The sequence below is a fragment of the Amborella trichopoda genome, chromosome 6, assembly GCF_054954075.1.
Source record: "Amborella trichopoda isolate Santa Cruz 75 chromosome 6, AtrichopodaSantaCruz75HAP2 v2.0, whole genome shotgun sequence".
NCBI classification, from domain to species: Eukaryota; Viridiplantae; Streptophyta; class Magnoliopsida; order Amborellales; family Amborellaceae; genus Amborella; species Amborella trichopoda.
In genome coordinates, this window is record NC_142341.1 from 45,962,970 (window position 1) to 46,035,058 (window position 72,089).

The following is a 72,089-nucleotide window of genomic DNA, read 5'->3' on the forward strand; positions in this document are numbered from 1 at the left end:
CTCTTTTCAATTCTCCTCCAACATATAAACAATTAAAGGTATTTGGCTGCCTTTGCTATGCCTACAACATACATCACCGACACAAATTTGACACCAGGTCATGCCGATGTATATTCATTGGTTACCCTCATGATAAAAAACGTATCATTTATATGACTTTGATAGCCATGAAGTGTTTACCAACAGAGATGTCGTTTTTCATGAGCATTGCTTCACATTTTTCGAGTCTTTATCATCCCCAACCCCATCACATACTATTCTCTCACACCCATTACTTGATATTCCTACCAGCCTAACATTATCATACCCAACTAATTCATCCCATATTGTTGAGTAGTCAATTTTATCTCTAATCTCTGTCACCCTTCTATCACCATCTTCATCTCCATCATCATCCACACCTCCAAATGTATCTAGATGTTCTGACAGGTCTTGCCTACCTTCAAAATATTAACAAGAATTTTATTGTTCCATCCTTCTGCATTCTCAACCTGCTACAACTTCTCCTCAACCGATTCAAGATGTCCACTATTTATTAAGTGTTGTCATCTCCTATGACCGACTTTCAACCTCTTGCAAAAAATTTGCTAGAAGCATCTACTGATCCTAATTGGAGAGAAGCAATGAGCAAAGATATCATTGCATTAGAAGCAAATAATACACGGTCTTTGGTTGAACTCCCTTCATCAAAAGACCCATTAGTTGCAAATGAGTTTATAAGATAAAGTACAAAGTGGATGGATCTATTGAGTGTTAAAATGCTTGATTGGTCACTAAAAGATATAACCAGTAACATGGGCTCGATTATCAAGAAACCTTTGCTCTAATAGCAAAGCTAAGCATTATTCATTGTTTTCTTGCAATTGCTGCTATTAAAAATGGTCTTTTTGCATATGATTATATAAAAAGGCATTGATGAAGATACCACTGAGTTTTTCACGTAAGGGAGAGCATCAAGTTTCCCGTTTGAATAACTCCATTTATAGACTTAAACAGGCTTCTAGACAATGGTTTGCCAAATTTTTAGATACATTATTAGCAACATGATATGTTCAATAAAACGCAGATTATTATTTATTCACTAACATTACTGACAGTTTATGCACATATATCTTCGTCTATATAGATGATATCATGATCACTGGCAACGATAATAATGCCATTAAATACAATCAAGACCTTTCTCAATGGGCAATTTCATATTACAGATTTAGGTCATTTGACAAACTTTCTTGACATTGAGGTTCTCCGTTCTAATAAAAGACTTCTTCTCACACAAAGAAAATATACCCTTGAGATTCTTCAAGACATGGGTCTTTTGACTGTAAAATTTGTCTCTTTCCCAATATAACAAAATTTAAAATTGAATAACAAAGATGGACCTCTTTTGGATGACCCCGCGCCTTATCAACAGTTGATTGGCAAACGTCTATATCTCACCATTACAAGGTCAGACATTGTCTACCATGTCCACATCCTCAGTCGATTCATAAATAAGCCTCGAAAACTACACTTAGATGCTGCTATTCCCTAGTCAGGTGTCCCTTTTAAAAAGAGATGTTGGTGAAGATAGTAATAAGAAAATAAGCAAGAAGAGAATGAGGAAAGAGAAATAAAGGAGAGAAAACAATATTCATATTCTACTTATAGTGTTTGGTAGCGGTAGTTATAGGGCGTTCATATTTTGAGAATCGTTCTTAGACACACACCTTTTCATCTAGGCATGTCCTTTTCACAGTTTGGATTTTAAAAACTCATAGTAACGGGATGCACATTTTCAAAATGCATATCTATGCCTATCTAGAGAGAGATTTTTTAAGAAATCATTCTCTCTCTCACGTAATTTTTCTCTCTCCCCCTCTCTCTTACGTAATTCTTTCTATGTCATTTCTCTTTCTCATTTACTTTTCTTCTCCCATAAAATATCTCTCATATTTATCTTTTTTAAATCTCATATTTATCTTTCACTATCTTCTCACGTATTTATCTCTCTATATCATATCTCTCGACTTTCTTATTCAATTGGTTGTTATCTAGGGTATCTTTTTGCAGTTTGGATTTTAAAAACTCATAGTAATGGGATGCACCTTTTAAAAAATACATGTCTATGCCTATTTAAAGATAGATTTTTTAAGAAACTATTCTATCCCTCACGTATTTTTCTTTCTCCCCCTCTCTCTCACGTGTTTTTTACAAAATATTAATTATTAATTTTTTTTTTGGTTTTGGTGAAGAGATTCAATGGTTTGAATAAAGGATATTTATTTATATCTGGGATGGCAAGGAGATGCAATCCTTCATTTTCTTTTGTTTAGGGTATGTTGCAAATGGTTGAGCACAGCTTCCTTTGTCGATCATGTCGATAACAACATAGAAAGGAAGGAGGTAAGCGAAACCTAAAATTCCATGATTTGTTAAAGTTACTTAAATGAGTTTGTTGTTGTGTCCGAGGAACTTAAGGTTCCCATCAAGATAGGGCTCAAAACTTATCATGGTCTGGATCTGAAACCCGAAATTTGGATCCTATTCGGATTTGGGAATGGATCCAAGTTTTAGATTCAAAATTCAGATCTGGATCCAAAATTTAGATCTGAATAGTAATTTGGGTCAAATCTGGGTGTACGTGGATCCGACCCGGTTTTTAAAAATAATATATATTATTATATAGGGATTGTATACATTTAGACTTTCATACAAGAAGGTCACAATTGCTTACAACCATCCGATGTGAAATCTGATTGCTTAGGTGTGTCACAAAGTTTGAGCTTGGTCAATGGAATAAATGCAGCCATCTAATTTCACATCCAATAGTCAAGATTAATTATGACCAAAATACCCCCAAAACTTTTCAGGGGTATTTTGATCAATTTATATTTTGTAAATTAATTTTTAATAGTTTTATTAGGTGCGCCTTAATGAGAAGAGTGAACGCCTAAAATTTCAAGTGATTTGGTTTTGTAGAAAAAAAATAAAATTCAAATAAGAAATGAGGTCGTGACCAATAGATCGGGCCCAGATTTAATCTAAATCGTTGGCTGATATTGTTATGTAAGCAGCCTGACTGACTATCTTTTTCCACACACACACATATCTATATATATAATTATTTTAACTTTTATAATTATATTTTAACTTTAGCATATACAAAATTGAGACTGATAGTTTTGGATCCGGATCCAAATATTGTGGATCCGATCATATCCAGATCCAAATCCGATACACTTTCAAATCAAGATCCGAATCTAGGTGGATCCAGAGATCCAAAAAATTCCCAACCCTACGTCTAGACACTTGAACAACAAAATCAACATCCACGCGGGGAACAACTCACTAGGGTGCAACTTTACCGGTATCCTCATGTTCAAAATAATGAGATTGATTGAATGGTTTAGAGGTGCTTAACATGGGCTTCATTTGTCAAATCATGGGCCGCTATCTTTGTCGGACATGTTGGTAGGGAAAAGGTGGCACATGAAGGCTTTGTTTGAATTATACGCTCAACCAAACTATGTTGAAGGATAGAGTTGAGAATTTACCTGGTTTGAATCTAAAACCCAAATTTCAGATCCTATTCAGATTGATGTATGGATCTGATCAACAGTTTGGATCTAGATCTAAAATTTGGATTTGAGTAGTAATATATTTGATCAGAGTGTAGGTGGATCCAATCCGGATCTAACCCAGTATATATATATATATAAATATATATATATATATATATATATATATATATATATATATATATATATATATATATAGATGCGGTTTGTATAGAACCTAGGCTCTAAACAATCACATTAGAGCCTACCTTCAAATAGTGTTGAAAAATATGGTTTCAATATTGGAAATCTTTGTGATAGCCTTAAAATATATTTTCATCTTTATTTATAAAGTTTAAAGTTTAAAAAATAGTGTCGATCGATAGATCTATGAAAACTTGAAATCTTGAAAATTGGCTGTCAAAAACTGCATTACAAAATGCACTATTTTCTAAACTTGAAATCCATTTTTTTCTCATGCCCATGTATCTTGATATTGAGATGATCAATTTGAGGATATTTGGGCATCAAAACAATCACTTCTAATGAAATTTTTGAGGTAGGTTCAAATTTGATTGTTTAGAGCCTCGGCTCTATATAAACTTTTCCATATATATATATATATATATATATATATATATATATATATATATATATATATATATATATATATAGTCCACTAGCTCATAGAATAGTATAAGCTCAACGGCCCAGATTGAATTTGAGCCGATTTGACGAACACGGATGCCTTGTAATGTTTGAATTTTAATTTTTTTTCTACAAATCCAAATCACTTGAAATTTTAGATGTGTGTTCTTATCATCAAGCCGCACCTAATAAAAATATAAAAAAATAATTCATGAAAACATATTGACCAAAGTACCTCCAAAACTTTTCAAGGGTATTTTGGTTAATTTATTTTATGTAAAATAATTTTTTGATATTTTTCGAAGATTCACCTACTTTTTTATCTACACACGCTCTAAATTTCAAGTGATTTGGATTTGTAAAAAATTAAAATTAAAATTCAAACACTATCGGACATCCGTGATCGTCAGATCAGCCCTAATTCAATCTAGGCAGGTGGGATCATTTTTTCCTGTGCGTTAGTGGGCTCACCCTAGCATCTTCATATATATATATATATATATATATATATATATATATATATATATATATATATATATATATATATATATATATATATATATATATATATATATATATATATATATATATATATATATATATATATATATATATATATATATATATATATATATATATATATATATATATATATATATATAGGGAAATGATCTAATGCAACGGTTGTATAGTAGTATACTGCAACCACACCTCTAGAAAACCATATTTTTGGCATTTTTATGACTCCAAATTTTGCACACACATTCTCTTCATCCTCATAATCAATCCTACGCAAAACAAATTCAATTGGCACCTCTAGATATGATCAAAATTAGTACTCATCCAACAATGAATCTCGACCATCCATTTGGTAAATCTCAAGATCTAGATCTAAGCCTTAACAAAGTTAAAATCATTTTTTTTTTTTTTTTAGCATTATTAATTTAATGATGATAACACTATATAAAAATTTTGGGAATAAATAAATCCTTTTGAGGCCTATGTTTTTGAAGATGGTTGCATTATACTACTATACAATCGTTGCATGAAATCACTATATATATATATATATATATATATATATATATGAGTAATGATCTTATAAGACTGTCCCCCACCCATAATAATCCTATTGGACCCTCCCCCACTCATGTGTGTAGGACCCCAAAGGATCACTATTAAAGTTGACATGAATCTCTAGAAAAGTTATTACATGGGTCCTAGACTTGACTTTTCTATAGATCCGTGTCAAATTTAATGATAATCTTTTGGGGTCCTACACACATGGGTGTGGGAGGTTCCTATAGGATCATATATATATATATATATATATATATATATATATATATATATATATATATATATATAGGGAATGATTTCATGCATGTATAGTAATATAATGCAACAATATTCAAAAACCATTTTAAGGCCATTTGTTTGATCTAAAATTTAAAATATACACTCTTTTCATTCTAATCAATAATCACAAAAAAAAAAAAATTGAAAACGCAACCTAAGAAATATTTTTTTCGCCCAGTTAATTTAGGCCGTCCATTTTAATAAGATGCTTAGATCTAGGCCTTAGAAGGATATTTTTCTTTTTCAATTGTTTTTAATGGCTTTATTACCATTAGATGAACAATATTGAAAAAGGAAAAAATGATTTTGAGTTTGTAAAGGCTAAGATCTTGAAATTCACCAAATGAATAGTCTAGATTCGTTGTTTGAGGGAGCTCATTTTGACCATATCTAAGGTTCAAACTGAATTTTTTTTTTATTTTTGGGATTGATTATTGAGATGAAAAGAGAGTGTGTGCAAAACTTTGGGTCATACAAATACGACAAACATGGTTTTCTAGAACTGTGGTTGCATTATACTATGATACAACTGTTGCATTAGATCACTATCATATATATATATATATATATATATATCTATATATATATATATATATATATATATATGAGCAATGATTTCATGTAACGATTGCGTCATATTATAATGCAATAACACTTTTAGAAAACATGTTTGTGTTATTTGTATGACCCAAAATTTGGTACACACGTTCTCTTCATCTCAATTATCAATCCCAAAAAAAAAAAGTTCAATTTGAGCCCTAGATATTGTCAAAACGGGTTCCTTCTAAAAACGAATCTAGACCATTCATTTGGTGAATTTCAAGATCTTAGTTTTTATAAACTCAAAATAGTTTTTTTCTTTTTTAACATTGTTCATCTAATGATAATAAAGTCATCCAAAAAGATTGGAAATGAAAAAATCTTTCTAAGGCCTAGATCTAAGCATCTCACCAAAATAAATAGCCTATGTTAATTGGGCTAAAAAAATACTTTCTAGGTTGTTTTCAAATTTTTTTTTTTTGCGATTGTTCATTAGAATGAAAAGAGTGTATATCTCAAAATTTGGATCAAACAAAGGACCATAATATGGTTTTTGAAGGTTGTTGCATTATATTATGATGCAACCGTTGCATGAAATTATTGCTATATATTAATAGTGCTAAAAACAAAAAAAACAAAAGTGAGTTTGAATTTGTTAAGGCCTAGATCTTGAAATTCACCAAATGGATAAGAAAATTTTGAAAAAATTATCCTGAAAGTTTTCATTCTAGCTCAATTATTATAAGCCGTCCATTTTATTGAGATGGTGAGATATAGGCCTCAGAAGGATTTTTTTTTATTCCCAGAATTTTTGTATAGCTTTATCATCATTAGATTAATAATGCTAAAACAAAAAAAAGCGATTTTGAATTTGTTGAGGCCTAGATCTTGAAATTCACCAAATTGATGGTCGAGATTCATTGTTGGATGAGTACTAATTTTGACCATATCTAGAGTGCAAATTGAATTTTTTTTTTTTTTGGATTAATTATGATGATGAAGAGAATGTGTGCAAAATTTGAGGTCATACAAATGCCAAAAATATGATTGTCTAGAGGTGTAGTTGCATTATACTACTATACAACTGTTGCATTAAATCATTTCATATATATATAGATCTGATGGAACTCGGATCCCATGTTTGCTATTTGGATCTAGATTTGGTTCCAAATATTCTAGATCCGAACAAATCCAAATCCCATATATACTTTTTAGATCCAAATGTAGATCCTAGTGGATCCGAACCCAATCCCGCCCGCCCCATTAAAAGACAAGTTTCCAATACTGGTTATTAAGGAGCGGCTCAATGAGCTACGGAGGCCTACAACTCTTTCAAGTTGGATTTGTAGCTTGGATACCACCAGATACAACTCTTCCAATGAGCTACGAGTTTGCTGTGATGATGTTTGGCATTACAAATAGGGGTGGCAATGGGTCGGGTCTGGCTGGTCAGACCTAGACCCAAATATATTCGGATCCAAGTTTTGGACCCAAACCTGTCGGGTTCAAACGTTGGACCCATACCCGTACCCATCAGGTCCTGGGTCTGGTCAGGTCCATTGTCACCCTCACTATTAGCTTCCTTTTTTATAGCGTCCAATGCTGAACAACAGATAACCGATTTTTGAGGGGTGGGCGATTAAAGAGAGAGATAGAGACATTCAAGTTTTAGAGAGAGAGCTATGTCTCCAATAAATTGAGAGAGGGCGAATTGCAGAGAGGCAGGTTGGCAATGGGGTTTGGCAGTCTGTGGAACCAGGAGAAGGCGAAAAGCATTGAAAAGATTTTAGGGTTGGGGCTTTGGCATTTGGGTAACCTAAAAATTCGAGTCTGGGTACCTGCTAGACCAAGCATAGCACTCCGGATTATCTGAGTATCCTTTATTGGACCCGGACCTTACCCACAGGTTCAAAACTTGGACCCATATTCGAACCTGTGTCGGGTATACCCAGCGGGTATGGGTTGGGTCCGGGTCTTTGCCACCACTACTTACAAATGCACCACCACAAATGAATTTTTCCTATATGTGGCGCTTCATTCTAGAGTTCTACAACACATTGGCGAACAACCAACTTGGGTTGAGCACATACAGCAGGTGAGAGTGGTCTTGGAGCTATTGAGGCACCAAGCACTGTTTGGTTTGTGTGAAAATATTTTTATATAGAAAATATTCTCTCATACGGTCAAGTGTAAGAATACTTTCGTATCAATTCGTCTTAGTGCATCTTTTTACACAAATTGGCAACTCATTGATGCAAAAATATTCCCACACTTGACCGTATTAGAGAATTTTTTCATGTGAACAAATTTTTTTCAAGTGAAAAAAATATTTTCACGCGAACTAATGTGCAGTGTGGATCCTATTGCTAGGGTATACAACGCATGGCTCACGTCTATTTTATAAAGGGCGACATCCCAGTTAAAATTTTGCAATGTTGGGCTAGGGTTATATGGTCATTTCATATTGTGTTGAGTGTGTCATATAACACCCCAAACAGATGGTCCATCCAATGAGGTTAAAATTCTGCAAGAGGCAGATATGAGATTGCCTTAGCTAATCCCTGAACCTCTGACTATGGAAAAGTTACACATTTTGTTCAGTTTTTCCATCACAGCCTGTGTTTGTTGAGGGAAAACTATTGACACTAGTTTTATATGAACGATTTGAGACCATGTGTTTGGGTGGATCATTTATGGTGCTCCTCTTTGTATGCATGCAAAAGTTAAAGCTTGTAATTTACAATAAAATGGTGCAGCCCTGCTTCTTTTTTTTAGGTAATTCAGTGGGGATGACGAGCCCCACACATTTTTTAAATCGTTATTGGTTTTTTAGTACGTTAAGTGAAAATGAAAGTCTAGACCTTAATTGAGGCACATATAATGCTACCACTAAATACCCAACCCCATTCTTAAATGGTGCAACCTTGAAAGTTGCTAAATCAATTTATCAGCCCTATAAACAAGGACAAAAAGTTAAGAATGGCGTGCACTCGTAACAATCTTTAAGATAAAAGATAAATTTTGCTGGAGATAGAGAGGAAGACAGATTTAATAGCAGTTGTAGATCTAAAGGTTTACATTTTGTTGTCCGTTTTTTATCTCACCAAAGATGGTATTGGGGGACGCGTTCTTACATTTGCGACCCTTAAAACGTATCCCCAAAGGCATAAATCATCCATCCAAAAATGGATCTAATAATGGTCCCTCCCAAAGAAGTAAAATCAATGGCTTAAATATTTCTTTTGAAAAAAGTCATCATTTTTAGTTTTTAAAATTTAGCTTTTTTAGCACATTAATGATCTCCATTTTAGGGATTATATATTCTTTGAAAAAGTTTATATAAGGTTGCAATCTTAAAATGTAGAATTAAGGTGCACCTCAAAAATCCATTATATTTGGTTGTTTTGATGTTGGAAAACGCTCTAATTGATCATCTGTCGAGATGTATGGATATGAAAAGATTAAAAAAATAGAAAAAAAAAATAAAGTCGTAAAAATAATGTATCATCATCATTATAGCGTTTTTCTAATTAATTAGTTTTCAAACTCTACTTCCAACCACGTGAGTCTATCCCTGGCCTTTTTCAATTCTTCTACTTAAACTAACTCGTACCTCCTAACATGTGCTATACTTGATCGGCACCACATGTGGCCAACCACCTAAATCTACTCTCTCTCATCTTATTGCCTATTGGTGCCACATCTAAATTCTCCCGAATTGATTTCATTTCGAATTCTAGTCGTAAAAATAATAAATCTTACAACAAATTATCTAGACTGCTCATTTTCAATATTTTCAAGCGTTTATAGATCTATTTGAACTATTTTTGGAGTTTAAGATTTTATATTTAGATATGAAAATAGATTCTCAAGCCATCCTAAGAAATTTTGACACTAAAATTATATTTCCAATAAAATTTGGAAGTACACCTTAACTTGATTGTTTAAGGTTGCAACTTTACACAAACCATACCCTTTAGGTTGAAATGTATTTCAAAAAGGATTATTGAAAGCGGCGCATTTCTACATATGAGTCCGGAAACTATAGGAACTGTGTCCACTATTAAAACCACTCGCATATTGGTAACATTTTTGAAACCTGGTGTTTGGTAGATCCTGAATGGTGCTTTCCTGCGTGAAAACACAAATAGAGGGTCTAGCTTGTGATACATTGAAACTGGGTGTTGCAGTCATGAAAGTTGCATGAAAAAGCTACGTCACCAGGCCTAGAAACAAAGACAGAGAGAGCAAAAGGACAGCATTCATCTCAAGAGACATTTCATATCATATAAAATTGCCTGTGGTTATTGCATTTTAGGAAATCCTTTCCACTATAATTCTGTGTTAAGCTAGTACACTTTTGATGAAACCACTGCTTCAAAATTAATGGCTTCCATCTTTGGTTCTTGAAGAAGGGCCTCAAATAATTGCTTCAAGAAATTTTCACTCCCATCATCAATGCTTTGGTATTCTTCTCAACGACGCTTATACATACAAGGCTTCAACTTTGGCCATTTGATATCTGTAGTTACTGCACGTGGTTTTTCCTGCCAAATAGAATCAATGAAAATGAACAAGAAAGAAACCATGTATGGTCGAAACTGGAGAGTGCTAAGCTTTTTCGAAGGTGAAGTTAAGTAATGTTTTCATACCTTTTTCTGAAAGAAGAAAAGAACAAACATTTTGTTTGAGAAATCCTGTAAAAGATTTTCAAGAGTTGTTAGTATATAGAATAAAATGGAATCATTGAAGCTCCATTGGAGGTCTAGAAAAAATTATAATCATTCAAGTTCCATTGGAGGTTGGGATACAAATATAACCTTTGAGGATGTGATAAACCCAAGCTTTTGTACGGCTTTGGAAAACATATCAGGGTCTGCACCTCCATTATTTGGATCAAACCTGCTCCTAACTTCCGCAATCAATAGCCAGCCACTGTTCCAAACCATCAATTCATAAGGATTGGCATAGAATTCCAGCTGACTGAACATGGAACTGTGTTTTATGGATGATTTCTCTTTTGCTTTAGGGAATGTTACATACCCTGGTCTGAGAACCCTGTGTGCTTCCTTGAGGTAATCAGAGAAATTTGTGCCCATCAGAGAGAGGCAGAAGACAGCCACATCAACCGAAAAAGAGCTCAAGGGTGTCTACAAAATGGCAGACACAAATGCAAGACTTGGAAATATTTTTATTAAATGAAAAGAACTGCATGCTGTGCAACATCAACACAAGAATAGGAGTTGGCATCAGACAATGGTTTGGGAGAAGGTGGTAAGGCTTACTGGGTTCCAATCCCAGCTTGCCCACCAAACCTAAAGAGTGGAGGTTCATCCCCCTAGGGTATGCTGGCAACACTAAAATCCAAAATCCGAATTCCGTCTTATTGGCCACCCCACAAATACGTGAAGCTTCTTTTTTTATGAGGAAGAAATTTATGAATACACTAGATTGAGCTAAGGCCACAATGGGGTTGTTATCACAGTAGTATGGAACTGCCCCAAAAAATTTACGTCAGAGGCCTATAAGATGCAATTCTTGTTTTTCATTACAAGAATTACTACCCTGTAGGCATTTTTTATTTCAAAGAGTCAACAGTACCTAAATGGGCTGGAGGACAGCGATAGAAAATTTCACCTTATCTCGTGGGACAAAGTCTACTTGCCTCAATGGGCTGGAAGTTTGGGTATCCGTAGGCTTAAAGTTTGTAACCTAGCCCTTTTAGGGGTGTGGTGGTGGTACTTTTGCGACCCAAGAGAACCACCTTTGGAGGGAAGTTCTAAAATCCAAGTACCACGTTCCGGACCTTGCTTGGCTCCCCGGGCCAAGGGTCAACAGCAACTCCTGGGGGATGGAAAGCTCTCAACCGCAGCCTCAACCACTTCAAGGCCCACATCCGCTTTCAAGCCAGAGCCGGCAATAGAATCCAGTTCTGGTCGGACTTGTGGATTGGCTGTGCACCCTTGAGAGACAGGTTCCACAACCGTGACGCTTCAATAGGGGAGCAATTCGATAGGGTGGGGCTTGCTAGAGACTGGAATCCTAGTTTTAGAAGGCCCCTTTTCGACCATGAGGTAGATGATTTCTTATCACTCTCCTCCATCCTCCATGCTTTTTTCTCCTTAGTCAGGGCCACGATAAACTAGTCTGGGCTCCTACACCCTCAGGGACGTTCTCTGTCTCTTCTTTTTATTATGTCATTCATGCCTTGGTCAGCGTGGTCTTCCCTATCCCCGGCCAAGGTTCAGTGGTTTAGCCAGATCGCAATCTCAGAAAGGGCCCTCATGGTGGATCAGTTACAGTATAGAGACCTTCAACTCCCTAACCGCTGCATCATGTGTGCCAACGACAAAGAATCCAATGCCCATCTTTTTATCCATCGTGCCATTGCACAGACCCTCAGGGGAGATAACTTCTTCCGCTGGCAATGGTGACCCCTCCTTCCATCCCCCATATTTTCAGTCACCTTTTCTCTCACCCCTGGTCCAAACCGGCATTACTCATATGGCATAGAGCAGTCTCAGCCCTCAATGCACCATCTGGAAAGAAAGGAACCATAGGATCTTCCAGTGACTGCACCAGTCCGTTGACACTCTCAAAGACCAAGTCAGATCCTTCTTTATCAGTTAGGCCAAGAACAGCAAATTCTTTAGTCATTCTTCCCCCTCTAACTTTTACCAGAACTGGCAAGCTCTCTTACATTGGCTCCCATGAGGGTACCACGTTCATCCCTTTAGAGGCCACCAAACCAAGATTAGATCAAGCTTAATTTTGACGGCCTCTTCCAAGACATGGAGGGGTGCATGCTGTTCTCTTACTCCCGCCACATTGGTGTTGCTGATTCCACTACAGCTGAGCCCACAGTCCTACTTGAAGGTCTTAGAGCATTTGACCCCTCCTAGAAGCCCTTCCTTGTCATTGAAGGGGACAACAAAAACGTTATTGCGTGGGCATCTAGATTTACACCATGCCCCTGGAGACTTGATCACATTTTTTATGAGATCTCCTAACTCTGCAAATCCTCTGAAGTCTCTTGGAGGCACATTCTGCAGGAAGCCAACTCAGCTGCTGACTCCCTCGCGAAATCCAGAGTTACTTTCTCTTACACACTTGTACCTTGTTTCTCATTCTCAATCCAACAGTTAACATATTAAAAAAAAAAGAATTAAATCGTACCTTGTCATAAACTCCACTTGAGACAGAAAAAGCCTCTTAGATTCCGACATGTCTCTAAACTAAATGTCAAGTTGTAAATGTGAAACTTTTATTTTTTGAAGAACATTGGATACATAAAACTCAGATAGGCCTCTCAACACTGACTCTTTACTGCAGGTTACACTTTCTATTTTTCAAGAAAACAAAAACCTCTTAGACTGTAAAGGCCTTTCAGAAATGGAGGACTGGTATGCTTACGATAACTTGCATCATTTATTTTTTTTTAAAAGACTAGGCGTGTAAATCTCTAACAAGCAAACATTTATGACATTCTTTTTAAAAATTCCAGAAGCATACTAAAGACCTTGTTAAACTGAGATTTTGACAGCTTGCAACTTCCCTTAGTTTTCTATATAAGTTAAGAAAACATATACAATAAGGACAGTTACTTTTGGTACAAGGAGATCACAACTATTATTACTGTTACATGTGAAATCGAGTGGTTGGGGATGTGTCATTGACTAGGCACAATCACCAAAATAAAATTTATTGAATGTTGTGACACATTTCAATATATTAAATATCACATCCAATGGCGAAGAATGATTGTGATCTCCTTGTACCAAAAGTAATAGCCTGACAATATACAATCCCAAAAGTGCCATAGTTATGGGCCCAGGTTTTCATTTTTTTTTAAATGACTTAGCAAACAGATTATCCCTTATCCAAATTGGACCTTTAGTTTCTACAAAAGGACATTTAACATTTATCCCTTCTTGTCCAAATTGGACCTTTTGTTCCTACACATGGACATTTTGTGTTATGTATTGCTCAATGCCGATGTAGCCAAAAGTCTGATAATTGCATCTCTGCTGTTGGATAACAAGTTAAAATTATAAGCAATCTCCCAAAATGAAAGTAATCACTCATTACTTCTTGGCATTCGTCTTCTATGATTAAGGCATGGCTAGTTGACTTACATTTGAGCAACGGAAGTTTCAATCATATGTAGGTCATTCATACTTACTCACAAGCAGGCATATGAACACAAAATGCATCCTCATGGAGTCATCGAACTGACTTTTGATAGTCAAGGAGGTTGTGTGCACTTTTGTGAATGAATAAGTCCTCCTACCTTGTCACTAGTGGGAATGCATTCTCATCTCCTCTTTTATCATTGGTAGACATGAGCTGTCCAACAGGTCATCATCATCAAAGCCTTTTCCCGATTAATTGGGAATGAAGTTTAATGAACTGTCCAACAGGTAATAGCTCATATTGTCAGAATGGGCTCCTATGAGGTGATTTAGGGTTGGTTCTCACTGCCATTGCTGCCACCGTCATTACCAAACCTCTGTCACCACAACCACTACCACATCACCACCTTTCACCAATGAATATCGTGATCACCACCACATTGTGGCCACTAATGCCACACCCACAACCACAACCACAACCACCACTAAGCTGCCACTGATGTCACCACCACAAACACCACTATAAAACCTCTCACCGCACCATATCACTGCCAACATTGCACAGCCACCCACCACCACCAAACCACTGCAGCAAAAAGACCACCACACCGCAACATTTCATGAAAAATCCACCCCCATCCTGCTACCATCACCAAACCACCATCACTGCTACCAACACCCACCAACACCAGACCACCACTTAAGGGGTAGATTCAAATATTTTGGGACATATGAGCACTTGTTAGAAGGCCATTGCCCACCAATGTACAAGTACTCAAGTACCCCTTTCCACTGGCAATGAGGTGGAAGGAATGACATATATTGCAAAGATATACAGCCTCCTTAACTACCATAAACTAATGGATAACAGATGCCCAACGGATATAAGTTTCATACATACATTTATTCTTATATAAGTAAATATAAGTATAAATGACTTTAGTATGGCTAAATTTTTCTTCTTCAAATTTAAGCCAACTAGTGCTGTATGATTCAATTGAGGCAGAAGACCCACGCAATAGTCATGCTCGGCGGTTCTCATAAACGTAGATTGCGCAAAATTTTAATTTATTATCGAATGGCAAAGAAGTGATTATTAGATCATTTCCTATGACAATTCTGTATTAAGCAGCACATACCACAAATATTACAACCATTACAATCAATTGATTGATCTAGACAAGCAAAGACAGACTGATAACAGAGTACAGACCCTTTAAATTTGAAAGTGAGGAATTGGCACATAATTACTGCCCCTTATATAAAAAAAAGAAAGCTGCAATGCACTGGAACCTCACTTTACAACAAGCTTTTCACAGGCATCCAACTACTGATGAAGATTACAAAAGAGCAACATGTGGCGAATGTTTGAAGATAAAAAGATGAAGCCTCTTCTTCTTTAGAAAATACAAAAGCAACATGTCACAAAGACACAAATCCTTCAGTTTCTAAAGACCAACAAAACTCCTGCAGGTTTTGTTTCCTTCCAAAATAAGGAGTATGAGATGTCATAACTTTGTCCAGTGCTGAAAGGCTTTAAGAGTCAGACAGGCCTCATCCTTTAAAATAAAACGAAAACATTTAAATTTTCGTTTTATGTTGGTTTTTGGATAAAACGATAAGTTTTTGGTTCCAAAAGGCCCAGAAAACTCTTACATGTTTTACATTCTTTAAAAATAGAACATAAGACATGTTTCACATTCTTTAAAAGGCAAAGCCGCTTCTTCTTTAGAAAATACAAAAGTAACACATCATAAACATACAGGTCCTTTGGTTTCAAAAGACCATCTGCAATCCGATAGGTTTTGTTCTCTTCAAAAATTAAGAACATGAGATGTTGTAAATGTTCATTCCATGTTGAAAGGTTTTAAGAGTCAGACAGGTATCATCTTCTTTAAAACAACAAAAAGAAAACATGTCTATTTGGTTTATGTTGATTTTTTTGGATAAAACAAGTTTTTCAGGACCAAAAAGCCTATAAAGATCCTACACTTTTACATTCTTTAAAAAGTATCATACACGTATCATATGCTTGGAGTTTACAACAATTTATAATTTGACTCATATTAAAATAGAAAATGCGTGAAGGATAAAATCACAATTTTCATACCAAAAAAACATGTGGCATTCAAAGGACTTCTAACATGAATCTTTGAGGGGAAGCTAATGTCATTCAAGCAGATTATTGTCTATAGTGATCTCATAATATCTGCCCAGCTATAATCATTTGGATAACAATTTCATCCTATAAACATGGATTGCTAGAAATACTACTTCATTTACACTTAAATGGAAACACCCTGAAGATCATCAACAATAATATTGTTGTTTTAAAGCTGGGTGAAGGGCTAATGGTGTGATCAAGTCATTTGGGGTCTATGATGCCTGAGAGGTTATCAATGGAGTTGAGACATATTTAAATAAGAGAAGTAAATTTAAAGTTTGGGATGGCTGTGGAACCAAGTTTGTCAATGCTGTTTGGAAACATTTTTTCTAAGGTATGATAAGTTTAGCTTGTCATGGAGGGATAACACAATGAGCTGAAAGCTTCTACCTTACTAGGAGATGGGCAGATTTGAATAGAGGATCGTGCTGGGATGTTTTCCATCAAGTCTTTCTTCTGCGTGGGGTGGGAGGACATATTGGAAAGTGTAACATGTAAAATTTGGTGTATGATACAAGGTACACCATGGAAACATCCCCAATAGCATATAGTGGGGATCATCTTAGTTCCTGATGATGGATATTCAACAGGGTATCATTCATCTATTTGGTCCAGAGCAGAATCAGACTGTCCACTGGTTTATGGTCTACATTCCCTAGAGATTATTTTGATGCAGAACCAGTTTCCTGGTAAGCTTGATATTGGAAAGGAGACCACGATTCAGGAAATAAATGTGCTTGAATGTTTACAATCTCTCAACCTGGTATTGCCAATGCTGATATCAACTTTACCTTAATACTACAAATAAATATTATTTTAAATTATTTACATAACACTTACATTTGACATGTCACAAGCAATTACGGATGGGTCACATGCAACAAGATCGATTGAGAAGACTTTATTTTTCACACTTCTTGCAAGGAGAGCATCCCCTGGAAGAGAAACATCAAATAATCAAAACACGTCATGATCATATCATGTTATTAAATTCAACTAACACCAGGCAGGTTGCAAGAAGTTTAAGTAACAAGAAGTAGGTTATACTCTTTCATAACCATATTTTACAAAATATGAACTAATATGCTTAAAATGTCCCAGCCACCTATGAGCTGCCTCTCCCTTTGAAAACTGTTTTAAACAAACATGATCAAAATGTTTTTCATAGGATAATTCGATCAGACATCTATGTATCCGAGAAGATAGTTTGTTACATATATTTACAAGTTTTAATCATTCAAAACAAAAAATATTTTCTCACCACAACCAAAATCAGCAACTATTAAAGAATGTTTACGACCCTTAAGCCACTTGATTATAACATCCACTGGTTGTTCTGGCCAGTGGGACATTTGCGCTTGGTATCCTGCATGATACTGCAATAGTACCCACAAAAAGAAAAGGATGTCAATAAACAACACTGGTGATTATAAATACCACAAGTAATGGCACCACTGTTGAGAAATTGAAATATATACTTTTAAAATGATAATTTTCTTTGGAGAGCATACAAATACACATGGATGTTTCTCTATATTTTGGACAGAGACAGCCAGATGGATAGACAGCGTAGATTGATATAAAAGTTCAAAATATTTTGGTTTCAAAATCTATCCCTTTATAGGCAAGACAATTTTAGCACTAATCCGAAGTTAACAAAATAAAAAAAATAAAACAGGACTTTAAAATTTTGGTTCAATTTGGATTCCTTTTGTTTTTCATGAAATGTGATACATTAAATTCACGATTGGAATTCTACAGCACATATGGGGAGACACAACAGTGAGCGAAGACTATGATGGGGCATTTCCGCAACCAGAAATTCGCCAAAAGAGAAACAGGGGGACCAGAATCATAGCCAAAGAAATGGCCACAATGAGTACATGGCAAAAGACATCGGGTCATTAGTACGAATCTCATCCATTCCTAGTATAAGTCGACTGCATGCCAGGCCTTAGGAAGTACTTCCAAGCCAATATAAATGCAACGAGGCACTTCACTTCTACCAATAACTGTCCTCCAAGAGCATCCTAGTTCACTCCAGGCCACTGGGGTAAGGAGTACCATAAAAGAGTGCATGCTATTCTTTGAGATGAATACATTATCTTGATACTTCCTAATTTTCCATGCTAAATTAAGTGTGCTATTTTTACCTTTTACTTTGATTCACAAGTTAAAATAAATCAGAAAACCAATAAAAGCTTCACAAATGACACAACAACGTACCATGTAAAATATAATTATCAATAACTTGAGAAAAAAGAAACACCAAAAGTCCAGAAAGGCTAGGAATAAAGCTTACCGTGTTAAATAGAGCTGGATCCTTCTTAAAGAAGCTAAGAGCATCACTACCACTGAAAGCAAAAAATGCATAAAATATTAATTTCAGAAAGGCAGGAATTCTGCAAAAGCTCATACACATCCAAAGTATTTTATCTCAAAGAGCTTCAATAGACTAGAACCACTCCATCAACCAAAACTTCAGTGTGTTTCTTAACGTGTTTGTTCTCCTGTTTATTGAAATAATTTTCCAGCGTGTGATGACAGAAGAATGGAAAGAGTTTGATCACCTAAATAACCTAGAGGAGGAACGAGTGTTCCAGAGGGAGGATATAGAAGCAGAGACCAGGTTAGACTTTTGCACCAGGATACAGCAATGAAAGTAAAACTCATCTGAGATCATTTTAGGAAGGAGACCAAAACAAAAACTTCATTTTTGTATATGGAAAGCGGCTAGTCGCACGAAGAGTGGAAAGAGACGCCACATGATTTTCTACGCAACTATTCAATTAGAGTAGTTACATGAATATCATGAAGCTATATTTAAGCTGGTGGAGGTTGAGAGGAAGGTTGTGGTTACAGTTTTTTTAAGGGCATACACTTTAAGGGAGGTAATCTGTTTTCCAGTTGGAGAAGCATTTTTTGGCTCTATGCTGGCAATCAGGGCAAGCCTCAACCAGTCAGACCCCGTGGGTTGACTGGTCCTGGCGGGTTAGGTCCAAGTCAAGAAATGCAGACCTGACATTCAAGCCACATCAGGTTTCGATCCATCCAGGACCCAACTGGATCAGGTTGGTCGAGTGGTTTGGGTCCAAGTCTAGAAGTGTGAGCCCCAAACGCAGGTTGGGTTGGTCATGGTCCATCCCGGACCTAACATGGTCAGATCGGTTCCAGGTCTGGCTTGACCTATAGTCTACATATTTTTTATCACCAAAAAATATATAATATGTTTTACATTTTATTTTTATTTTTTTGGTATTTTGACCCCAGCCTGACCCGACCCGGTGTGTTGGTCCAGTTCCAACTGACCTAAACCCCATCGGGTATGTGTCCGTCCTCCAACTTGTCGTGTCAGGCCAGGTCAGGCTTGACCTACAGCCGAGCCGAGCAGAGCTGAGCCGACCCATTTACACCCTTAAGTCTCACTTGAGACAGCATTGAGCAGCCAGTTTGAAATGATAACAGTCTTATTCGAGCTCATATTAGAAAATGACATTGTTTGATTTGAATGATTCATTGATAACAACATTTCACTCCTTTGTGGGTTGCTCAATTGTGCTTTTTGTGTCAAATAAAATTATTACAGAAAAAGACAGCTATTCAGAGAATTTGCCAGCTCAAAGTTCCATGATTACATGCACTTTAAAAGTTGCAATCGAAAACTTATTACAAAGCACAGGGGAATTGATAAAGGGTGGACCTGCAAGAGTACAGCTTTTCATTTATCATCCGGAAATGGCCTCCAGACAACCTTGCTCGCATCTAAATGTTCATGGGAAATCAGATGGGCATGGTAAGTGCATCATAAGGTACAAAAAAATGAAGAAAAATCATGAATTTCAACTTATATATGGTTTAAAAAAGCATAACTTTGTATCAACTAAATTTCAAACTATAATGATGACAGAAATAAGCAACTCCAGGTTTAGTAAGACCTCTTCAAATTCCAACCAACAGAGTGACTATTTTTGTTTTTGTTTTTTTTTGTTTTTTTGTTCTGAGGAAAGATTGCCTGTTATGTATTATGTAAGTGAATTGCTTACAATAAAAACAAAAAATTAGACTACGCACATATTAGGGACTCTCTGTACAGAAAAATGGCAACCCACGCATCAGTGTTCATTCCCAAGAAGTTGAGGCCCACAAGGCTTTAAGTAAAGGTTAACAAAACCTTTAGAGACAGAGAGGAAGGAACAGTAAAAGGAGATAAAATAGTAGCAGAACGGACAGAGAATAGGCAAAGATTAGTAGAAGGAGAGAAGCAAAAGAAGTAAAAAGAAAGGGAGGAAGACTAATTGGTAATCTGCTGCTTGATAGTCCCTTCCAGAGCCTCCCCCTTAGCCAAGCGGTCGGCAGCCTGGTTCGCTTCCCAATGAACATGACAGAAAGTGTCATGTCCCTCCAAAAGCCAATAGTTTATAACATCCTAATATCAAATATCAAATATCTTCTTTGGAAGATTCACCTCTTGGGAATAAACCTTCCCTCCTTGGCCAACTTAAAAGCAAACCTCAATCGCAGCAAAACATCATTACCCCTACAAACGCAGGCTAGCAACACCCGCATTACATATACTGCAGAACAGCAAGGTCAAAGTCTCCCACATCATGGATAAGAGATGAAACCTCAATCACAAAAGACCATCCTCTCTTTAGGCCCCAAAAAAAAGGAATTCAAAATCTCTGAGGTCAAGTCACTGACCTTTATTCAATCATGCCAGCTCAAGATTCCAAATGTCAAATTTCCTTGCTCCAGCAATCATGATTTTAAATTGACCACAGGATCTAAAAACACAAAGGAAGCTTAAGAACCTACCATCAGGTGGAGACATGACAAAGTAGTTAATCGTTTAATGTATAAGCAATCAAAGTTGGAATTGAATTCTCAACTCTAAACAGGTCCGTAACCAAGCTTAAAAGCACATCAAATACAAAAACAATCCTCAAGATGAGGCTCTATACCACAAAAGCTTGCAGTCAAGAACAGTATATTACTGCAAAGGATTAGAAATATTGAATGTCAAAATCCCTACAAGACTAGTGTGTGCGACTCATTAACCAACCTACTATAGCAGGATGAGGGTTTTACTTGTGTGCACTAGAACCATACTACAGAAGCCTCCCTAGTCTAACAAGGTTTCCCCACCATAATCATTTAGTTCTTGTATCTTCTTTTTTCGATATTAAATGATAAACACAATGGGAACATAGTAGTAGAAGGGGCTGTTGGTACAAGTGACGACGGAGGTCAAAGATACTTTCTTAGGATTAGGATGTTGGAAGTGAAAGAAGCCTTGAAAAGGATGAAGATAAGATAAGATTTAGGACCAGATAATATCACGATAGAAGTTTGGAAGTGCATGGGAGAAATTGGCATTAACTGGCTGACGAAACTGTTGAGAACAATGAAAATGCCAAACGAATGGAGGACAAGTATTGTGGTACCTATTTACAAGAACAAATGAGACATACAGAATTGTGCAAACTATTAAAGGATCAAGCTTATGAGTCATACTATGAAGCTATGGGAAAGAGTCACTGAGCAACGACCAAGGTATGAAACGAGTGTATTTGAAAACCAATTTGGTTTTATGCCAGGAAGCTCAACAACTGAGGCTATTTTATTACTTAGGCAACTGATTGAAAAGTTTAGGGCGAAGGGAAAAGGCATCCACATGGTCTTTATTGATCTAAAGAAAGCTTATGATAGAACACCTCGAAATTTGATTTGGCGGGTGTTGAAAAAGAAAGACATCTCTAGACACTACATCGACTTGGTGAGAGATATGTACGATGGAACGGTAACTAGTGTACGAACAACTAGTGGAGAGACGAGTGAGTTTTCAGTGACAATAGGTCTGCATCAAGGGTCAGCATTGAGCCGTACCTCTTTGTCTTAGTTATGGATGACTTAACTAAGCATCTATTGGATGAGGTACCGTAGTGCACGTTGTTCGCACATGACATAATTTTGATTGATGAGACCCAACACAACGTCAACACAAAGTTAGAACTTTGGAGGGATGCTCTAGAGTCCAAAGGTTTTAAAATTAGTCAAACTCAGATAAAGTCTATGGAATGCAAGTTTAGAAATAGTGGGAGTAGAGATGAGGAAGTAGTTAAGATTGATGGCCAAGAAGTACAAAAAAAACCGCACTTTCGATAACTTGGGTCGATAATCCAGGAAAATAGAGAGATCGAGGAAGATGTCGCACACAGAATTAGAGCTGGGTAGGCGAAGTGGAGATGTACAAGTGGAATTTTATGTGATCGTTGCATACCAATGAGGGTGTAGGGAAAATTCTATAAGACAACAGTGAGACCAGCTTTGCTTTATGGGCGAAGTGGAGATATGCAACTGGAATTTTATGTGATCGTTGCATACCAATGAAGGTGTAGGAAAAATTCTATAGGACAATAGTGAGACCAGCTTTGCTTTATGGGGCAGAAGGTTGGGCAGACAATAAACAATATACCCATAGAATGAGTGTAGCTGAGATGAGGATGTTGTGATGGATGAGCGGCAAGACAAGAAGGGATAAAATTCGAAATGAATCTATTCGAGAGAATTTAGGCGTGGCACCGATAGACGATTAAAGGAGTGAGTATAGACTTAGGTGGGCTAGCTATGTGTAGCGTCGACCAAGTACAACACGTGTTAGGAGGTACGAGTTAGTTCAAGTGGAAGGACTGAAAAGGGCAAGGGGTAAACCCAAAAAGGCACAGTTAGAAGTAGTCTAAAAAGATACAGAGACTTCTGCGCATAATGGAAAACTTGGATTCATGTAGCCGACCCCAATTAATTTGAAATAGGCTAAAATGATGACAATCATCTTCCTTTTCACTATCATAGAATCCTCATCTGCAAATTACAGCCCTAGTTCATTATAGAAATTTGAACTCCTGATCTCAGAATTCACAACGATTCAACAGGTCCAGTTAAAATAAACAAAGAAAGTGCAGCCATAAATAACATAGCGCATATATTTGCAAAAGAAAACCCCCATTGAAAATAATCAAACATTTTCCTCATGCGTCTCAACATGTAGAGTTGAACATGATCAGCTGGATAGCTAATTCTTCACCTACCCGAAAGGATAGCTAATTCTTCATCTACCTGAAAGGATTCTTTACCAGATACGTGAAAACGTTATGGTGATTTTACACTTAACAATCCATAAATGTAATCTATCTAAAACAACAATGCCCTATTGTTACAGATAGCATATGGAAGCCCCAATTCCCAAGCTGAAAACAACTATACAACACTGAAGACCAGATTAATCCTTATCCACTGATACTTTCATGAATGACCTATTGGGTATCATCTTTAACAGTTCAAAACTAAACCCAAATTACAGAAATCAAAATAAATCAGGAGAAAAACAAACTATTTTTTTTCGGTGTGTAGAAATCCAAAAGAAGCACATACTCAGAACATAAAAACTATTTTCCTTGAATTGAGAAGTCGCAGAATGAGTTTCAGATTACACTATAGAAGAGAAAAAGAGATGATTTCTCAAAAAACAGAAGAAAGTTATGAGAAAATTCTAACCTTGTCCAGAAAGGTGCTGGACTTGGGAGCAGGTGGGGTGTGGGCGTTGTTTGATTTGGGTTCTTGGGTCGATTGGTCTAGTAGGCATTTTCTTCGTTTCTGTTGACGTTGAGGGTGAGATGGGTTTCTCTCTCCTCTGCAACTTCTTCTCTTTCTCTTATCCTTCTTCTGCTTGGAGTTGCTCAAAGCCTCCATTGCTGAAGCTCTGATAAATGGATGCTCTCCAAAGCTTGGAGCAAGCCCCTCTCCTATATTTCCTTTGGAAAAAAGGTTTCGTGCCCCCACGGTGCATACTGTCCATCTACGCTGCGATTTACGGGATAATACTTTTCCATGTACTGGTGTGTCAGTCTAAAGCAGAAGAGTCAGGCCCTATGCGCGACCTGAGGGAGCACCTAATACAAACCTTTGTTTAGGGGTGTGGTTTGTGTAAAGGCACCGATTATAAAATCGAAGTCTGGCGCGCCTCTGAATTATGTTAAAAGATATAGTTTTGTAATGGCCTAAAAAAAATTGTTTTTATCCCTGATCGATGAAATTTTAAGCTTTAAAATAGCAAAATAATAATATTTAGTAATATGCATGTGTGTTGTACGTCATTTATAATGTATGTGATATTTAATATAAATCACTGAAACATGTTTATCATTGAAAAATATTTTCAATAAAACATGGTTTTCAATGAAACATGTTTTTAGAGATCATTGAATATTGAAAAATATTTTCAATAAAATTTGGTTTTAGCGTTCATTGAATTTATGATTTATCCTCACTATTGAATAACTTTATAAAATAATTATGATTTTTTAAAAACCATATAATAAATAAATAATTTAGGTATGACAAAATACGATTCTAAGGGGACAAAAAAATTTTAAATGGTATTTTAAATAGAGGAATAAAAATTGATATAGTGCAAATGAAAAATATTGAAAAAAAGCTGGAGGAGATGTGATCAAAATACATAATTAACAAATCAAAATTACTCAAGTATCTCACAAAAAAAGAATTAAATTTTATATATACTTTATCACATTTTTTTTTTGCTAGAAATATAATATTGTAGTTACAAAAGCAATTTAATATTCAAATAGTCATAAAAAAATTAAAATACATATAAAGGAAAATTTGAGATGAAAATAAATGTATAAATCATTTAACATAAGAATCAAAAAGAAAAAATAACTAATTTTCTACTCCCCAATAGGGAGACCACATAATCTACTTGAAAAATAGCAAGAGAAAGTTAGAATAAAGAGTAATATAAATAACTAAGTTATATACAATTAAAATAAATAATAAAAATAATAATGGTAATAATAACAACATCAACAACAACTATAATTATGGTTGTTATTGTTATTATTATTATTATTTTATATATATATATGGTGAGTGAGCTCAAACCACCTATTCGATGTAATTAAAAAAACTATATTATAACTTGAAAAATATACTATATATATAGATAGAGATGGGTAACATACCTTCTATCTTTCATTTAGAAAATATTTCTAACGAAAAACCTATTGGAGAGAGTGCTGGGATAGTCCAAAGAGAGAAAGGGCTTTCAGTAACAGGCTTTTGAGTTTTTTCTAACAAAAAACTATTAGAGAGAGTACTAAGATAGTCCAAAGAGAGAGCTTTCTCGTAAGTTTGGGTGTGACATGCTTGTGACATGCTTTTGAGTTGGGGTATAAGGGTTTTAGCTTTTTAAGTGAGATATGACAGGAGAGGTTATTCCTAATGAGAACTTTAGGAAAGGAGAGATTGAGAGAGATTTCTAAAGAGGGAGAGATGAATAAGAGAAAAGAGAAATCACGAGAGAGATAAAAAATTTCTTAAAGAGAGGTAGGGAGGGAGATATTAAGGGAGAGATTTAAGGAGGGAGATATGAGTGACAAAGGAAAGAGGTTATAAGAGATATCTAATGAATGAGTTGTGACTTAACGAGACATTAATTACCTGTTACATAGTGGGAGAAAGAAAGGTGGGAGGAGGAGAGAAACATGGGAGTTAGAGAGACAAAAATGACTTGTTACATAGTAGGAGAGAAAAAAGTGGGAGAGAGAGATATGTAAGACGTAGAAAGTAAATTAAATAGAGACGAGAGAGAAATGTAGGAGGTATAGAGTAAATTAAACAGAAAGATAGATATAGAGAAACATCATATTAAAAAAAGGGTTACATAAAAACTAAAAAAAGAATTACTTATATTTATATCCTTTTATACACGTAGGAAGAAGAGAGTGGCATAAAAACATTACACTAAAAAAGAGTTCCCTATATTTATGTCTACATTAAAAAAAATTTACCTATATTTATGACTTTTTATGAATGTAGGAGGAAGAGAGAGAATGTGAGAAGGAGATGTGGAAAAAGAGTACATTAAAATAAATAAGAGATAGTTAATATGGAAAGAGTAGAAGAGATAAAGAGATTAATATAGGGGAGAGAAGAGAGAGAGACTAATGTAGAGGAGGAGAGAAGAGAGAGAAACGTGGGGGGTATGGAGTTATTAGAAAATAGAGAGAGAAGATGGATGCTTAAATAAAGGAAAGAATGGGATGAGATGACATGTATTGGTATGAGAAAGATGTAGGGGAGCGAGGGCATGAGATGATATGTATAGACATGAAAGATATGTGGAGAAGAAAGAGTTATTAATATCGTGGGACACGTGGTGAAAGAATAAGCGGGATAGTCTTATCGCTTAATATATAACTAATAACATGCACCTGTGTTGTATGTGATATTTAATATTAATCACTAAAACATATTTATTTTTGAATTTTTTTTAATTAAATACAGTCTTAGAGAGAGAGAATTTAATTCATTTGTCTTCACAATTTAATAGTTTATTAATTAATTATAAATATAATAGTAAACATTAATTTAATATATTATTAATTAACACGGATCCATTTTCTCTACAATTAAATAATAAAGATGATTTAAATAAATGATTTAAACTATATAAATAAAACTAATAGATAAATTTATGCAGGGTCTTGCTAATGATGATATCCAATATATTAATTTAAGACATTAGGTCCTATTAATGCTTATATCTAATATATTAGTCCATTAAAGCACACTCAAGAAGTATTAACCTTATTATAAACAACAGAATGATAATAATTGATATATATTTATCAATACCTAATTTCAAGAATACGAGAGAGGAGAAAGATTTAAGGAAAAAAGAACTACAAGAGATGAAGAAATAATCAGTGAGGGAGGTATTTAGGGGTGAGAGGTGAGATTAACACATAATTTTTATTTTTTCTTAACTCACATATTTCTATTAAAAATAGACATGGGAAATAGTTACTTGAGTGAGAGGATAAATTATCATAAAAAAAAATATGTACCCTATTAGTGAGGGAGATACATTATGCTTAATAAAAAATGCATATTAATGAGGGATGTGGATTTTCAATAGGTCGTGGTTTTTATTGTATTAACTTAGGAAGTATAAACTTTACATAAAAAGCATGAAAGGAAGAATAATTCAGATATACTAGTTGTCATAAAAAAACAGACTAAATATGACCAAAATATTTTTAATATTATTTTAAATTGAAGAATCAAGGACATAGTGCAAATGAAAACTAGTAAGAAGAAGTTAGAGATGGGATCACAACATATCACTTGTGAATAATTTTTAACAATTCAAAACTCATAATTAGAAAATAAAAGATATTCAAGTATCTAGGAAAACAAATAATTAAATTTTATATATGCTAAATCACATTATATTATCTTAATCATAAAAACTTTTAAAATATAAATATTATATTTAAAATATGCAAAGGTCAAAATTGAGATAGAAACAAAATTACTGTTTTATGTTGTTTCTATTATTATTGTTGTTGTTATTAAAATAAAGATTGTGATTTTTATAAGGTTGCAATCTTAAACAATCCAATTAAGTCGCACCTCCAAATTTTATCATAACATTTAATTTTGTTGTAAAAAATTATTAGGATTATCTTAAAATATATTCTCATATCTAATTAGAAAATTTTAAACTCAAAAAATAATTAAAATCAAGGAGATCTATAAATATATGAAAATCTTGAAAATGGACGGCCTAGATAATGTGTTGCAAGATGCACCATTTATGCGACTCAAAAACCTTTTTTTATATATATATTCATACATCTTGATGTTGAGATGATCAAATAGAGGTTTTTCAACATTAAAACAGCCTTTTTGATAGATTTTTGAGGTGCATCTGTAATTCTACATTTTAAGGTTGCAACCTTATATAAACTTTTCTCTAAAATAAAATAGTAAGAAACGACTAAATTATTATTATTATTGTTATTATTATTTTATTTTTATCTTTTAAGGTAAGGCCCATTGATCTTGAATACTATAAAAAATGATTATTTTTCTTTTTTATTATGATGTTTAATGATAAATCGATTTTGTTTGTGTCTCAAATTTGTCATTTAATTTTGTTTTATGATAAAGGGTTCAAAAGAGACAATAACACACCTAGAAAATAGAAAGAGAAAGCTATTATTGTCATAAAAAAACAAATGTAATGCTAGAATATTCATAAAAGTTAAAATATAACAAATGTAGTTAAAATCATAAAAGGGTGAAATTGAGATAGAAACAAGTTTGATATAATTTAACATAAAAATCAAGGTAAAAAAATTATTTTTCCATTAGCATTTAAGATCCATGGGTTTTACCTTATTTGATAAAAATAACTCGTAAAAAAACTTGAAAGACAATAACATAAATAAATAAGTTATAGGCAATCAAAATAAAATAATAATAATAATAATAGTAATAATAATAAGTATTATTTTATTACTATTTTCAAGTTTATAATAAAAAAATTAGAACTATTAAAGAATCTAAATCTTTAGTTTTTTCAATCTAATTGAGTTTTCACGACCTGTGAGAGAGATCAAACCACTTATTTTTTATATGTAAAAAAACCATATTATAATTTGAAAAATATACTATATAGAGATAGAGATAGACATCATACCTTCTACTTTTCTCTTAGGAAAATATTTTCGAGGTAAAAAATCATTGTGAGATATCAATAAAGAAATGAACTCGAGAGAAAGATAAATACATTGTTTTCTCATAGGTTAAGATGGGGCATGATAGGCTTTTGAGCTGACGCATGAGGGTTTATGGTGATAGAGGATGGAAGAGGTTTTTCTTATGAAGATATTTTGGGAGGAAGAAATTGAGAGAGAGATTAAAGGAAAAAGATCCTAAATGTGGGAGAGATTTATGATGAGAGTTATCATATAGAGCCATTAATTGCAATTAGTGCAAGTTAGGCAAAATAACAAAGAGTAGCACATAAAAAATAAAAAAAAGCTAACGTGGTAGGGAAAAAATAATTGGTTTATTTATTATAGGAGAGAAATAATGAGTTTTTTTATTATACCTTTTTGGTAGTTATCACACTTTAAAACATTAACTACAATTACGACAAAATAGATAAAATAAAAAGAGAGAGAAACTGTGGGGAGGGAGAGAGTTATGATAAATAGAAAGTAAATAGATTCTAGAAAAAAAGGAGAGAGATAGATGTAGATTATATAAGAGAAAGAGATATTTGAGAGGGAGAGGGAGAAACCGTAAATATATAAATAAGAGAGAGTTGAAAGACATTAAGAAAGAACAAAAGAGATATATAAATTATAGAGAGAGAAACCGTAAATGGTATAAATAAGAGAGAGGTAAGAGAGAATTTAATAAAAGAGAGAGAGAGAGATAGAAACTGTAGAGAGGGAAACCGTATATGATATAAATAAAGGAGAGGGAAACCGTATATGATATAAATAAAGGAGAGATGAGAGATTTTAGAAAACAGGGAGACAGAGATAGAAACTGTAGAGAGAGAAACCATAGATAATATAAATAAGAGAGAGATAACAAAAAGAATTTTAAAAAGATGTAAGATTTTTTTAGAGAAAATATCTCCATAGACCCCATTTTTAACTTTCATTTTTTCCTAAACCCAAAATATCTAAACCTATCTTCTAACCCCCAAATAACTTTATCTACTTTTAACCCGAACAAATTAGAGTAATGATCCTTTAAGACCCTCCCATACCCATGTGTGTAGGACCTTAAAGGATCACCTTTAAATTTGGCACATATCTCTAGAAAAGTCAAGTCTCACACTTATGTGATAACTTTTCTAGAGACATGTGCCAAATTTAATGGTGATCTTATGGGTTCTTACACATATGGGTGTGGGAGGATCTCAAATGATCATTACTCAACAAATTATTAAAGGCACCTTTTGTCTAACTCTTTTTCTCTCTCCTCACGCTCTCTTCTTCTTCTTACCCACCTTCTCTTTAGCTGCTCTCTTGCTCTTACTCTCGGCTTGCAATGGGGTCACCGGAATTTATTATCGGCGTATTGCGGTTGGCCAAGCCCTTTCTTGATGGTTCCAGTGAGCTCCAAAAACCTATCGGCCGTAGTCGCTTTCCCATGATCGTTACGTGCAATGATCGGGAAGTTCTTGATTCTTTCAGGCGGGAATTGGCTAAAATCAATGACAATTTTTTTGCTAGAATGGCGAGATTGGGAGAAATAAAAATGGCTGGAAATAGGAACACCCAACTTCGAATTTCCTCCAAAATCATGAAAAATGGGGCCAAATACAAAGGATCTAGAAAGTAAAACCTGAGACTTTGGTCTAAAGGTCCTTGCAGCTCTCTGCATTTTTGGTTGTGTACCGTTAAAGCCTAGAGGACCAAAATTTAGAGTGAATTTATTATCAGATGATTTGGCCTGAAGCTTTCGCTAGAGAATGAGGATTGATAATTTTCTTGAGGTGAGGGCTTTGTCTTATGGTTCAGTTGGGATTCTCTCTTTAGGTAAAGGGGGTGGGGAAGTGGGAGGTAGTGGTAGTGGTGGTTTTAGGAGGGGTAGAGGAAGTGGGAGGTAACCTAGGGGAGGACAGGAACGAGTGCATGGAGCAGCTGATGGGCCTAGCGACGTGCCTGTCGTACGGGCAGGGGGAGGCGGTGACATCCACCAAGGACTGCTTCGGGGGGTTGAAGCAGGTGGTGGAGAAGAGTGGCAAAGTACTTCTGCATCTTTATCAAAGACTCCACTGACCCCAACCTCTGCATCAAGATCAATACCTCTATATCTGCCAAGCTACCCCACTCTTGTAGCGCCTCCGTCGATATACTCCACTGCCCAAGTTAAGCTCTAATCTCTCTCGGGCTTTCAATGGTGGTGGTAGTGGTGGTGGTGGTTTTAAGAGAGAAGATAGAGAGAGAGGAAGTTTGGAGGTTAATCGTTGGAGAGAGAAAGAGAATCATGTCAAGAAAGAGAGGGGTTTGGAAAACAATGTCTTTTTTAAGTTGTTTGGGTAAAAAAAATTAGTAAAAAATGAATAAAATATGTTTAGGGCAGGAGATATAAAAGAGTGAATTTCTATGTAGTACGATATGATTTAAAACCTTAGGTCAATGGAGAAATGAAAGTTGAAAATAAAGTCTATAGAGATATTTTCTTATTTTTTTAATGAGAGAATGACATGTACAAAAATAAAAGGGTCATTCTCTCGCTTAATATATAAAGATAGATAAAAGAAAAAAATCATATAAGGTGTCAACCTTACACTACACTGGTAATATACACTTAAAAAATCCACTAGAAAAGTTTATTTCTATGATAGAAAACCGTCAAATCGATCATCTTGACCTAAAGATTCATAGACATGAAAAAAATAGGATTTCTAGCACTACAAATAGTTCAACTTCTAACCTGTCATGTAGACCGTCCATTTTCAAGATTTTCAATTGTTTATAGATCCGCTAGATCGTAACCATTTCCAAAACTTTAAATTTCATAATTGGGATAACAATAGATATTTCATATATCTCAAGGCTTTGCGGCACCAAAACTACATCTTTGACTTAGTTTCGAGGTACACCTTATACATAGTATAAGGTTGACACCTTATACAAACCTCGGTCTCTTGAAAATGGATGGTGGAAATGGTGCAGTTCGTATAGAGCCGAGACTCTAACCAATCAAATTAGAGCCCACTTTCAAATAGTGTCTAGAGATATAGTTTTAATACTGGAAATATTTGTGAAAGCTTTAAAATATCTTTTCATCTGTAATTATAAAATTTAAAGTTTATAATTATAAAATTTAAAGTAGATCGAATAGATCTATAAAATTTTAAAACCTTAAAAATTGATGGTCTAAAACGGCATTGCACTATTTCCAACACTTAGATGTCGAGATGATCAATTTGAAGATATTTAGGCATCAAAACAACCTCTAGTGAAGTTTGTGAGGTAGGCTCTGATGTTTTAGAGCAATGGTTTAAAAACTGGATTAGTGACCCGGATCGGGCACCTCAAAAACCGATCCAGATCGGTGAATCGGCGATCCGGATCGAGAATTTGCTGAAACGATCGGATTAAAACTTCAAAAAAATCTGAAAAAATTATTAAAATTCATTATAAATGTTGTTTTTTAGGAATCCAATAAGAAATGAGGGTACTACATTATTAACTTTCATTATTTTCATCAATTTGTTAATATTGAGATGCTCATTCCCTGTATAAACTTAAGTATTAAATTTGTATCACATAAAAGAAAAATCATAGAATTATCATGGATAAAATATATAATTATACATAGACTATAATAAAGAGTAGATTAAATCAATGAAAGAATGGCCATTAAAATCTCGTTTTGGCAAAAAATCTTAATCCGCTAAGAAAACCCAAATTATTACAGCCTAACTAACTATAATCCAAAATTATTACAACCGAACTAATTATAATATTATATACTGAAATTATAATTATTAGTTTACATTTTATAACTATTTTATTAGATAAATAATAACAAATTAAAAATATTTTATAATATTATCTAATTTAAAATGTATTATTGACAACTGTAAGAAAAATAGTACATCACATGATTTATAATGTAAAAATTAATAAATAAAATAAGAGATTTGGTTATCAATGTAAAAATTAATAAAATACGTACAAATTTTGAAAATAACATTTTAATTTATTATATGCCCAAGGGGGAACAAAAGTTAGCTCATGAAGGGATATACTATTATATACCCTAAAAGGGGATTCGAACTTGAGAAGTAAAAGCAAAAAATATTAGTGATAACCATCATGCCTCCTTAGCATATGTATTTAAAATTGTCTATTAATAGCATATATTTACATTCTGTTTTCATTTAATAATGTTGAGAATTATCCCACATCGAAAGATGAGTATTCAAATATGCTATATAAATAATTACGTAATTAGAAAATAAACACACGAGTGAAAACACTAGGGCATCACACCTACATGTGCGTGCCACCTATGTGGCACATGGGTGAGGCCCTGTGGCACATGGGCGACCTCGGTGGCGCAGGGGCGAGTCCGGTTCGAGAGGTTTTTTGGATAATGTGGCACATGGGCGAGTCAGGTTCAAGATTTTTTTGGACTACTATCCAAAAGATGAGTGATTGTGATAATCTTGCATTAAAATAAATAATTTATTTATATGTTTTTTCTCACAGTGAATATTAGTAACCTGCAAGTTTTTCCGATCAAACTTGGCATGGTTAACAATTGGAATTAAAGTACTTTCAGTTCCATTTTGGAAATTCTGATATTTTCATTTTTAGGGCCAAGTTACTGAGATTCATTTGTCTATAAACCCCTCGAGAATGTAGGAAGAAACTGCAGGAAGAACATAGTTGGGATTAGGTAAATGGAAGTATCTCAGAATGTTTTGAGTTGAGTTCACAATTTTATCTCAGTTGTCTTACCTTTTTATGCTAAGCTAGAAAGCTAACCTATGATATTGGGTGTCTGAGAGATTGTTCATCCATTTTGAGGTTACCTTTTTTTTGAAAATTTCTTCGGCATCATCCTAAGCTAAGATACCACTTTTGGTGTTTGATCTGAAATTCATCCGTTTTACGAGTTACAGGTTTCTGTCAAAATTGTCTCAGGATTTGTACTAGGCTTATATATGAATGGGGTTATCTGAGAGAAATTTATCAATTTTTGAGATATCCATATCTGTTACTAGCACAAGAGTGCTTTTTCGAGATAGTTACAGAGACTCATATTGTGCAATTCATGCTTCTCCAATCAAGTGTGGCTAACATGCACATTTTTTGCCCTTTTTTTGCCTAGTAAATGTTGCCAATTTTCTCCGTTCAAACTCAAAGAGAGGATTCAGAACCAATTTGATTCATTCACTATTTACAAGAAACTAAAAACTTTAAATATTCTGGGTAATACTCCTGGATGGAGTCTCACATGTGCAGCACAATTTTTTTTTATATAACGATCTCGACATTTCATTGTATGAAATATCATGTGGGAACTCTTTCAGAGTTTTGAAACTCTCAGCTGAAGCTTCTCTCTATTGAGACTACTTTTTCTAATTTGCCATGCTGGATCATCTAGATATTAATGTTACTTTTCCATGTATATGTGCATGTTTCTATGTATATGAATTTGTTTGAGGGTGTGTTGTGCGCGTGTCCCATATTAATAATACTAGCCTACCTAATTGTTCTATTCAATGATTTAAAAATCGCTGAGCCGACTTGGAATCACCTAGGTCAGCTTGGATCCAGAGCCAGGCAATTCCTGGTCGAAAAACCATTATTTTAACTGAGTTTCCCAATTTTTTCAAAGTTTCTTTTTAAAAATTGGCCGGGTCTGAGTTGGACCAGGGGGACTCGAGCTCGGCCCCTGGCGAGTCAGTGCTTGAGTTCACCTTACTTGTTCTATTGGTGCAATTTACCAGTTTTAAACTTTTAAATAGATTACATACATCCCAAATCGGGCATCTGGGTTGACTTATTGAGATAGCTGTCCATGTTAGGTCCACATAAAACTCTTGATATCCTTGTATATAGGTTGAATGTCAAACTGGATGATTGGGTATTGGGTGGCTTTTGTGGGTCCACACAAATCTAAGAGTATGCTAATTGTGCAGCTTCACTGAGTTGAAGGACATTACTTGTATATTCAGTTCCACTGCATTGATAATCCATTTTCCAACTCAACCATCTCTCAATTAAAGTAATATATATATATAAATATTCACTTTTATAAAACGTAACGTGCACCAAGAAATGGTGCAGCACAAGGCGGTTAGGCTGTTGAAGAAGAATTATGCTAATATGAAGGCGATGCCAATTTTAACACTTATTTTATCAGGCTGTTAAAACAGAATTAGGCTAATACGACGGGCAAGTCAATTTTAACACTTATTGTCTCATATGCCTAATCTAACTAGCATTTATTTCTTCAAGTTCCTTCTGTAAGGATACTCGCAATGCTTCACAAACTTGTGTATGGCTTTCTTGATCTTTCTGAGGTCATGTGTTCTGCTATAAACTTCTTGGATCACCTCAGGGGGGTTAAACACTAGAGAGAAAAGTTAAGTGATTGAAAGATGAATGAGGGCCTCCTTTTTTCATCCTTTTTAGGTCCAAAAGCGTATTGTCTGCAAACAGATGCCACAGACTTCTGCATTGATTCTGGCCCGCAAACAAGTACCCTTACACTGGATTCACCTTCTTGTTTTTCATAGCTTGAAAATATATCTGCCAATAAAACAATTAAAGTAGCTAGCAGTCTAAAACTATGTTTATTTAACGTATCAAGTAGCTGAAATATTATCTGACCCAGAGATAATTAGCAGGCAGTAGAAATGACAAGTAATAGAATGGTAAAGTAGGAAAATAGTGGAAATTACCTTGAAAATCTGGCCTCTGTCTATAATGTATAGTGTGATTATCACAAAATGGGGTTTGTTCTTCCAACAATTGGAGTTCAGTATTTGTGCCATGAATCTTAGAGGTTGTCCGTGTTTCATTCCTCATCTTTTGCCATCTCAGTAAAGCTGCAGCTGAAGCACTGCATATCATGGCTGTTATGAGAGCACCTTTTCTGCATAGAGCCCTAACCCAAGAAGGATTTGCCTTGTAAGGGGGATGAAGAAATGCATGGTTTAGGCACCCAAGCGATGCAAGGAATATTATGAAATGAAATGCTATTAGTGTAGCTCTCCATGGTAGACTCTCAGGTTCTGAAATATAATTCTTTGAGTAACTTGCATCAAAGCATACTGATTTTATATGAGATTGTCTGTATAGCAGTTCTCCTAGTGTGGTTCTTGGCCTTTGTTCTTGAGTCACAAAAACTTGCAATTTCAGCCACCCTTCTTGCTGAGCAGTGCGATTTAGGAGCACTGTTGAAATTGTATTCATTATTGTGAGGTCTTTTGACTTTTTCACAATGTATATCAATTGAATTCTTTGACTAAACTTTTTGTTTCTATTTCTAGTAGCAACCTCCTGCAAAATGCTCAGAAATGGAGTTATACCACTCCCTCCAGCAACCAAAAGTAAGCTTTCATATCTGCAGCATCAAAATTATATTATATTACTACCTTTAACTATCATGACCACCGTTGAACTACCCAATAAAATACATAAATCGATGCATGAATAAATAAATTAAACACGCATGCCTTAGGTAGGACTCTGAGATGGCTCCATAGGGTCCTTCTATTGCAACTGGGAGGGACTTAATTTGATTGCCACTTGAATCCAATGCATCATGTATGGTATTGTATAGTGACTTTGTCCATTCCCCTTGGCACTTGGCTATAATTGAGATTCTATCAGTATCTGTACTTGAGCTGGATGCGATACTAAATGGATGCCACTGAAACTTCGATATGGTTGGTATCTTTACAAATATCGTGCTTGTTGCAGTGTATTTCATACCTGCCATAAGACTAGGAAATGAGCAAGATACCAATTTTAATTGTTGAGGGAAGTGTCTATGAAAGTTCTATTGAGACTTACTGGGATGCTTTGAGAGAATTAGCTCAATTGCTTGGCATGGCAATATGCGGGCACAAATAAGACTAGTGGTTGCCTTTGATTGAACTATTCTTAGAATCTTGTCTAGGGTGAAAAGAAGAACCCCTGAAATAACTGTGTAGAAATGCCGATCTCCAACATGGAATAAGAAAAAGACTATGAATACTCCATATAAATGGTGGGTCCAGTAAAATAACTCAAACCACTTCCTTCTTATATAATAAATTGATGTAATCCAAATGATAAGCCCAGCCATCAGGGCAAATTCTCCTGCCAGGTTAACGGACCCGGTTTTCTGCCACTTGAGTAGCTGTAGATCAAAGAACAATAACATTTCAGTGTCATGTACATTCCCATAATGCATAGTAAGAATTTGAGCAATGAGCCATACATTTAGATTAAGATCCTACAATCAGATGAAAATGTACACATTGTTTTGACATTGCGTCAGCATATTTTAATTGCTACTAGGTTAAGAATTGGATTCTTGTGCTCACTTTTCCAATTTAGCCTTAGGTATTATTCCATTTTTAAGGTATTTCTATTGACTGATCATGGGTTTGAAAATATATTACATATTTTCAAGGTCACTAACCTTGGGACTGAACTATATGTGATTTCTCCCTGTTTTATCCAGTGTGCAACTACATATTGTTTTTATTGTTCCCTTAGTCCATAATCTTTGTCTGCTTATTTTTATATCGTAGATAGCTAGAAATCATTTGCATAAGAAGATCACATAAGCAATGGATCCATGGAATGAGAGGGTAACTCATTATGTGTGCCCTACAAATTAAGGTTTTAGGTACACTTAAAGAAGCAAATGGTTACTGGAGTTAGAAATTCAGTTAATACAATGCAGAATAATTCTATGTCGTGGCATTTTACACAACAAAAAAAGCTCCTCTTGTATACCTCTTCTTGAAGGCTGTGCTTGATTCCCCATGCAAACATGATGGTAAAACCATGTAACACTGAAAATAGCATCATCGTGTTTCCCAACCATATGTGATATCTGACTGAAACTTCATACTGGAGCCCAAGTAGCTGAGGTAAGGCCAACACCCTCAAAATAGGAAAGAGAAGCAAGGCAAGGCATGCTTCTGCTACGAATCCAAACTTGACTCCTATCTTCATTGTCTTGAAATACCAGCTAGTACATATACATAGTTGTCAAGCTTTAGAAGTGTGAATATACTTACTGATGATAGTTAAATCCAGAAAACTAGAGAACTTTGAGAGTAGAAAAGTTTGGAGTACCCACGGTTGCCAATTTTCTGATTCTGAGTGTTTCATCTTTTTGAAACCATTGTACGTGTTGGAGTAAAAGGTCCATCCTAGGAAGATGATGAACACACTAGTTGTCAGAACCTCTTTCATGGATACGATGCCCATGGGGCTCCGAATTATGATTGGATTTGATAAGTTTCTATTCAAAGTCCTTCTACATCTGCAAGTGAAAGTTCGTCAAGATGCAAGACTTGAATATGAAGCCCCAATCAATTGAAGGCTATTCCCATTGCTCTGGTAGGAAGAAAAACCTAGCACCAGTTATATCTACACACACATATTAGTCAATGGCACATGCAATGCACAATGCTCCAGCTCATAATTAGACGAAGAATAGATTTTAATTATTGATTTAAATATTTTCGAATAAGTTAATTGCTGGATTTAGATAACATATGAGAGTGATCTTTTAGGACAAAGGCTTTACGAATTAATGATAAATGTTGCAAGAAATAATTTTGAAAGTCCGGCTCCTACTTATTCTTATGTAGAGTCACACACTCATATCCTTCAATAAATAAATAAACCCCCCCCCCCCCCTTGCTCCCTCTAAAATTCAATTTCAAATTTAAAAAGATTCTTTTGACTTGTTGAATGATGATTGGATCTTATAATACATCTAAAATTACAATTATGGGCTCTCAAAAGTGGTAAACTCAGAATTTTCTACGCAACAATTTTTTACTATAATATACTTTTATAAAGCTGTAATTACTTTAGCAATAAGCTGTTTGAAACTTTTAGAAAGGGCATATTTATAATTTGGAATTGCCTTCTAAATTTTAACATGATTCAAAACGTCAAAATAATTTCTTTAAATTTGGAATTGATTTTTGAAGGAATTTTAAAATGACAAAAATATCATTCTTAAAATACATCAACAATTTATTGTCAAAAGTCTTTTTTGAACATAAAAGAATATTCTAATTCACAACACTAGAGTGGTGTAATCAAGAATAATCCACACACACACGCATGGAAAACACGTAGAAGTGCCAATGAGCGAAAGGGATCGTGCTTTGCTCTCTGGCATCACTATCCGAATTTCATTGGATCACTATCCGAATTTCATTAGACATGGTCATCTAATAGTGTTTGAATGATTATATATATTTTTATATGAATCAGATTCACCTTAAATTTGGCAAGTGTGTACTTCTAATCGTTACCAAAAAGAAAAGAAAAGAAAAAAAAACCAAAGACAAAAGTGACCAAAAAACCCTTGAAATATTACTAAGGATTTTTTGTGTCAGTTTATTATTTGAATTAATTTTCATAATTTTTGGGTGCACACACCCTCAAAATTTGAGGTGAGTAGGATTTGTAGAAAAAAATATTAAAATTAAAATACCATATCAGATGATTATGGCCATGCGATGGAATTTGGTTGGTGATGGACAATGAGCGAGGTACTGTAGAAATTCCCTCATATGTACATATCTCCATCTGAATATACAATACTTATATATCTGCCCTTTTGTTTTATTTTCTCTCCTAGAGCATCTACCCCTGTGGATTGCCTAGGTCTCTTGTACTTGTCTTTTCATAATTAAAGGTTAACATCATAAAATAAAATCAAATAAAAAGGTACAATGCTTCTATATAACACAAATATATAAATTTCCCATGGATCAATCAGCAATGTAAGAACTGTTTGACATGCCTACTGCAGTTCCTTTTTAAGCACCAAGTACATCTGAAAATACAAGCGAATCCAACATCTAATCTCTTGGGGATCAATCTAATAATAGACGCCCATTTATTGGGAAAAGGAGAAAAACTCCCTACCGGGATTTTGATTTGCTTACTCCCAGTTGTAAATATATAAAACCAATTATGGCCACTACGATCATTGGGGTGGAGAACGCTAAAATGTCAAGACCTGCAAAAGCGGAGCACTCCTTCAATGAAGAGGAAAAAATAAACAATTGATGTACTAAATGGCATAGATTTGATGAATATGTGGCTTCACCTGAAATTCCATAGAGTGAATTGGTGGTTCTTTGTTCTGCTTCGCGCCATGATCTTTTCCACAGTTCAGTAGGGCGGAGTAGCCACAAGCATGCCCAAGAAACAGATATTATTAACATTAACACTTTGAGTATAATCTGCAAGCTTGCACTTGACATCCTTCTTTCTTACAAGAGCTGACTCTCAGGTGCAATATTTTTCTTGAAACTATTTCACATATGACATGTAATGTCTCTGAATTTGGTGGGTGGTAATGCTTATATATTGTTGAGCTGCCAAAAGTTATGCAAAGGTACGATGCACACTGAAAGGAGAATTTGTATCCATGCTAGCTATGGATGAAGACTTGCAAGCTTAATTTATAGTACTAAATAATATTAATCACCATACCAATATTGCTATGCTATGAGGCTATTCTCAATTTTTGTGTAGTACATAAAACAAGTTTGTTGGCTCTCTTGCACTGAGTGCCATGTGAATAACCTGCAGTAATTGATTATTTTAGAAAAATCTTTAAAGAGTCATACTCACTCAACTTTTCATGTATCTAAAAGGAATCTTCTCAAGGTCAAATTTGTTGTTTCCTTTCTGTCTCGTTCGGTTTGGGCATCTACAAGAGCCATATCTTTACTCCACTTGGTTAAGGTCACGATGACAAAGTTCTTGCAGAAGATGGTGGGGGTCCAGGAAGCTTTGATAGATTGGTACAAAAAACATGATTTCGACAGAGACTTTGAATTGGGGAGGACACCCATGATATTGCTCAATTACGAATTTAGTGATACTTCTTTTTGAATGACTCCTTTAATTTTGAAAGAATGGAAAAAATGCTTCCTTTTTCCAGGATCAGAAAAATACTGCCTTCAGTTGGCGAGCAATCAGCCTAAAACTGTGTGGTTATCCAAGATGAAAACAACAATGGCCAGTAAATTATCTTACTGTAATTGCTTGTTTCACACTGAACTTTCACCAATTTCGGACAAAATTTAGAATCAAGTTTAGCCTAAACTTGTTCACATGGCTTGATATTGAGCGTCCCATTTCTTCCAAATCCAAAACTTTGGTGAGTTTTTCTTCAACTTGGTCATTTTTTCTGAATTTTGGATCTTAACCTTTCTCTGTGATAACAAAATTTTCCCAAGGCTACTTTATCAATTGAACGACAACCTCTTTTTTCCAAGTTTCATAGAGAAATGCTCCATATTTATGAATATCTAGAATTCTCATTGGGTTACTCTTCATCGCATTTATCATCCATGAGCGTATGCGTGCGCAAATGACTACTAGTCTGGGTGAGTTGGACACTTGTTGGGTTGTGAATTCAAATGAAGATTCTCCAATGACGTTTGTGCCAAACATGCTAGGTATTCTCCCACATTTGGTGGGATATTAGGGACTTGAGAATACCCACTTGGGAATGTTGAAATGAAAGCACTCATTTTCTTGGTTGTGGGTGATAGCTATAAGTGCCAGTCAGGTCAGTTGCAGTTCTGTGGTGGGGACCTTGAGGCCTAGGTCTGAAGGCAAGGTCAACCGATAGGAGAATGGGATGGACCTGGTCCCATCTCGCACCCTTTTGGAAGCACTAAAGCTCTAGTGCTCCACCTTTGCATATATCAGAAAAAAAAGCTTATTATCTTGGTGCCTTCCTGATGTGATTTATGTTGGATGATAAACATATTCACCTCTAAATAATGTAGTTTACGTATTACATGTCAGCTTTAGATAGGCTGTCATTTTACTCTTGCATTTTTTGGAACTCTCCAATTTTTCTTGGAGGCCAAAGGCACTGAAAAAAAAGATGATGAGGTAGTTAGTGATGCACAAAGAATCGTTGGGGCGTGTGCTTTCTTCATCTGAACACGCGGAAAATGCGCCGCAGATTGTGTTTGCTGTGTGCTTGGAGCATGCTTTGGACAGTGAGCTTGATCTACGTGTATATGTGATTATTCTTGTTTTCTACACTTTAATTGTGATTATAACTGATCAATAATGTTTTGGCTTTTGCACTAACAGTGCTTGAAGTTGCTTTTTTCTTTTTTTTGGCCTTAGTTCCAATGGTAAGTGCTTTAGATCTCTTCTATTGGGAATTTACTATTGAATTACAGGAATCGAAAATTTTTTTTTTTAGAATTTTTAGAGGATAAGAAAAATTATATGTGAAATTCTGGTAGAGTCCTTTCTATTAGGAATTTAACCGAGAGGTAAGAGGATATGAATAGTTTTGTTAATTCAAAACTGGGGATGATATTCTATCATTCTAAGCAAGTTTGTAAAACACTGATAATGAAAATGACTCTGAATGGTTCGTTTATATTTTATAATGGTACTAAGCATTGAAAAGAAAAGAACCGTGTTTAACCAAAAAAACAAAAGTAAAAAGATGGTAAAAAGGAAAAAGCATGAAAACAAAAAAGAGAGAACATAAAAAGCAAATAATTAGCATTTTATTTTATTTTTACAAAAGTAGGGTACTTTTTCTTTAAAATAGTGGCAGTTATTTCTATTATTTTAAGAATAATGGTATTATTACTGTTTCTTCACATTATTTTAAGAGAAATTTATAAAATACACCTAAAAGATCAACTTATAACACATTATCCATTTTCAACTATTCTAACTCACGATGTGTTTTCTATGTATTTTTTTGAACTACATGAAAAGCGGGAGCTGCATCAAATGGGACGGATCAACCCGGATCTGAATCGACTTGCTCTTAGTTTTATCTGGACTTTCTAAGCCCCGGGTCAGGTCTAGGTCATTGGACCCCGACCTGATCCCACCGGAAAGTCTGAGATGGATCTGAACGTGACTCAGGTCAAGTCATGGCCCATGGGTCCGACTTTCAGGACCAGACTCGGACCTTTAGATGAGGTCACAGTGGGGGCTGTTAGCATTTTATCTGCCCCTATTTTTGCTATAACTGCCATTTTTATGGATTAATTATGGAGAAATCGGTCCTATGCACGTGTTGTTGTGGTCAAGAAATAACATATCGATAGTATGAATGTAGTTGAGATGATGATGTTGAGATGGATGAATGGCAAAATAAAAAGGGATAGAATTCGAATTGAACACATTTTAGATAACTTAGATGTGGTTCCCATCGGTGATTAGATGAGAGCAAGTAGACTTAGTTGGATTGGTTATGTATAATGCAATGCAACACTTGTTAGGAGGTGAGGCTAAAAAATAGCAAGGGGTAAGCTAAAAAAGAATTGGTTGGAAGTAGTGAGAAAATATATGACAATTTATGGCCTCAGTGAGGGTATGATCTTTAATAGAACAGAATGATAGATCAAGATTCGTGTAGCCAACTCTTAAAAATTAAAAAAAAACTATGACGGTGATGATGGTATTAGAGTTTAAGGGTGCTGATGTTCATTTTGCTTTCGCATGAGTATATAATCTTTCTAAATAAGAATTTAATTGGATAGGCACATAGTTGCTCTCTCCATCTATCATTAATTAATGGAAGATATTGTGGAATCCTCAGCCCCTTCAATGCAACTGATACGATTTAGTGTAACCCATCACCTTTGTTCATGTTTGTTCATGTTTATAGGGAGAAAAATGAGGAAGTTGATATATGTTGGTAAGACAAGGTATTTTAAATCAATTTTGTATCAGTAAATATTAATATAGCTCTTTGCTTTATTTGGCTTTTGTTAAGTAGTCATTATTGTCAATGGATTGAAAGGTTAATGAAATAGAATCACGGTAATAATAATAATAAAAGCCTATTTAGCATAGATACAACTTTCATGTCACACAATAGAGGAGGCAAGGAAGAATTTCTTATGGAGGAACGAGATTTTTTTCTTGTTTTTTCCAAAAACCCGTTTCTATAGTAGACAAATTTGATATTTGGATATTATCCATATTCATAGTTTGGCAAATCATTCATGATTGATCGCGGGACCATGTAAAATGTCAATAAAAATGATTCAGATCAAACCAAATGAAAGGAATTTCCATCTTCTCGATTAAAACAAGATTCTTGTAATTGGTAATTGTTCTTGAATTAAGGAGTTTATACATAGCTATTTTTATTTGAGTCGAATATAAAATTATATTATTATATATTAAATAAAATAATAAAATGGTTCAAACGAAATAGAAATAAAAATAAAATAAACATAAGAAGAATATGCAGGCTGTAGACCTCATTTTCTAGTTCAATTGGTCAGAACACCACCTTGTCAAGACAGAAGCTGTGGGTTTGAAGATCTAATGAATGGATCGATTTCTCATCCACAAAATATGGAAATTTCAATTTCCTCTAGGGCATAGCATGAATTTTTATTTTCAAGGTGTATAAGAGGGTTTTGCAGGAATTGTGGAAATTCTATTCTTGATGTGATAAGTATCTTCCAAGAACAAACATTCGAATCTCATAATTTCCAATCTATCCATTTAAGTACTTCCGTTTCTAGAGGACAAACTTTCATATGTGTTAGATATACTAATACCCCACCAAATCCATCTAGAAATCTTGGTTTAAAGCCTTCGCTAATGGATACACGATCTTCTTGCTTTATATAGTTTTTTTCTCCACGAAAAAAAAAAAACAGGTCTTTTTCCTGTTCAGTCCCCTTCATTTTGAAAGTTCTTACTATTTCTACATCTATTCCTTCCTCAATTTTCATTGTTTTTGAGGTGAATGATTAGGGAGAAAACCGGTTCTATCTTTGATTGAGGGTGGAGCGACTTGAACCCTCATGATTTGTAAAGTTGATAGATTTTCCTCATACTACAAATTGCATTTTTACCGGGATTGACATGTAGAATGCGATTCTATCTTTATTCTATTCTTGTCTGATAAATCATTTCTTCAAATGGTCTATCAAACTCTGGAGTGAATGATTGGATCAATGAATATTTCTTCCTTCAACTTGGGATCGATTCACAAGAATTTTGAAACGTATCACATAAGGATCCGGATTGTAATTAATCGTTGAATATTTCAATTGAATACCAATACATAGGTTCATCCCTTTTGGAGTCCTATGATATTTCAATTGAATACCAATACATAGGTTCATCCCTTTTGGGGTCCTATATATGGATTGATTCCTCTACCCAACGAGGTCAACTCCTTTTGTTGGAACAACTTCCGTTGACTCTTTGCATCTATCATTTCCTTTAGTTTCCACTTTCTAGGAAATATGATTTGGCTCAGGATTGCCCATTTTTCATTCCAGGGTTTGTCTGAATTTGGAAGCTACCATTTAGTACACTTCCATACCAAGGCTCAATTCAACTCAGTTCATATAGTCTACCAATTTTCGCCATATCACCTTTTGAGTGAGACCGAGATCCCATTGTGATTCTATTTCACCTCTTTCATTCCTCTTGGACACGTTCATTAGATATTGTCCTATCAGTAAACAGTTTACCCCTATTTTTTTCTTCTTATTTTTATCCCTCTTCTTGCATTTCTATCAAAGCATTATTTGATTCAATCTGAAATGATTCTATCATTGATGCATTTTACCTTACTTATGCTCAATGTATTGTATTTCTTAATATGATATCGAATATTTCAAATCTAATTTACACCTATAACCTAATACTATTATTATACTACTCTCTAATTAGAATTAGATATTTTTCCTTTTAAAGTAATTTTTATTTTATAACAATAATATAAATAAATTTAATTTTAAGCTTTATTTTATAATAGATTTTTTATTTTAAAAGAATAAAAAAATATTTTTATTTTTATAATATTAATATGTGAATTTAAATTTCATTTTATATGAATAAAATATCAAGAAATTCTTTAATCTAATTTAGAATAGAAATAATTATTGAAATAATCGAATAGAGAAATTCATTTTTTAGAAATTAATTAATTATAGAATTTCTTTTCATCCAGGTTCCAAAATAACTAAAGGAGATTCATTAAAAACAGTAAATTGGAGTAGGCATCAATCAGGGTTCGAAAGGCAGCACACCTCGTTGGTGGTTTAGATTAGATATTCGATTTTATTTTTTAAGTATGAGTAATCTACCGAAAATGACGACCACACAAAAAAAGTGAGGATCTGTGGACAACTTCTTAGCATCCATCACATTTCCATGAGTCACCTTCAAAGGCTTCAATTATAACATGTTGTCAAAAGCCATCCAAGTAAGCCAAAATTATTGGTGAAGCAATGGGGAAAATTTATTGATTAACTTGAAAGATAATAAGGAAATAAAAAATAATAATTTAAGAGATTCACTTTTAGCTGCCTATATAAATTAAAGCACTGTACAAATGACATCACCGCCTTTTTTTTTTTTCAAAAAAAACTTGGGTGATTTACCAATATACAAAAACGACCACGCGAAAAAATAGTGTTAGGCAATAAAAACTAATTTTGGTAAGCATGAAGCTTGCAGTCTATTATTACAACTAAAATTGAAAATTAATTAATTACTATCAAATGAATCAAAATTTGAAAAACAATGCATTATTATTTGAGATTGTATACAATAAGATCATTTACTTTTGTTACAGGGAGGTTAAAACTACTTACAAGCACCGGATATGAAATCTGATAGATTGCATGTGCACAAAATTCGAAAAAACTTCTTTTGAACTTTGAGCATAGTTAATGAAATAAATGCAACCACTTAAGTTCACATCCAATGGTCTAGATTAATTGTGATCACTTTGTACAAAAGATAAATAATCTCATTATATACTTTTCCTTATTATTTATGGTTGTCATTATTTTTATAATTGATTTGTTCTAGAGCCAGATTAACACCCTTAGATTGTTAAGGTTGTGCATGAGAGAGAGAGAGGGGGAGAAAGAGTAAGAGAGAGTTGCGTACATATAAGACCACGTTGAGAGAGAGAGAGAGAGAGAATTATAATAATATTATACTTTTAATTACTACATATTTGCAAATGTAACTTGTATCGTCTATTTACTTATATGATATTCATTTAAAATTAGTTTTATTCATATTTGGTAATATTTTATTCACTTATATGTAAGTATTATTTAAAAAAGATAATTGACCATAATGCAAAAAAAATAAAGATATTTCTTTTATATTTTTTTATTAACAATTTGTATTTCGATCACAAAATATACCTACTTCAAAATTACATTATAACGATATTTATATCTCTTGGATGTTACATATAATTCTCATCTAATAGAGGAATTAATAGAAAAAATTTATTTGTAAATAATTCAATTTTTGGTATTATTTTTCCTATTAAACAAATCCTACTAGTAAATTTTGTAATAAGAAAATCTGTGAATTTAAGGGGGAAAAAAAATAAAAGAAATTTGGTTGGAGCATCATTAAAAACCATAATAATTTGGCATACTAATAAATTATATTTATGGCAGTAATATAATTAGTATTGAATATTTTCAATCATTATTAAATTTGTATATTCTCTTATCAAACATATATTATTACACAAATAGCATAAACATAGTTTTAAAATCATTACCTACAAAAGTATAATTTTTTTGTATGAGCGTAACCTGTTTACAGTAGTACAGAGAGACAAAATAGTTAACTAAATACTATAATTTCAAACTAAGAATTAATTATTTCTTGCTAGTAAACTATAGCTTAATTATATTAGTATTTATGTCATTTACATTTTTGGATAATTTTTTATCTCTACTTACATTTTCTTGTAAAAAATAATATATTCAGTAAAGAAAAATGTGGGAGGGAGCTAGAGACGAAGAATAAATTAACAAAGAGATATGGTTATATCTATTAAAGAGAAACTTAATAGCTTTATTGGAAACGAGGATGATAATTTAAACGAAGAGAAAGAGAGTTAAAAAAATAAATGGATAGAGATGTTATTGCCTATAACATTTACATTTTTAGATTATTTTTTATTTTTTATCCCTATAAAGCTATTGCCCATAATATTTATAATTTCAGATAACTTTTGATTTTTACTTATATTAATAAACATATATATTTTATCTTTTTCTTATAATTAAATCATATATTTAGTAAAAAGGAAATGTGAGAGGAAGATATAGTGAAAGACTAAATAGAAAGAGAGTTATATCTATTTAAGATAAACTTAATAGCTATATTGAAAAAGAAAAGGATAAATGGAGAGAGGAGAGAAGATGACGAGAGAGAATGTGGAAAAAACATAGGAGGAAGCGTGAATTTTTTTTTTTTGTTAGTAGGGCATTGCCCTAAAGCTTGGGGTACTGCCCTTCTAAAAAAAAAAAATTTCAACAAGAGGACTTCATAATTAGACCAAAGGGCAATTTTGAAAAAAAAAAAAAAATGATTGGTTGACCAACTTTCTTTGTAATTTCTGCCTATAAACAGAGCATTTCATATTTTAAATAAAAATTTAGAGTCTGGACGTAAATCACTCATTTAGTTTTTAATTATACCGAATACTTTGTCGTCTTACCATTAAAGTTATGAGGAACACCTAGACTTCAGTATAGACATAGTTGGATAATGTGGATCATTCCGGCTTTGGAACAAATTGGGGTTATGTTTATGATTGATGAACTAAAAATTTCAAGGAAATGCCTACTGCTAGGTACAAGAGCAATTCGAAATTCTGTGAACAATACAGTGGAGGAGGTAACTTTCAACTTCAGAAACCAAGTCCATGGATTATGAAACAACCACTTTAAGAGTAAAGATCTAATCACCTCACTTGTTTTTTAGGTACTGTGACTTAAAGATTGGGTTCATTACTCTCGAATCCATCTAAACGGCAGGAGATAACAAGGTTGGTGGAGATTAAAAGCAAGTAAGTACATGGAGGCGTCCACACGGACCAATAATCAAAGATGAAGTTTCTATAAAGCCTCGGCTTTATGGTCAACCCCCTCCCCCCAATCTTTATTTAAAAAAGCACTTTTGGCATCGAAAACTCAAAAAATGGTACAGATTTGACGAATCTACAAACACTTATTCTTAAGATGAAATGATCGATCAAGATAACTTATTACATTATACATAATGCTTAGAGCTTAACATCCCTTTTTTTTTTTTTTTTTTCCACAACTAATATGTTCAAGCTTAGTTGAGGGATATAAAGGTTTTTCAATGCTTGAATTATAATTTTCAATGAATAATGATCAGGTTTAACTTTACTTATTTTTAATAGGGCTGCAGCCCTATTCCTCAGAGAAGGCCCACAATTTAATTCTATGGGCCCCACCCAACAACCTCATCTTATTCAACCACTTTATTTTAAGTTTGAGCCCATGTGTGGATCCAGGCCCAACCACCTCATCTATTCAGCCATGCTATTTTAACTTTGAGCCCATGTGTGGATCCAGGCCTATTAAGACAGAAGAGAGAGGGGGAGGGAGAGAGGACTCAGCCTAGAGAGAGAGAAAAAGAAAAAAATGGCAAGCTCAGTTGAGGGGAAGGGCAATGAGGGTGCTAATATTGAGCCAAAGACGGGGGTTTCATTCCCAATCAAACTCGGTGTTGATGGACATGGGACGCCACTCGACCTCAATGGAGTCGGCCTTCGGAAGAAGAGCATCATGGGCTTTGGTCTCAAGATCTACAGCTTTGGTATTTCAGCATACATCTACATACATACAAATATTACATGTATAACCTGTACATATATGTATAGCATAAACACCCATGCATGCACTCACTCTATTCCTCCAGTACACAATGTAAGCTTGAATGAACAGTGTCCCAGAATCTATGCTCACGATGTGTTTACGTTTATGTCAGAACGTTTTGTTCTTTTTTCTTTGTTGATTTCATGTACCTTAAATGTAGTAATCCAACAAGGTTTCATTTTACACTTTACACTCATTTTCTTTCTTAACTGCTAGTTTCTAGTTTTTTTTTACCCATCTCTAAGTTTAGCAGCAAATAAACAAGAAAAACAAAAAAGAAGTAAAAGAACTAGGATTGTATCATGTCATAACAGTTTTTTTAGCATAAAGAGGTTACAATCACCCACAGCCGTAGGATGTATGATTGGACAGCCTGGGTGTCTCTCAAAGTTCGAAAATTTTGTTTTGGACTTCAACGCGACATTGCTGCATGATTTTATATCCAATGACCAACTATAGCCCCCTTGTACCCTAGGAAAATGATCATCCAACGACCAACCATATCCTCCTTGTACCAGAATTTGAAGAACAAAATGATGGCTCTTATCTCCTTGTTCAACCCTGCTACAGGGGATAAAAAACACCGAGTGATCTCAAATCTCAGAACTTCTGTATTGACTTCTCCCTGTTATCTCTTGAGCAACAGTGAAGAGTGCCTGCATGTGTGTTTTATAGCGATCAAGATAGGGAGAGCGACTGGTTCTTGTGTGTCCGTAAGCGTTTGAGAGAGAGAGAGAGAGAGGAAGTGGGAATGCCAACTCAAGTTTTGGAAACCATGCTGCAGGGATCTATGCGGACAACAATAAACTGAGGGAGCAGGTGAGGTCAAAGTTTGGAGAGGGGGTGAATGAAGTCACCAAGGAAATTTTCGAGCTTGTGATTGATAGTGACGCACCGATGATGGTGAGGTTGGTCATGGTATTTGGTGGCCTCACCATGAGCTTGGTTCGAAAGAGTTTAGACGAAGGCATCGGCGCCTCTATTAAAAAACTCACAGGTCAAAAACACGAGGAGCTCCTAAACAAGTATCCCCTTATCTCATTTTGGTTAACTGCACTCACTCTCTCTCTCTCTCACACACACACACACTGACACACATACACAGGTTCTCTAAACAAAAAAAACATAAAGCAACCTGAAGCATTTTGGTTTCTCTGTATTGTCTTTGGGCTATATTCTCCCTATAAGAGCAGTGATGATGGTGACTGTACCATGTAGGTTAATGGGAGAAGTCCAGGGTGGCCTTAAACTCCCGACTGGTTCAATAATTGAGATTTCCAGGCTTCCAGGTTTTGTCCTGCAAACTAAAGGTATCGTAACCAAGGAATCCAAAATACTAACTACACAAATATATCTTTAATATATCCATTGAGACAAACTGGAACAAAAAATCCATCATGGTTTTCTGAACCGAACACGCTACAGATGAATGTTTTTACAATGGTAATAGAACTGTTTCATATTTGTACAAATGATCTTATAAATTGTTATTTACAAGCCTAAATCCAACTGTCTAATGCCAATCTCATTCTTCGAAATTTTCCAGTGCAGTAAATTCTCAAATAGTTTTCCATAACTTTTTTGGTTTTCCTAGGGGATTTTTTATGAAAATAGAAAGTAATAATTGAGAGTTGACAAATGTTTCCCAAAAATGAAATTTGTTAACTTTGAAAAAGAAAAAACAAAAAAAAAATGGTTAGCTCCTTTTCTGGGTTTGATGGCACCTAGCCAAATGGGCAAAGTCCAATTTGATTCTAAGTTTCAAACGAAATTGAGCTGGCCTAATATGGCCTTATAATTTACAATAACAAAGTTTCACCATTTCTTTCATACAAGAAGTAAAAGGTTCCTATAACTTTGAGGTATAATGACGCTGTACAAGTTCTGGTGCAGTGAAGGGTGAGGTGGTTGGCAAGACTGAGAGCGAGCTCTTATGCAGAGCCTATTTCAACATGTACCTGGGAGAGGACCCCTTTGATCAGGATGCTAAAGAAAGCTTCGGGAAGTTTCTAATTTCATCTTTCTAGGTAATTCTGCTATAACAATAAATGGGCTGAAAAAATCAACAGCTTCCACATTGCAAAAAGTGTATCAGATATGGGTGGTTCTTAGTAATGCACTTGCAAGCAAGAGAGAGCAAATAGAAAATTGAACAACTCGGATCCACTAGAAAAACAAACCATCAAGCTCTATTATATACCCCTGTAGCATATATATACATATGCATTGGAAATTCTTCTGTCTCAAATAATTTAGGTACAGAGCAGAGGTTATTTGTATTATTGAGATCGTGGATTTTATAAGGTTCCTTGATAACAAAAATCAATCAAGAACCACAAATCATAGCTATAAAGTGGAGAGGGACTGCATATTTACCCCATTAAGAATAGGGAATATAAATTACAGAAAGCTTTATCACCAGGATCCATCAGCCATGGAGGACTTTAAAAGGGTCCAATTGGCCACTGAAATAGCTGGAGGAAACCGTTGAGAGTTCTTGTCGGCCCCTCCATTCCTCACAAGGTTTCAGCACAATTGGATTTTCAATGGCAGCTGAGTCCGCACATAACATGTACTTATAATCTTCATCTCCAAAATCTGGAAGAGCCTTTGCCTTCTTGTCCCATGAATTCCATACAACTGTAATCATAGAGAGAATTTTTATTAACTCCTAGAGTTCATTAGAATCACATAATGGGGATTTGTAGATTCATCAGCGCTGAAAGAGAAAGAAATGGAAAATATTATCTAAGCATTTATTTTTGTGAAAAAGAGTGTTATTTCTTCTGAAATTTCCATCAGGAACATAGAAAGATTTAGAGGAAACTGGTTGTAAACCTGCATCTGGCAAGCCTTCTTTTCTCAATTCAAAGGTCCTTTTCTTTTCATGATCTATGATCGCAATCTTAGTTGGAGTGCTTAAATAGACCCTGTCTACCTGTTAAATGGACAGAAAAAGAAATACCCTTAAAAAGTAGGGGGGGGTATGTCAAGATAGGTGTCAAACAATATCTTCAATGCAATTTTTGTTTTAGGAGCCAGATCAAATGGATGTTAACACAACTCAACGACCAGAGAGAGGGAGAGAGAGATTTACTGCATTACCACATTTTCCTGCACCAGGAGTAAATTCATTGACAAATTTGGAGAGAGAGAGAGAAGGCAGGGTAGGGGTGGTGGGGGGGTTGGGGAAGGAGTACCTCGCCATCAAAAGTAATCGCATCAGCCTGTTCTGTAAACCTCTCTTTTTGCTGGAGATTATCAAAGTAGTCGAGGGTTTCCAAACCCTCCACACGCACCTCACTGCAAAAATGCAAATCAAATGCATCATGTTAGTTCACTCAAAATGGTATTATCTTCTTGTTTGGACATCCTTCATTTACAAATACCTCAAACAGAGGCTCAACTCTTTAACCCACAAAATGATACTACATAAATATCTTCATCTGGGATTCAACTCTCTAACTCAAAAAGTAACTATTTAAAAGAAAAAGAAAAAAGAATCAAACAGCAAGGATGTTCCCCATTCAGATTTCTGGCAACAACTGACATATACATAGGCATCCGACTGACCAGAACTCAAATAACTTGTGAAATACAGCTCAGCTTGTACGAGTTCTGGTTCTGCCATAAGAGACACCCGGGGCTCAAAACCATGCACCCCACGAATGTTTTGATCAAACCTTGTCTTTAAACAGCCAAGAACAAAAAGGAAAAAATGTCAAGCTATATAAAATGACTGCAAAAGAAGGTAACTAGTTATTTTTACTACTAGAAATACCTGATATCCGAGACCGACAAATAGTTACGCAGTGCAAAAGTGAACGAGAAGGGCTTCGAGTCGGTGTTCCTTACTCGGGGAATGAGAGTTAACTTCCCTGGACCTAGTGAAACACGAAGTCTTAACTCAAAACTGCAATAAATCAACACAGATGGTTATGATTTTCTCCCAACCCACAAAAGAAGAAGAAGAAGAAGATGAGTAGAGGAAGAAGAAAGATTTGGTATATGTCCAGTGAATTGTCCATATAAAACTACTAGTTGAAATATTTTGCAGGCGTACCAGTGTGGCCAAGTCTTCGAATCCTCTTCTGTAGATTTCAAGATTAGATCCAGTGTTGTCATGCTGTTTGTTGGTGACAATGGTGATGGGGATGTGTCTATAGCCCATAACCTATTCCTAGCAAATCCATGTTGTTCAAAGGAACCAAAATTCCCAAACTACATAATAAGAGAATCACAATTAATTTCACCAAAATTATATGGTCTAATGTTTTAAGGTTACGAAGGCAGTTAAATAAGGTGAACCTGAGGAAAACATATTGGTATTCCACCTCTGATGGCTTTAGGAGGCCTCAAGATGGCCTGTGTATAAGAAATTGAACCAATTAATTCCATGAGAAAGAGACGAGGACAGATACCAGGCAAAAAAAGTTTTCCTAGAAGGTGCTCTAAAGATAGAAACGTTCCCAGAGGACTTGGGAGCCATAGTGTTTTTAAGATCAGTAACTAAAATCACAGTAATACAATTGATGGATCTACAAGTACGGTAATCCTAACCAATTTTAAAAAGTTCCAGGTTTATAAATAACACCAATTCAAAGCCCCAAAAAGCAACGATTAGTCTTTATTTTCTTTTTTACCCTGAAATGAAACAATGGCATAGATAAGCTTTTAGAGGACACAAGCCAAAACAAGTGATTTCACATTTTCCTTTTCACTTTTCTCTGCTTATAAACATGCAACAATGATATAGCAAGTTCTCCCAAGCATGCAACGTAGGTTTTGGACCACAGCAATTCAGTAACCCTCATATATCTTTGAAGTCAACAACCATAAGGTTTCCCTACCAATCAAGGAAGAAAGAGCAAAAAAAAAAACGAAGGGGTCACTCAATTGAGTACCATGTCAATTTCTTTTTCCCAAGAGTGTTTGCCTGTAAAAGAGGTTTCATTGAAAGGATGTAAAGGGGGGTACATTTCTGTAACTTTCCTTTCCAACACATTGGAGAACAGATTCTAACATTAAGTTTTCGTGTATATCACATTTTCTATTAGTACAGACAGACAATAGCATACACCATTTCGTGAGCATTTATGCAAAATTTTGTACAGGTTTATAATTCATTTCAAAGAGAAAATGGCAATGGACCACCAACTACTAGTCAATACAATTGCCAAGTTTATAGTGTGCCAAAATGAAACTAAATGATCGACCATCGGTGTTGATATGAGCAGCCTTCATAAGAATGTCAGTCGCCTACCTTGGTGCTCATGAAAAGCAATTCCTCTCGACGATCATTCTTCCAAGATACAACTTGGCCACCATACAAGAGCACCTGGAAAAATTCCAATCACAAGTAAGACTACACCAAAACCAATTGAATTCCTTCAAGAGTGCCATGGGAATTAGACGAAAATTTATATCCCAATTAGAAGGAATAAACGGTAAATATTATGGTAGGGACAACAAACATATGCCATCTTCCAAAAGAAAGACTCAACAGGTTGAAAAAAAGAGAGTTCATAATCATTGAAGAGCCTCGCATGAGTACATATTAGTATGACTGCTGCTTAAACCAACGTTTCCTTGACAACTCTTCACATCATGACCACATATATTCCCTAGACATTTTTGGAAACTACAGGTTCAAGTAGTATGAAAACAGTTGTAATTGACCTCCTTGCAACAATATGAGAAACCAGAAAATATAATCATACACGAGAATCCTCTTATCCACCCAGGAAGACAGTGCATGACTGACCATTTAAACAAAAAATTTACTAAAATCAAAACTACATATAAATAATTTCAAGTATAATAAGGATCATTTGAATTGGATGAAAAAAACATGTATAGTACAGATTTCTAATAAGACCAAGTGAAATTACGGAAGAAAGGAAGTCATGCATAGCAAAATTTGCCCATTAAAAATTGATGATTTCACAGGTCTTAATCAAATTATGAGTGCAATAAATGAAGGCCACAGAATCAATTTCAGGCCTAGCTAAAGAGTGGAATCCTATTTCCGAACTTGCTTCCTAATTGTCCCTTCTCCATTTGATTCCATTACTGTTTTGAATCATCATATTATTGATATTACTTTTTTCTTTCTTAGTTAGATATCTGGATTCAAATACGTACACAATTTCCTTCCCATGAATTTTACGCTCTTATCATCTGCATCCATGTGTTTTGAGAAATAAAGCACCTATTAAAAGAAAAAGAGCTTTCTAGATGATATTCCTTTTATCTTTGATAAAAGGATCTGTTTCTTCTAAACTAAGAAACATAACATCTGTTGAGTGCGATTCAATCCCTTAAGAAACTTATAAATATAGATGCTTGAAAATACCTCGCAGCAAATTTTTCGGCAAAAAGCTGCAAATCGTCAAAATTTTGAAATCGTAAACATCCAAATATCTCCACTGTTTACCATTCCAGACCACAGAAACCCATTTAATAATTAATACTATTATCCTCAAATATAGCAAAATTCGATCATCTTCCTTTTATCTCCTTTTCACTTAGTTCCATTTCTACCCAATTATCTCAATCATTTATCAATATCTACATAAGAGCAATTTATGAAGAATAAAAAATACACCAAATAACTTCCCGTTCATTTGATAAATAATTTGAATATAATTATCCCTTCAATAAAAAAAGTCCGCCAATTCCTGGTAAAAAACTCTCAGTTTCTCACGGATTCAAATTCCCAAGAAATGAGAAAAAATATAAAACAAACCAGTTTTTTCTGGAATTAAAATGCGCACCTCTGCTGATGATCCTCCAGGCTCTGTCAAAATCACCTTCGGCAAACCATTGGAATCATTTATGACATTAACCGGCATCTGCTTAGTCCGAAGCCAAGCCCTAGAATTGAAAGGCCTTACAATCCCTCTCCTCCTGTCCAGCTATAACCATAAAAAATTATTAAAGAAAAAACCAGTAAAACAACAAGAGGAAAAAAAATCCAAACCAAGTTACTCCAAAACCCTAAAACCCAATGCCAAATCCAAACCAAACCCAAATTTCGGCTGCCAAAGAGTAATTACCTTTACTGTCTTTGAATCAACAGAGACCCTACACGCCAAATATCAAAAGAACAACTGGAACGAGAAACCCTAGATGAAATCCAGGCAAGAAATAGAGAACTCTACACAAAATTCCACGTAAAAAAATGGCTTAAAGTTTAGCCATTATATGAGTAGATATTGCATTGGGTAGAGACAGAGAGTTGAGGAGGGTAGTAGAGAGAGAGAGTGTATGCGGAGAGAGAGTGAGAAAGAGTAAAGGAAATGGATATAAAAAAAAAGGAGGTCGCTCGCAGAGGGGGGAATGGGGGATGTTGCAGGGTGGTTTACGGGATAAAAAAGGAAGGCCATGGACGCCACGGATCTTACTGTAGCTTTCCGTTAACGAGTTCTACGATTCCGGATTGCGCCGAAATTACCCCTGGTCTTTTACGAGAATTACATATTTACCCAACTCTCAAGAATGACAGAAATGCCCCGAACCCTTGATCATGACTCATCTGCCCTTGGGGCTGGCAAAGGGTTCGGCGCGGCCAAGGTCCTCGTAGGCCCGTCCAGGGAACATCCCAGCCCGAATAGGGTCCTAGTCCATGCTTAGTCTCGGCCCCAGTTGAGCTAGGTCGGCCTAGCATATTTTTTAAAGAAAATAAACTTTAAGGGGAAAATAGGGTTTTGTTTTTTTGGTAGTTCAACTATAAAAAACGAATTTAAGATACAACTATATGTCAAGTGCTAACCATTTAAGCCCAAAACCCGAGTGCTTCGATTTTGTATCAGTCAAGGGTATTTTGGGTATCTCAACAAATAAGGGTGGAATAATAGAATATTGCGGGGTATAGCTAATTGGTAATAAGCATTTGAATTCCAATCAATCCTTTTGTTTACTTTATATGTTGGAAGGCACACCACCATATTCCCCACATGACCTTTATTCCATACATATATCCCACTCCCTTTCTCCATTCCAAGCAACTAAACCCTTTTTCTTTTCCATTTTTTGTTATAGGAAAAATTTATATAAGTATGAGGCTCTAAACAATCAAATTACATCACATATTACAAATTTTATTAGAAAAAGTTGTTTTGATGCTCAAATTGATCATCTCGACCTCAAAATGCATAGATATGAGAAAAAAATAGATTGTAAGTTTTAAAAATAGTACATCTTGTAATGCATTTTTGGATTGTCAATTTTCATGATTTTTAAGTTTTAATAGATCTGTTCGATCTACACTATTTTTTAAGTTTTAAACTTTGTAATTATAAATGAAAAATATTTTAAATCTATAACAAAAATTTCTAATATAAAAACTACATTTTTCAACGATATTTGATGGTGAGTTTTACTTTGATTGTTTCGTGCCACGGCCTTATCCAAACCACACCCTTTGTTGCATGGTTTCGTATTAGTCGAAGCAATTTTGATTGGAATTTGACAGCCAAAGCATTATTATGGCAAGAGCTCTCCCTCTCTCTCTCTAGCCCCATCATCTCAGGGCAACATCAAATCAAAGGGCATCATCTTTTCTCTCTCTTCCCATTTCTTTCGAATTTAGTTTTGTAAAAAACATTGACCTAAGCCGAAATCACCTGATTCAGCTCCCGATCAACCAGAGATTTTTTTTTTAAAAAAAATATCATTTAAGGGGTTGAAAAATCATTATAGGGCTCAAATGACCCTAATTAACATTTAAGGTGAAATGTTTTCTTTTTCATTTTAAATTTAATAATTTATCTTAAGAAGTCTCCCTGCTTGCTCCGGGTTATAAATGAGAAACGCAATTAGTAATGAAAACAAATAAGAGTATTTTTTATTTAATAAATGTAAGGAATTTGGGTGCTCGATGACAAAAATACACTAGTTGTATTTGTTTGTGTTTTTTTCGGAGTAAATAGTGCGGATGACGAGCCCCTACTCATTTTTTATTTTTTTATTGATACTCTCAAAAAAACCTTGCATGTTGCAAGGTTACATGTTCAAGCACTAAGCAACCCTTTTTAAGGGGATATTGGCAAGGTCCTGCAAAATGATCTTAAACAATATGTCCTTTAGTTGTAACCTTAAGTAAGTAGGAGTATTTTCATCATCGAGTTAGGTTCTTTTGAATGGTCAAATTACTAAAATGCTCTGAATTGCTCTTCCTTCCCAATTACGGAAAAGCGTAGTTGAGATTTTTTTAAGCTTTTTTCAAGGAGGTAACTTATGAAATGAAAAAGAATAAGTAATACCTTAAATATTAATTAGGATCATTTGGTTCCTTTAATGATTTTTTCAAGAATTTAAGCATATTAAAGGATTATTTTTATATATAATTTATTTATTAATTATCATCTAATCTTTCTTGAGATTCACCTAATCACTTGAGTTGCAAATTTGGAATTGGGGGTCTAATTCTTACTTGCAACTCAAGCGATTCTCAAATCAGGTTAGATGATAATTTGGGCATTTTTAGTAAATGTGAAAATATTTTTGCGAAAATATTTTCACATGAAAGAACTCCTTCATGTTATTAGTTTTAAAGGTTTTTTTCACATCAATTGGCTGACAATTAGTATGAAAAAATTTACTCGGACTATTAGTGTAAAAAAACTCCAACACCTAATCACATAGATGAGTACTTTCATGTAAAAAATACTTTCACGAAAATATTGTCATAAGTACCATACATACCCAATTGATAAGGGGTCGTTTGGATCCTAGGGTAAAGAAAACGTGGTTTTGTATAACTATAATATCCCGCAAAAAAACACGTTTAAAACCTTTTGGATACATATTCATGTTTTTTGTAATCAAGAAAGGGAGCCTAAACATGGGTATACAAAACCAAGAAAAAAAATTGAGTTATCCAAAACATTGTTGTGTAAGCATGAAAGAAGGAATACAACTTGTGACAATACTATTTTCACACACGAGAGCTGCCTATTTTATTAAATACAATTAATTATGCCAAAACATCCACACAAATTGGAAAGAGAAACCACCTCAAATTTTAAATTTTAGAGGGAGAAAGTATCTTAAAATTTTAAAAAGAGAAATGTATCTTAAAATTTTAAGAAGAGAAAAGTATCTTAAAATTTTAAAAAGATAAGCTATATCAAATTTTAGAGAGAGAAACTTATAAAAAAATTAGAAAGAGAAATTGCCTCAAATTTTCTAGAGAGAGAAACTATATCAAATTTCAAGTTTTAAAGAGAGTACATAAAAAATTTAGAGAGAACCATTTTCAAAAAATTTAGAGAGAGAAATTATATCAAATTATAAATTTTAGATGAATAAAATATATTAAAATTTTAGAAAGATAAAATATATCAAATTCTAGATAGAGAAACTACCTAAATTTTTTAGAGAGAAACTATTTCAAAAATTTTAGAAAGAATAACTATCTCAAATAGGAATTTTTAGAGAGAGAAAGTATTTTAAAACTTTAGAGAGCAACTAATCAAATTTTAGAGAGAGAAATTACTTGAAATTTTTTAGAGAGAGAAAGTATCTCAAATTTTTGCAAGAGCAAAAATATCTCAAATTTTTGCAAGAGCAAAAATATCTCAAATTTTATGTTTTAGATAGAGAAATTATTTCAAAATTTAAGAGAGAAACTATATCAAATTTTAGAGAGAGAAACTACTCAAACCTTTTAGAGAGAGAAACTATCTTAAATTTCAAGTTTTAGATAGAAAACAAATCTTAAAATTTTAGAGAGAAAAACTATATCATATTTTAGAGAGAAATTACATGAAATTTTTTAAAGAGAGAAACTACATCAAACTTCAAGTTTTTGAGAGGAAATATTGTAAAATTTTAGATAGTGAAACTATATCAAATTTTAGAGAAAGAAACTACCTAAAATTTTTTAGAGAGAGAAATATCTGAAAAATTTTAGTGAGATAAACTATCTCAAAATTTCAAATTTTAAAAAGACAAAGTATCTTAAAATTTTAGAGATATAAACTATATCAAATTTTAGAGAGACAGACTATCTAAAAAATTTTAGGGAGAGAAACAATCAGAAAATTTTAAGAGAGAGAAACTATCTTAAATTTTGAATTTTAAAGAAAGAAAGTATCTTAAATTTTTAAATAAAAAAAATACCCTAACTTTTTAGATAGAGAAACTATCTCAAAATTTTTAAAGGGAATTTCTTTCAAATTTTAAGCTAGAGAGAGAGAGAGTATCTTAAACTTTTAGAGAGAGAAACTGTATCAAATTGTAGAGAGAGACCTCCTAAAAATTTTTTAAATAGTAACTATCTTAAAATTTTAGAGAGAGAAATTATATCAAATTTTAAGTTTTAGAGAAAAACTACATCAAATTTAGATAGAGAAACAACTTGAAACATTTTAGAGAGAGAACTATTTCAAAAGTTTTAGAGAGAAAAATTATATCAAGTTTCAAGCTTTAGAGACAAAGTATCTTAAAACTTTAGAGAATGAAATTATATCAAGTTTTAGAGAGAGAAATTACTTAAAAAAATTTTGAGCGAAACTATCTCAAAATTTTTAGAGAAATTTTCTCAAATTTTAAGTTTTAGAAAGGGAAAATATTTTAAAGTTTAGTGAAAGAAACTATATCAAATTTTAGAAAGAGAAACTACCTGAAAAAATTTTGAGATAGAAACTATCACAAAATATTTAGAGAGAAACTATATCAAATTTAAAGTTTAAGATAGTTTGTCTCTAAAAATGTTAAGATAGTTTCTCTCTAAAAAAATTTAAGTAGTTTATTTCTCTTAAATTTGAAACAGTTTCTCTCTAAAAAATTTTGGTAAAAAATTTTATAATGGGAAATTTTTTTATATGTATTGTTGCATACCAAATATGTGTAACGTAATTTTCACATGAAAATGTTTTGCACGAAAATGTTTCATACCTACCAAATGTGCCCTAAATAGTGTAAATTCAAGTTACATAAATAGATGACCCAAACAAAAGATTTTGCATAACCTGGGTATTTTATCTACAGACTATCCAAAAAGCCATTTATCAATAACCAGCGTTTCAATAGCCATGTGTAGAAACGAAAAGCAATCCACGAAAATAATAAAGAAGAAACAAACAAAAAGAAATAGATAATCAACCACAACGCAAAGATATACGTGATTCGACAATGTGCCTATGTTCACAGGATATTTAGAGCTTTTTACTGGCAATGGAGAATAGGGTTACCATTCGCTTTCTTCCTTACGCCTATATGTTTTTTATCTAATTACAAACTGCGTTATTTCCTTAAACCTTAACCTTGGATGAACCTCCAATTGCAACAATATATATGTGTCTCGTATAGATAGTACAAATTACTGAAATACCCTTGTACGAATATATATCAAGTCCTAGATATATCGAATCTCATGTACGAATATATCCGAATTTTTCTTCGAGGGCTGCCGCCTTTGAAGCCCCGCAGGGGCCGAGTCCGTCAAGTCAACCTGTCAGGATGACTCCAGGCCTCAAGCCCCCTTCGGGATTTTAACGGTCTTCCAAAGTCGTCTTTTTTACTCTACCTTGAGATATATATTTTTTCAATATACAAGACATCAATCTTCAACACCATGATCCAAAACATGGTTTTATTTACCCCAGGATCCAAAGGAGCCCTAAGTGGTCCATTATCCAACACATTATGAAATGATAAGACCTCTGTCTTTCACTAACCAGGTAAAATAACAAAGAAACATGATAATCACACTTCTTAAATCTATTCTCTAGGTTGGATTTTATTCTAATCCACCTATAAAGGAACACGGATATACTTCCAAAGAGACCGCCTTTTCATGTGAAGGCAGAGAACGTGCGTCCATCTTATATCATTCCATCTTCAAAAAGAGCCCACACCCCTTTTATTTTATATTAAAATTTGGCATCACGAGCCAATCTTTTGTAGAGATTAGCAAGCACAACTATAATATACGGCCCCACAAGATAATAAGTATCAAAATTTCCACCAATTTTTTAAAATTCTAATATTTTTCCATTGCCCAACATATACATTTTCTTAGAAGTTTCTCATCCTCTTTAAGTGCCCCTAGAAGGAATGAGAATACACCTCTAAAATGGCCTGTTACCTTTCAAATTTGGCTGCATGCTTCAATTGCAGGTCACAGCCTTCATTCTCACTACCAAATTTTGGCTTCTCCTTCATTCTCACTAATAAAAGCTGGCTTCGTGCTCCAGTTGAAGATCACGGCCTCCATTTTTACTACAGCATTAAAAAAATATGACTATTTTCAAAACCGTCTAAAAATGGGCAGGAGCTTGTCATCCCCACTGGTCTACCCAAAAAAATAAAATAAATGGCTTCAATCTTACTCTCTAGGGCATAACTTCTATTGACTTTCAATAATGGAATGTGTTAGGTGTATTCAAGGATATCATAAACAATATACCCATTTTTAACTATATTACAAAGGGGTATGTTTAAGGAGATTATCGATTTAGGCTACTTGGGGAGAATAAATAAGAGTGCAATTTTTGAATTCCAGTCATAATTTACTTTTTTAAAAAAAAATTCTAGTATCTTTGTCTAAGAGTTTTTTGTTTCGTATCTTTGTCTAAGAGAGTCAGTAAGTTTAGAATTTCTGGACCATCTCTCTCCTCACAAAATATCTGAGAGTATTTGATAAATCTATTTCCATCTCCAACCGATTATTAAATCAATAACCCAATATCTTTTATCTCCAAATAATTATTAAATTCCCTCCCTTCATCTCCATCTCCAACTAATTATTCAATCAATATCCCTATATATCTATCTCCAAATAATTAATAAATTCCCTCCCTCAAAAAGTACAAGGAAAGTAAGCATCTCATCTCAAATCTAGAATTTCAAAATTTCTTACTTAAATGGGCGTTAATTACCTTTAAAGCAAAATATATTTGTAATAAAAGCTTTTAAGAAAAATCTTAAAAATGAATTTTATAAATAAGTAATTCTTTGAGAATAGTTGAAAAATTATATTGTTTTATTATGAAATGAATTATTTAAAAAATAAATAAATACTCAGAAAACTATACAAATTACAATTTCAAAACCAAAAGCTTCAACAACACCAATGCCATTAGCTAGTTAAAAATAATGGAGGTGTTTTTATAATTTACCTTTTTCATTTTATTTTTTTGGAAGTTACCATTTACCTTTTTCCATTATAATATGTGGGATACCTATATTTCATTTCCCTTCTTTAAATAATCCCCTCTTCTTTCCATGGTAGGACACCCTTTCTTTCTATGATAAGTTGGCAAGGATTGAAAACCTTGATTATTGTTTCCTCTTGTGCCCAAATAAGCAAGGCAAGAGGCACTTCCAATTTATAGCAATCAAAGAACATAAGAGGGGACATCATTTGGCTTTATTGACGGAAAACAAAAAAAAGGAACACTTAGTTTTTTTATAAATGATTAATTTACCCTTCTAATAAGGTGGCGGGAATGATAGGACTGTTGATTAAGCCTTTATGGGCTCTAACCCCTCAGAAACCATGGAGGCATCCTTTCTAAACCTATATTCTTCATGAAAGCTGAGTTTTCTATAGATAAATCCCGGGGTTATTTATTTATCTAACTTGTCAAAAAAAAAAAAAAGGATTGTAAAATGTAAGACTATTTTCTTTTGGTACAATGAGGTCATGATCACTCAAATATCATTTGATATCAAACTTTAAAATTGATGATGTTTTGTAAAGATCAAAAAAATTTCTTTTGAACTTTGAACCTAGTCAGTAGTACATCGCCCGCTGTTCAATTTTTAAATTTGAAGTCATTGTGAGCTCTTGTATCAACGATAACTAATCCTATTCTAGACTTTTACCAAAACCAAAAAAGGGTTTATATCCAAAAATAATTTCTTCATTTGATTTTTTATTGAAAGGACATGATGTACACAACCTATGGTTGTAGATGAACCTAACATTGTAACTTCAGAGTGGACCACACCAAATACTTTTTGCAAAGGGCACAGTTCCTTGGTGGATCAAGGACATTCTTAATCGGTAGAGCTTTTGTATCCCTAGCCTTTTGTAAAGGCTAGGGCCAATAATTATAGGCTAAGAGTTTATCCAATCCATTATAGAAAATGTTTTGGTAAAGCCTCACCTCAAAACTAATGGAAAGTTGCAATTTTGGCATCGAAGAGCTTTCAAACCGTTTTCAAGCCTAAAAATAGTGCATAATATAGCGCATTATATAAACCGTCTATTTTGCCCTAAAAATTAGTGCTCATGAATCTGTAATATCTGTACCATACTTTGAGCTTCAAATTCATAGTTGATAGTAGAAACTGATTCTAGAGCCATCATAGATATTGCATGTGCCCAAAGTACTTTCCAAGCAAAGATGTAGGTGAGGTTTTACTTTGTTTTCGTAAAACCTAAGCCCTATAAAAACTCCATTCATCTATTTGTCCTTGGGTAGCCCAATGCCCATCTATTCCTTGGGCTAATCATTTATTCGAGGATCAAACTTACGTAAGGCCGTTGTGCAAAGTTTTATTTCCAAGTGCCAACCCATATGGGAAAGGGGCTGGGGTTGTGGTGATCGCACCGCCGCAACTTAATCACCACATTGTGGTTTATGTTCCCCATTAATATTTTCAAAAAGCTAACTCCTAAACTACTTGAAAAAACAAATAGGGGCATGTCTTCTCTATTCAATTACCCAAACAAAATGAGTGTCGATCGATAGAACATTGAGCTCAAACAACGTGCTACTATGCAATTGTTTAAAAAGCATGTGATTCAAAATCAAGAGACGGTTTAGACCGATCCAATTATTTTTCAAACTAGAAGTTGGTACAGTTCTCTTGGACTCGTCTGGTTCTATCAGGGAATCGTGCTAGTCTGTTAGGAAAATTCAGTGAGCGATTATCTTATCCATACTAGATTTTTGGTTGGCTGGTTCACTCTTGAGACTTGGGTTTTAAAACACTGGTTAAATGTACTTTCTCAATCTAAAATTTTTGTATTTACTTTAAATTTATCGATCTGAACTTTTGGTAATTATTTTGAACAATCAAGGAGTTTTTAATTACTCGCGATATGAATATCTAAAATTTGGATAGTTTTATTCAATCTTAGGATGTTACTTTGTAAGTACCTATAGAATATGTAGGATTCCTTTTTTTTCTTTGGGAAGTTGGTAACTGTGTTGAGTAGGTTAGGGTTCTAAATGCACACCTAAATAGGATTTTATGTAAGAGAGAATATACCAACGGGAGAATATGATCGTTTAATGAGAAAGAATGAATGAAAGGTTTTTGGTGCTTATGGCTCTCATGCCCGCTCAGGTTTTCAAGAATTTCACATCTCAAAATAAGTCCCAAAGCACTGCAAATCTATTTCTTCATCGAATCCATAAATATGGAGCTCTAAATATCCTTTTTTTAGCTTTAACAAAGATTTCATTGAGAAAATGAATGAATACAAAAGAGAAAAAATATTTAATATTAACAAAAGAAGAAAGTGTATATAAGGAAGAGTCCCTAAACAATCAAATTAAGGCACACCTCAAAAATTCACGCGAAGAGGTTCCTTCAATACTCAAAAATGGATTTCAAGTGAGTTGCTTGAAGCAACTCACTTGTTTTTTGTAATAGAGGTTCTTTCGATCCTTAGGATGTATGGACCGCACTTTTTTTGGTAACTCAATGAGAATGGTACTCAAGACATCACGTAGGCAAACAACTTACTTGTTTGTGGTAATGGAATTTAAACACGTTTGGTAGTCAATCTAAACAGGTCATTTTCCCTTAACCCATCCCAAGCTTGGATAAAGGACGTGGGTTGCATTAAGTAGGCAAGCAACTAAAATTTTACCACATATCATAAATACTGAACCTATGTTGCATAATCTTCTTTTTTTCTTTCACAATGTTACATAGAAATGAAACATGAGATGTTGTGCTATGAAAACCTAGACTCTACTATCTTGACCCATGCCCAGTTCCTTTATTTTTATTTTTCATAATCTTCATGAAGGATTTTGTAACTCAAAAGTCTTGTTCTCCTTTGTACAATAACCAAAAGTCCATAGGAAGAAGACCATATCTCATGGATCGTAATCAAGATTTGTAGCACCGTAAGATTTTGACAGCTTCTTTCCCTTGGATAGTGTAACAGTGAAGACCAAAACATAATGCATTAGACATTTGAATCATTATGAACGATCGATTTTGGAGCGCTACGATCCGTTATCGCATGGAATGCATATCAGAATTATCTTTCACTGAAGCAACTGAGTCTAAGAATGTGTTCTCCAAAGAGATACTTTTAGGCCCATTTGAATGTGAAATTAGATGGCTGCATTTATTCCATTGACCAAGTTCAAACTTCAAAAAGACAAAAAAAAATGTTTAACTTTATGATACACAAGCTATCAGATTTCACATCAAATGGTTGTAAATTATTATGACCTCTTTGTATCAAAGGTAAAAAGTCTCATTATATATAAAGTAATTGTTTCTTGTGGGCTAGACCGCATTTCTACATTATGCTGTCCAAAAATAGAAAAGCATCCATCTTAAAGATGGATGTAAATAGGTGGTCCATCTAAAAACAATTGTAACAAACGGTCTAAAAGTTTTTTTAATATAATTATTATTTCTATTTGTAAAATTTATTTATTTATTCATATTCATGATGTCCATGTTAAATATTATATATTCTCAACAAATGTTGATCAAATTATATTTAAAAAATATAATTATTGGCAAGCCCGCATTTCTACAATATGCCCCGCTGACCGCATGCTAGCCACGTCCTTGTATATATAATCTTCTTGTTAATATCCTTGAAAGAAGTACCCTTTTCTGCCTCTTCTTTTTCTTTTCTTTTACTAATCGCCATGGCAGAACCCTACCATTGGCAACATTTTGCTGATAAGCGGGTCGACATTGCATTACTGAAACTACGTCTTTGAATGGTGGCTTCAAGGATCTTACTTCCACAGCTAAAAGAACTGGATATCCGAACAAGGCCTGAAGGGGTTTTATCAAATAATTTAGTAAGGGACCCAACAGAGGCGATATTTCAACCACTTAGATATGAAAAACAGTATAGGAAATAAATTGTGCCAATTATTTGTTTGGAATTCCATTCCGGTGTCAGAAACCTTATTATAGTTTGAAAATCTATTTTCATCCCTAGTTATAAAATTCTAAGATTTTAAAAATAGTATAGATAAAGCAAATCAATAAGCACTTGAAAATCCTGAAAATAGATGGTCCAAGTAATTTTTCATATATGCACTATTTTTTAAACTTGAAATTCTTATTTTTTTCGTGTCCATACACTTCAAGGTCGAAATGATCAATTAGAAGGTTCTCCAGAACCCTGATCACCCTCGATTTTTAGAGTGCAGCTACTTCAATACTATAAAGTTGTAACTTTAAATGAACTCTTTCCATTCCTAAAAGAAGACATTAAATATGCATGGATTGCCTCCAAATTTGTAAATCTTGCGAGAACCTTAATGACACTTGCCATAACTTCAGTGCCCAGAGTTCAACTCTAAAAGCAATGGGTTTTCAGCAATATCTAGCCACTTCTTTTAGAAATAGCAAGGTTTGGCTCAGGCAATCTTTTTCAGAAAGTAATGATTGACCAACACAAGCACTGCAATTCTAACAAAAATCTAAAAGCTGCGGACATGGCAGTTGGGCCTCTATGTAAACGCTACGATTGAGTTGATAACACAAACACATGATCAATGGAGCTCTGAAACCTCTTAAACTATTAAAAATGGAAGAATCAGCACAAACCATGGTGCATTTGAACCCTGTTTGGCCAACACTATTTGTAATCCAAAATATAAAAAACATGCTCTTTGACTCCAGCATAGTTCAAAAAGATGATTGTGCTTTAAATGAAAGACATATCTCCAATTTGTTTTCTGACCATGTGAATCGTTTTAAATGGTGTTTAACAAATGTATATGGCCCTAACTGTCCCAATGTGCCATGGTATATTGGAGGTGATTTCTATGTGATTCAATGGCCTAGTGAATCCTCAATTAATCCTAGAATCTCTCCTTGTATGTGCATATTAATTCCTTTATTTAAAATAATGAACTTCTGGACATTCTTTCGATTGGGGATGCCTACACCTGGTCAAACCATGCTCTGCCAAACCCTACCCTTACCCGTTTGGATAGATTCTTGGTGACCAACTCCTCTCTTAATAAGTTTCCAAATCTTTATATTAAAGCCTTAGTGAATATTGCATCCGATCATATCCCTCTCAAGTTGAATTCGATGGGTATGAAGTTTGGCTCATCACTTTTTAGAATAGAGCTAAATTGGTTATCAGATAGAAGCTTTATTAAGTTCGTAGAAGAGTTTTGGCAAAATACCAAGATAAAAGATTGGGTGGGTCATCAATTTACTATTAAATTGCAAATGATGAAAAAGGAAATCTGTAAATAGAAAAACAAATATTGGGATAACCTAGAGACAAATTTTGCAGTGATAAAAAAAAATATTGAAAAGATTGATGACATCCAATTTATGAGTGGATCAGTGCCACCAAAAAAAATGAGAGAAGGAAACATCTATCTTGCTTCTTTGCATGACCTTTTGAAATTGGAAGAGGTATATTAGAGCCAAAGATCTAGAGTGAAATGGTTAAAAAAAGGAGCTATAAAAACTAAATTCTTTCATGTTATTGTTAATGCTACAAAAAAAGGGTAACTCCATAAGTAAAATTAAAATAGGAGATGTGGAACTTACAGAATCAGATAGTATTGAAATAAATTTAATTAACCATTTCAAGAAAGCTTTTACAGTGGAAAGAAGAAATCATGTTAGTCTTGAGAATGTCATATTCAATAGATTACTTTCAGAAAGGGCTTTATGGCTGGAAAGATCTTTCGAAATGGATGCGATAAAAATTGTAATCTTCTCCTTGGGGAGGGATGAGGCACTAGGGCCAGACAGTTTTCCTTTAGCCTTCTTTCAAACCTTTTGGGAGCTTTTAAAAGAGGATCTTTTTTTACTCATGAATGAATTTTATCATAGAAGTAAAATCTCGACAACAGTAAATGCGACCTTTATTGCTTTAATTCATAAAAAATCTATTATAGAAAGTGTGAATGACATAAAGCCTATTAGCCTACTGGAGAGTGTCTATAAAATTGTTGTAAAGATTTTGGCAAATAGATTGAGATAAGTATTGTATCTGGTTATGAAAGGTCCTCAATTTGCTTTTCTCAAAGACATACATATTATGGATAGTATCTTAATGGCACAAGAATGCATACACTTAAGGCTCAAAGAGCAAAAACTAGGTCTTCTATGTCAAATAGATTTTGAAAAGGCATATGATAAATTGGATTGGCATGTTCTACTTGAAATCTTACGGAATCTCGTTAAAGAGTGTGGATCTAGGGATGTCTGAAGTCAACTCATTTCTCCATCATTTTCAATAGAAAATCTTGTGATTATTTTAAAGCATCAAAAGGCATTCGACAAGAAAATCTTTTATCCCCATACTTATACACTATTATAGTAGAAAGCTTTAGTACTATGCTGAACTCTGTGATGAGTAGAGGCTTTATTTCTAGATTTAGTATTGGTAGACTAACAATCTCCCACTTACAATATACAGATGGTACTCTTTATCTTTCGTGGTCTAGAGGAACAAGTGTTCTTGAAGTGTATGAAATAGCAACCGGTCTCAAAGTGAATTTAGAAAAGATAAATATGATTGGGATTGGAGTTTCAGATAACGTGGTGGCATCTTTGGTAGAAATTATTGGATGTGGGGTTGGCAAGTTTCCTTGCAAATATTTGAGTATTCCTTTATTTGGAGGAAACCAATCGACAACTATTTGGGATTCTATTATTGAAAGATTTAATAAAAACTAGATCTATAGAAATCTAAAGTGTTGTCATTTGGAGGAAGATCTATTGTTATCAACTCTACTTTGTCCAGTTTATCGATCTATTTTATATCCATTTTCAGAATGCCAAAGCAGGTAGTTACGACTTTGGAAAATATTATGAGATCTTTGTTCTAGGACAATATAGGAATGGGAAATAAGTTGAAACTTGTGAATTGGGAAAATGTATGCACTTCGAAGAGAGATGGGGGTCTCAAATTGATGAACACTAACCTATTGACTAAGTGGTGGTGGAGCTTTCAAAATCAGCAGGATAGTGTACGGGGAGAGGTATTAAAAGAAAAATATGGAGTAGATGTATTGACTGACCTCATTAAAAGTCCACGATCTAAGGTTGGTGTTAAAGTAGTTGGAAAGGAATTGATGTGGATTTGGTTATCTCCCGATAGATGGATTACCCTAGCACCAACTCCGACAAACCCAAACCCAGAGCGTATCTCGATGGAGAGATTGCGGCTCATGGAACTGTACAGGCGCCACTTCCTGAAGTGGACGTTGGAAAGGGAGATCACACCTTGTTCTGGTTTGATAAGTGGCTGGGAGACCTTGCTCTTCAAGATTATTTCCCTGTGGTCTTCTCTAAAGTCGACAATTCATTGACCTTAATAAAAGATTTTAAAGGAGCTGATTTTACTAACTCTTCTTGAAATATTGTTTGCAGATACAAGAGGGTCTCAAATTCTTTCTTTCATGGGTTCCAATTGCTTATGAATCTGTTACATAATTTTTTCTATATTCCCAATAAAGATGATTGATTGGTATGGGAACTCACAGCTTCAGGGGATTTTTCAATTAAGTCTTCTTGGAATATTGTTTGCATGTACAGAAGGGTCTCAAATCTTTCTTTCATGGGTTCCAATTGCTTATGAATCTATTGCATAATTTTTTTCTATGTATACAATAAAGATGATCGATTGGTGTGGGAACTCACAGCTTCAAGGGATTTTTCAATTAAGTCTTTTTCGAATATTGTTTACAGATACAGGAAGGTCTCAGATTCTTTCTTTCATGGGTTCCAATTGCTTATGAATCTGTTGCATAATTTTTTGTATGTTTCATGGTTCCAAATGCTTACGAATCTGTTGCATAATTTTTCCATGTTCCTAATAAAGATGATCGATTGGTGTGGGAACTCACAGCTTCGGAAGATTTTCAGGGGATTTTTCAATTAAGTCTATCTATCTACTACTCCATGACGAGAATCACAAAGCAATTGATTGTAATTTAACAAGAATTTGAAATTTACAAGTGCCGTTGAAAGTTAAGTTATTTTTGTAGGTAGCTCTTCAAAAAATGGAAGCCTACTGTGGATAACCTTCGTAAGAGAGGTTTCATAAATGTCAATGTTTGTAGGCTACATTTGAGGGATAACTAAAGTGTGGACTATATGTTTTCCAGTGTCTTTTCCCTCTAAGCATGTAAAAATGGTGTAGAAAGTTTTTGAATCTAAATATCCTGATCCCACAG

At 34.2% G+C, this 72,089-nt stretch overlaps 4 protein-coding genes and 1 long non-coding RNA gene across 10 annotated transcripts; 1 reads left to right on the forward strand and 4 right to left on the reverse strand.

Moving 5' to 3' along the window:
• Window positions 1-10,347: 10,347 nt before the first annotated feature.
• On the reverse strand, window positions 10,348-24,269 carry LOC18442061 (S-adenosyl-L-methionine-dependent methyltransferases superfamily protein). 6 transcript variants are annotated; one of them, XM_006852285.4, is made up of 9 exons: window positions 23,937-24,269; window positions 20,083-20,144; window positions 18,685-18,736; window positions 17,644-17,758; window positions 17,223-17,317; window positions 11,130-11,236; window positions 10,907-11,021; window positions 10,739-10,783; window positions 10,348-10,633 (listed from the first exon to the last, which is right to left on the reverse strand). In XM_006852285.4, exons 1-9 carry the CDS (start codon window positions 24,129-24,131, stop codon window positions 10,562-10,564), a joined length of 858 nt encoding a protein of 285 aa, XP_006852347.1. In that variant the 5' UTR covers window positions 24,132-24,269; the 3' UTR covers window positions 10,348-10,561. The 6 variants fall into 6 exon arrangements, 5 of the variants coding, with proteins under 5 accessions (XP_006852347.1, XP_011626191.1, XP_020527590.1 ...); XM_011627889.3 differs by having other exon boundaries at window positions 11,130-11,155; window positions 23,937-24,265; XR_016056858.1 differs by lacking the exon at window positions 11,130-11,236 and having other exon boundaries at window positions 23,937-24,265.
• A 10,849-nt stretch (window positions 24,270-35,118) lies between these two features.
• Window positions 35,119-40,433, reverse strand: FRO8 (ferric reduction oxidase 8). Its single transcript, XM_006852283.4, has 8 exons — window positions 40,101-40,433; window positions 39,917-40,010; window positions 38,103-38,288; window positions 37,754-37,991; window positions 36,821-37,148; window positions 36,481-36,739; window positions 35,704-36,368; window positions 35,119-35,551 (listed from the first exon to the last, which is right to left on the reverse strand). Exons 1-8 carry the CDS (start codon window positions 40,255-40,257, stop codon window positions 35,373-35,375), a joined length of 2,106 nt encoding a protein of 701 aa, XP_006852345.3. The 5' UTR covers window positions 40,258-40,433; the 3' UTR covers window positions 35,119-35,372.
• Window positions 40,434-49,245: 8,812 nt separating this feature from the next.
• LOC18442058 (chalcone isomerase-like protein 1) lies at window positions 49,246-52,023 on the forward strand. The gene is made up of 4 exons (XM_006852282.4): window positions 49,246-49,642; window positions 50,486-50,726; window positions 50,920-51,011; window positions 51,595-52,023. The coding sequence occupies exons 1-4, from the start codon at window positions 49,468-49,470 to the stop codon at window positions 51,726-51,728; spliced, it is 642 nt and encodes a 213-aa protein (XP_006852344.1). The 5' UTR covers window positions 49,246-49,467; the 3' UTR covers window positions 51,729-52,023.
• LOC18442057 (putative glucose-6-phosphate 1-epimerase) lies at window positions 51,869-56,918 on the reverse strand. The gene is made up of 9 exons (XM_006852281.4): window positions 56,760-56,918; window positions 56,478-56,618; window positions 54,965-55,039; window positions 54,010-54,066; window positions 53,765-53,922; window positions 53,483-53,614; window positions 52,902-53,004; window positions 52,540-52,639; window positions 51,869-52,341 (listed from the first exon to the last, which is right to left on the reverse strand). Exons 2-9 carry the CDS (start codon window positions 56,553-56,555, stop codon window positions 52,130-52,132), a joined length of 915 nt encoding a protein of 304 aa, XP_006852343.2. The 5' UTR covers window positions 56,556-56,618; window positions 56,760-56,918; the 3' UTR covers window positions 51,869-52,129.
• Window positions 56,919-67,543: 10,625 nt separating this feature from the next.
• On the reverse strand, window positions 67,544-71,010 carry LOC148781816 (uncharacterized). The gene is made up of 2 exons (XR_016056859.1): window positions 70,932-71,010; window positions 67,544-67,701 (listed from the first exon to the last, which is right to left on the reverse strand). It is a non-coding gene; the product is annotated as an uncharacterized LOC148781816 (long non-coding RNA).
• Between the last annotated feature and the right edge of the window lie 1,079 nt (window positions 71,011-72,089).

Bases quoted from the DNA above. Each gene is read 5' to 3' on its own strand.
- LOC18442058 (XM_006852282.4), top strand. From the start codon at position 49,468: ATGGCAAGCTCAGTTGAGGGGAAGGGCAATGAGGGTGCTAATATTGAG. The intron at 49,643-50,485 runs GTATTTCAGCAT...ACCATGCTGCAG, and splicing joins TCTCAAGATCTACAGCTTTG to GGATCTATGCGGACAACAAT. The intron at 51,012-51,594 runs GTATCGTAACCA...GTTCTGGTGCAG, and splicing joins TTTTGTCCTGCAAACTAAAG to TGAAGGGTGAGGTGGTTGGC.
- LOC18442061 (XM_011627888.3), bottom strand. From the start codon at position 24,131: ATGGAGGCTTTGAGCAACTCCAAGCAGAAGAAGGATAAGAGAAAGAGA. The intron at 18,737-20,082 runs GTCCACCCTTTA...TTTTGCTTTCAG, and splicing joins GAAAAGCTGTACTCTTGCAG to TGGTAGTGATGCTCTTAGCT. The intron at 10,784-10,906 runs GTTATATTTGTA...AATCTTTTACAG, and splicing joins GGTTTATCACATCCTCAAAG to GATTTCTCAAACAAAATGTT.
- LOC18442057 (XM_006852281.4), bottom strand. From the start codon at position 56,555: ATGCCGGTTAATGTCATAAATGATTCCAATGGTTTGCCGAAGGTGATT. The intron at 54,067-54,964 runs GTAGGCGACTGA...TCTTATACACAG, and splicing joins TGCTTTTCATGAGCACCAAG to GCCATCTTGAGGCCTCCTAA. The intron at 53,923-54,009 runs GTTCACCTTATT...CTTATTATGTAG, and splicing joins TACCAATATGTTTTCCTCAG to TTTGGGAATTTTGGTTCCTT.
- FRO8 (XM_006852283.4), bottom strand. From the start codon at position 40,257: ATGTCAAGTGCAAGCTTGCAGATTATACTCAAAGTGTTAATGTTAATA. The intron at 36,740-36,820 runs GTAAGTCTCAAT...GTCTTATGGCAG, and splicing joins AATTCTCTCAAAGCATCCCA to GTATGAAATACACTGCAACA. The intron at 36,369-36,480 runs GCATGCGTGTTT...TTGATGCTGCAG, and splicing joins ATCTCAGAGTCCTACCTAAG to ATATGAAAGCTTACTTTTGG.